Source organism: Haemaphysalis longicornis, unplaced genomic scaffold (assembly GCF_048455015.1).
Source record: "Haemaphysalis longicornis isolate Haplotype H1 unplaced genomic scaffold, Haemaphysalis longicornis Haplotype H1 scaffold_9, whole genome shotgun sequence".
In the NCBI taxonomy this organism is placed as follows: Eukaryota; Metazoa; Arthropoda; class Arachnida; order Ixodida; family Ixodidae; genus Haemaphysalis; species Haemaphysalis longicornis.
This window is the reverse complement of record NW_027526460.1, coordinates 164,408,324-164,480,412: the sequence shown is the minus strand read 5'-3', so window position 1 is coordinate 164,480,412 and position 72,089 is coordinate 164,408,324. Positions and strand designations below refer to the sequence as shown.

Below are 72,089 nucleotides of genomic sequence, written 5' to 3'. Positions count from 1 at the left end.
CAAATGCAAGCACTGCCCCGAAATTGCAAGCTTGACACACATGTTATGGGAATGCCCCAGTATTCAGAAACAAGATTTTAGCAATACCAAAGGCACATTTATTATAACTAGTAAAGAGCAATGGGAGACCGTGCTACGCAGCGAAAACCCTGACATCCAGCAGTGGGCCATCCAAAGGGCCTAAGACGCCGCAAGGAGTCAAGATATCTTGGCCGTCGTCTAAGGCGCCACGGGCCTGAATAGGCCTCTTCTTTGGACTAAATAAAGTTATTTCCTCCTCCTCCTGTCATCATGAACCTGCAAGGCGTGCTGAAGATTTTTGTAAGCATTAAAGCACCTTGTATTCTTGCGCTATAGTAAAAGACAGAAAGTAATTGCAATATGAGTAAACAACAGAATTTTTAAGGGTCTGAAGCAGTAGTCAGAATGGTTAATGGTAATTGTGAGACTTTCGGGAGCTTGGTGTGCATGCATGATTGCTGACGAGGTTGTTCTTTCGTAAACAAAAACTTCCACCCCTCCATACAACAACGATGATGGTTGAACACGAAGCTTTCTTGTGAGACGGATACTCCGGTTTTCCGAGTTTAGACTGATTTTCGACCGTGTCGAAATGGAGCAATCGGATAGACGCTGACTTTGTAATGTGAGGGACCTAGGTTCGAGTTTGGTCACTGCAGCATTTTTTAAGTGCGAATGCACTTTATAAGCGACCCTGAATTCCGGTGACCGCCGTCCGTCCACATAGCAACAGCTGCGGGTGCGCGCGCTCCTCGTCTTCCTTGGCAACGGGGGGAGATGGGCGCGCGCTGCCTGGCCGCTGACATGACACATACCCACGTGGGGGATTGGCCAGGAATCTCCTCGTCTTCCTTGGCAACGGGGGGAGATGGGCGCGCACTGCCTGGCCGCTGACATGGCACATACCCACGTGGGGGATTGGCCAGGAATCGGGCTTGAGAAGGGCTAATGCACCCGCTTAAAGGAGTACTGACACGAAATTTCAAAGCTGAGATCCGCTCTAGCAATCAAGTACAACGACAACACAAATAGGTGCCTCTGCATGGCACATACCCACGTGGGGGATTGGCCAGGAATCGGGCGTGAGAAGGGCTAATGCACCCGCTTAAAGGAGTACTGACACGAAATTTCAAAGCTGAGATCCGCTCTAGCAATCAAGTACAACGACAACACAAATAGGTGTCTGTGAATAAATGCATCTTTCTTTCTTTGTAGTTGTGTGTGTGTGTGTGTGATCTCTCTTTCGCGAACATTACGGAACCGCGCAAATTCAACTCCTGCATTCGCACTTTCACATTCTTCCCCTCGGGGAAATGCGGGGAATTTTTTCTTTCACTTCACCCTCAATCATCACCATTGTCAGAGAAATTTGACTTTCCTGCAGGGCGTTTTAAGTGCGAATGCACTTCTTAAGCGACCCTGAATCACGCGTCCACCGCCGTCCGTCCGTCCGCACCACATACCGACTTAGGGCGATTGGCCAAGAAGAGTTCCTAATTTTGCACATACCCACTTAGGGCGATTGGCCAAGAAGAAGAAGGGCGGCGATTGGTTGATGGAATACATGCTCGCCAACCACTCCATGACGTGCCTACCGCTAGAGGCTCCCACCACCATCAACGGCAGCTACATCGACCTGGCTTTTGCGAGGAACTATCTGATACGCGTGGTCTTGCAACAACTCTTGACCGTACATTTCAGTGACCACAAGGCGGTCATAATGACCGTCAACTACAACGACAACACCAACAAGTGCTGAATAAAGAATACTGTCGTTTCACTTCACTTGCGTGTGTGTGTGATCTCCTCGAACATTCACTTTAATTCACCAAAATTTCCAGAGAACGACTAACGGGGTGTGTGAATCCCCACTTGATCACGCGGGGGTGTTAAATGCAACTAACGGGCCAATGCCAACACAGTTCAACATAACTCCCCCTCATAGCATCACCCGTGCATTCGCACTTCCCCATGCTCCCCTTCGGGGAAATGCGGGTGATTTTTTAGCGTTACAGATGCCATCACCCAGAACACGAAAGCTTCACTTTAAGAGGTTGGCTTCCACACGCACATCAAGTGTTTTAATTAGGGTGACTGCTTTGTTGTAAATGTGTGCCATTGTGCAATATTTATGTCGGTGTATTATTGATGCATATAAACCACTTTTTTGCGAGTGAAAAAACAGCGCTAAAAAGACAGGACAAGAAAGGACACAGGACCACGGCGCTGACTAACAACCCAAAATAAGCTCGGTAGTCTGTGCCAGAAAGTGAATCGAGAGGGGAGGAAGAAAACAAGGGGATGTACTAAGAAACATAAGCAGAAGTTTGTTGAATGTCGCCAAGGTGTTGTTTACAAAATTCCTCTTTCGTGCGGGAATTATTATAGGCTCCGGACAGCGAAGTTTGCCGCGGGAGCGCAGCGCCAGCCGCGACAAACACGCGCAACTCTGGGGCGGTCCCGCCGTGTCATCTGCCTTCGGCGCCAGTGAAAGCAACTTTGAAAAAAACGTTTGCTATAACGTTATTTGCGCGTATATCTACTACATAGTGCAACTAAGTCGTGCAAAATGTTATATAGTCGCGGGAAGCCTCCCAATAAAACGGGGCACTCATAAAATGCTGTCGCCTCACTTCCGAGCCGCAGGCTAGCACAACTGGGAAGCATGTGTTCAAGGCTTTGCATTCTCCCGAGGATTCTTCTTTTCTGTTTTTTTTTTCGCTGATACCGAGCATGGTTATTGAATCATGAAAGGCCCACATTAAGCGAGCGGATTACATGCTGCCTTGGAGTACGATCAGCTTGTTAGTAGGCTGGTTAGCAGGCGGTCAATATACATAAGTGCACTCTAAATTTGGTGACAAAGAGGGCTCCCAAGCACAGTTATAGCATTGTAGTTTTATCACCCAGCGGTTCCACTCGGCTTCATCTAATATTCCACGTACTTATAGCGCCGAATTAAATACATATAACCACATATTGGGCGCGGACACTTATAGGCGTTAATGTTCCCAAATGTATCGTGAGCTTTTGGATAGCATAAAATCACCGCCTCTTTGTGCAAAAGAAACGATGAAATTGTTGTCTCAGCCACTGAAAAGCAAAGAAAAATAGAGCTAAGGCGTGCCGAAATAAAAGTTGGAACAGTAAGTACACAGGAAAAAAATTTCACGTTCGGGGAGGAAAACGAGGAGGACAAGCTCTATTTATGCCATCCGTTGTTATTGCGGCCACTCTGGACCAGTGAGGGGTGTACTCAGGGAACTAAATTTTTCTCCCGTGACTTTTGTTGTAAAGGTGTTGACGGAAAATAAGCGCTACTATTCCTTCCTAACGGAGGTGTCCTGCCGAACACGTTGGCGTGGAGAGAGCAAAAATACCCGAACATGAATATTCCGTAATTTATTCCGATACGCCTATTAGATGTACTGCTTGCACCTCCCCCTTCCCATCCCTGCCCAAAGAAATTTCTTGTGATAGCCTTCTCGTGAAGAGTTTCTTTTTTGTGGGCATGTTTACATGTATGCAACTAGCGTACTGGGCTACAACCGGAAGCCCAAAAGTTTCTCGGCGAAGCGGCACTTATTAACGTCCGCAGTTTCACTATACCCCAAAAAACGTGAATTTCTTACTGTTACATCTATGGAGCATCACATTCGGATCAAAGACCTATATGTAACTGCCATAGTTCTGCAGTCGCATGCAAGTGCACTCACATGGATAGAATACCCCGCGCGTAAACATCGCGCAGCGTCTGATATATTTGCAGACAAAGCCTCCTCTTTTGTGAATTAAACAATATAAATTACGTTTACTTTCGAAGCCAAACCTGCTGATCTTGAGAAAGGTTTGCCCCGCAGGCAGGCTGTACAAGCGTTTCTCTTCTGGGCATCACTCCTATGCGGCCTTCATATGCCTTCCTATACGCCAATTCAACCGAATAAATCCTTCTCCATTCACATGCAGTATGTGGCAGGATTACTTTACAATCTCTTACTTCGTTTTAAGCACAAAAGGGGCGACTAATATGCTAAATCCGCGCTGCAAAAAGAAGAGCGCCCCCGAGCTAGCAGCGTACCGGATTGCGGGGACCGACCAAGCGTTGCGCATGTCTGCCGAAGGGGGCGCTGGGTGTCGCGGGCTCCGTGTCGCCCTCTGGGCGCTGTCCGGAGCCTATATCGGTCAAACGGGGCGGTGCGCGAATGACCGCTTGCGTGAACATTCGAATAAGGTTAAAAAACATGCTGCTGACAGTCAGTTAGCCATTAATTGTAAGAATTGTAAGAAATGGAAGTGCCACCCAATTTTTGAAGATACCACATTCTTGTCAAAATACCATGATGAATGCGCGCGTCTCATTTCAGAAGCCTATCACATACACAACAGTGGCGAGGCATGTGTTAGCATCCCCTCGATTTCTCTCCTTCCAAAAGAGATAAAAGTCATGTCTGATTGATCGCCTCTTAGCCTCTGCGCAGGCTGAGTATTCCAATCAATTTGTTTGTCATTGCTTTGTGATAGTGGTGAAGTATATATGCTGACTGAAGAAATAAAACACATTTGGTTGTTAGTCAGCGCCGCGGTCCTGTGTCCTTTCTTGTCCTGTCTTTTTAGCGCTGTTTTTTCACTCGTAATTATGAACCAACCAGCCCAAATGCGTACCTTATTGCAGTTTTCTTGCTTTTGTGGTTATGGAACAAATATCCTTATTTGATAATTCCTATGTTGTAGATAAGTAGCTAGGTGCACTTTTAGATATAGAGTATTAGGATTAAGATATGCCACAGGAAATTGGAATTTAGATTCCTGCAATTTTTACTAATAGCATAGATGCTTTTGAGTGGATAAATCCACGGTAGTGCCACATATTAGTTTGTCATATATTAAAGCACCCTGCATGGTCCATTTACTTATGCCATATCTGGCGGGTCTACACCATAGGTGGCATGGCCGCGCCATATATGGTAGTTCCTGGCGCCAAATATGGCGTGGCTACGCCATATACGGCTTTACCTGACGCCATATATAGGCTGGCTTCGCCATATATGGCTGTACCTAACGCCAGATATGGGCTGGCTGCGCCATATATGGCTTTACTTGATGCCATATATGGGCACATTTGATGCCATATGTAGGCTTGTGGGCGCCGATGTGGTCGTGCGGCTGACCCTACATTTATTTACTGAGGAGGATTCGGTGGCAGCAGAAGCCCCGCGAGTTGGGGAACGCCTGTGGAACGCGGCCGAGCAGCGCAGTAGCCTGGGTATCCTCTGGCGCGTGGCTCTTCGTGCGTGTTGAGGCCACGCGCTGCTGACGATGGAGGTAGCGGCCAATGATGATGATGGCGAGCGCTTGCTGTCGATCACGAAGTGGCCGCTACAGGCTAACTGCGCCATATATGACCACATTTGCATCCATATATGGCGTTCGGTACCCTTATATGCAGACATATAAGTTTATATACGGCCACATATAATTTATATGTGGGCCATATATGGCATTTTTATAAGGGAATGGAAATCGCAAAGCTCACATGCCGAATGGTTTCGGTGTCCGCGCTATTTTGTCGCGCGGTGATGTAGCCCCAGCTAGCACATCGGTATGGCCAGCTTCAGCTGCTTGATCCTTTGAATGACGCTCCTCGCCGTTTTCTTTCTGTCGACGCACGTCCGTACTACAGTGGCGGCGTCCGCTGCTCTAGTTCGGCCGTTGCCGACGCTTGTGCGTTCGGGACGCCGCCCCTGCATATTCTAGGTAACGCCACGCAGAATCTCTGGTTTCACACTTTAGGGAGCCACGTCGGTGAATTCAAGTGACGTCGCAAGGGCAGTTGTTGTGGTGTCGTTTAAATCTTTGCTTTCGAACCACCTTTACAACGCGGATTGGAGCTATTTTTTCTAGGCGCGTGCGGCCCAACAGATCCCTCAGCTTCAGTCACTTTTGGCACTTGCGTTATTATTTGCACTTGCGTTATTAAAACGATTACATTTGGAACTTTCCCGAAATCTCCATTATTGTTGAAATGCAGGGCGTTACACGGTCCTGGCTGTGGGGGTACTCGGCAAGGAATGCTACGGATTAAAACTGAGGCTAATTTTGCTGCGTGCAATGCCAGCCGAGCTGAGAAATGAGCCGCTTGGTGTAATTATAAGGGGTTTAACGACAGCCACGACACATCGGGAAGGCACCGCGCGCAGGAGGGCGAAATAGCGTATGATGTCACCGGGCGTCCCCGGAAGTCTCACGCTGGTATTAAGAGTCCTTCCGGTGGAGGAACTCCTTAAAATCGTTTCGCCATACATGAGCTTTGTGGTATTCTCCCCTCGGAAGAGTGGAGGGAGCAAATGAAATGGAGGAGGGACTCGGAATACAGCCCTCAGTTTCCTTAGCCAAAGAGAGGGACGCATGCGTGCCGTCACGCGCAGTGGCAGCGCCATGGTGCACGATGAACCGGTCGCGTCCGGTTGATTTGGGCAATCTTGCGCTGTCGCTGTGGTTTAAGAAATGTGGTGACTATGAGGCAGGGTATGCGCTCATAGTCCTATAAGTAATCTGTTTCAACGTGGCCAAATGTACTTTCAGGAGCCTCACATTATCTTCTACGCCGGAATAATGACACAGAGCAGCAAAAAGCCGGGGCATGATTAAAGTCGCGGGGCGGACTGCGACACAAACTGCACGCAGTAAATCGAATAATGCGACTACACAATGCACCGACACTACCAAGTCATGTACAGCCGGTAAAACGCTTGTCTATAACATCGATTTCAATTTCAACTAGCTACATCCGAAAACTGCCGAAACATACTCGTTCCAAATATGTCGGAGGCAAAAGCGAAGGGCTAAGACTTCAGAATTCCGCAGTAGTTTTATTCAAATCCCGCTCCGGCGGGGCAGGATAGGGCTGAGAGTACGAACGCTGTGTTATAGACAAGCCTTTTACCGGCTGTACATTTTTCGTCATGAACCTTTACGTTTCCAAACCCCTCATAAATGGCTTAGTGGCTCTTAAAGGAGCCATGAAGAGAAAACACAAGTTTGGTTCATTCGAAAGATTGCCTCGTTAGAACCATAACGACACCACTTTTAACGCAAACTTCGCTCAAATAAGCTACATAATTAGGAAAAAAGGAAATGACCATGCGACCCACCAGCTCATTTTCCGCAACAGAACCTGTGATGTCACTTGGGAATGCTCTGCGATTGGCGGAGGCCGGCAAAAGCAAACGCATGTTAGGCAGGGCTTACAGTTTGCATAGCGAGCTAAATGCCCGTGAAACATACTGCACATTCTTTTTATGACAAAGAACGGTGGAGTAAACGGTTGAAGGTCCGAACAAACACGCAAGCGTGCGCGCCAATGCTTACGAAACTAGCGCCGGCCGAGCTCGACATCTCGCCGTCGCGCAGACGAATTTTCGGGTTCGAGGCTCTTTGGGGCCAACGAACCGTTCCAGCGCGCACAGCCGCGACCTTGGTTCGTATCGTAATCCCTTCACAGGAGGTTGGCCGTCATATCGCCAACCAGCAAAGGTAAAAATAGAAACGAGGGAAGTAAGGAACAGCAAGAAGCGACGAGATAGTGCCAGTGGTCGCGTAAGCTTCGAATGGTGTTGGCTTGCTGCTGTCGTTACGAGCTCGTTTCCAGTTTACAACCACTGAAAACTTCAGTTTGTTCGAGTACTTTACAATGAAATTTCGTTGCTGCGTTTTGAAATGCCCATGTAGTACGGGCAAATCGTCGAGGGAGTGCGACATCCCCGCCGGTGAGGAGATCTCCTTTCATGTGCTGCCCAACGACGAACCTAGGCGAAGCAAGTGGCTACGTTTTGTGAACTTTGCAAACGGAGGAGAAAGAGAGCTAAAGGAAGTACGAGTGTGCTCGCTTCATTTCCGAGGAAGTGATTACGGCAGGGACCCTTACGTTAGCTCACTCCTGGGACATGCTGGCGCTCGTCGCCGACTTCGTCAAATCGCTCTGACCTTGGGGGAAAAAATTCCATAAACACCGCGCATTGACGCTCGTATCTCTCTGGTCGAAGCAGAGAGCTCGCGCGAACGGCTTTCCATACACGACACCGGCCAACTGGCATAAGTGATACTGCTACTGAAATTGATATATTATTAACCGTAATCAAAATACGGCACATACGCACCAGTCTATATTCGTCCGTCGCGACGGGGCTGACGAGGCAGCGGTGCCGACGGCTGGGCGTTCGTCTGTTGTGGCTATCGCGGAATGGTCGCTTTCCCGTCCACCGCGTATCCCACAACTCTTACCGCTCGTGCACTTACAAGCATTGAGCGTTTTAGTGGTGTGAGGTTGTTAAATGCAAGCCCGAGCTCCTCGGCGAGAGTTTTGTTCTCCGGATCAGGCGATTCCATGACTAGGGCTGCGGGTGCACTAGGTTTTACTAGTATTTTTAATATGGCCGCCGTCTCGATCGACTCCCGCGTGTGGGAGCTATATGGAGTCGACATACTAAGTATCTGTTTCATGGACCCGCTCTATGACGCCATTTTACACGTCACGGAATGTTCAATTTTAGCGGGAGATTTAAAATTTTGGCTTAAATTGCCTTATTTCTCCGTGAATAAAGCATCATTTGCTTCCGGGAAAGCGCTTGGGGTACTATGAAACACATAATCTTTCGAATAAAACAAACTTTTGTTTTCTCTTCATGGCTCCTTTAAAAGTGCTTTCCGTCGTGCGTACACGACGCTAAATCTAAGGTGACATAAGTGACGCACACATCCTAAATTTCCGTGGCTGCAAAACCTGCGCGTGCTAGCCTCGGTTTTTGCACATGGTGACAAAAGCAGTGGCTGCCATGCGGACAACGAGAAAGGGGATCATCACGGGCAAAAATAGAAGCCAGGCGAAATTGCGGCAATACCCCATCCCGGTCTGACTCTTGCCATTCGCAGCTTGAAAAGCCACCGACAGGGAATTTTATGGTGGTCGTAAAAATCTCGTGAATCACTAAGCACGAATAATCGGCGGAGGGTGGGATCCATGTTCGGGATTTTGTGATTCGTCTTTTTGTGCTTCGAATATCAATGATGTCCAACTAGCTCAGCTTTTTACTCCATTTAGACATGCTTGTGGTGGAGAAGAACTTCTTGCTGGGCCAGTTGGTGAGTAGATGCCATGATTTGAAGCGCAACAAAAGCAAAGGGACGAAGAACAAAGTAGACGAGATTAGCGCCTGTCTCGTCTACTCTGTTCTTCGTCCGTGTGCTTTTGTTGCGCTTCAAATCATGGCATGCTTGTGACCGACAGTTAATGAAGGTGGAATATCGTGACAATGGCCTCGTTTTAATTATTTTCATAATGTCTGAACTCCTGCAACCGTTTACTGTAACTGAGTGCAGATATTTGTTATATGCGCAGTGCACACTGCGACCACCAGATTTTTTTGCTTTCTTGGTGATTCCTGATGGCGGTTTAAGCTCACAGGTAAGATAACATTACATACTAAACCCTTGTGCCCACACCCCCGAAAATCGAGACTATGAACAGCCAAATACACCTAGACAGAAAAAAAGGTTCCAAACTTCTCAGAAATGGCGAAGTGCGTTTTGGTAACGTTGTTGACCGCAAAGTACATCGTTAGCCAATTTTAGGCAGAACATTCTCTCATAGCAGAGGTTGCCAGGTTTACTTTTAAAATTCGCATTAGATCTGTTTTAACAACAATAGTAAACAATAACGGCTAAGTGAAAAACCACGTCATAAACACGTGAGGCAACTGCACAAATGAAATTCTGTTATCTGCCAATCACATCAACAGTTTATGATACGCCCAGTTGTCTAGATCTGGCTGAATCCACCCAATTATTTTGTTCGAGTTGCCCGTGAGTCCTGAATTTCTTGGCTAATGAACACCTCAGCGTAGGTAGAAGCTCTCTCAAAGGGTCTCATACTAGATATAGCACACAAACTTTCCTTACTTGAAACGATACACACGATAACTCGCAGTGCACACCGGCACTTGTTTGAGTAACTATGCGTTTTGTCTCTCCCGAGCGAACCTCAGAGCCATCCCTTGTAGTAATTTTGGTTACATTTAGCAAATCGAACGGCGTGTAAATATGCGTTTTATCTTTCCTGCTCCACTCGCGTTTGCCTTCCAACAAAACATGGCTGGAGTGGCGAAAAACTAAGGCAACTAAATGAAAAAATAGGTTATTGCCCCGTTCGTTCCAGTTGCATTTTCTGTCGGCTAAAGGCATTTCTGGGAGCAGGCCTTCTACCGATTGTTCTCACATTGCCATTTCCAACATTTCTACGACCATCATAAAATCCCCTGTCCGTGAGCCTATTGAGCTGTGAATGGTCGGAGAGTAGGGTAAAGTTACGGTACTTCTTCAGTCGGTATACACTCAGCCCCTGCGAAAAGCCCAGTTTGAATAACTAAGCGAAAGGCCCGTTGCTTTCGCCGGCTGCAGTTGCAAGCGCCCTTTTCGAGGTTAACGCATCCGAAGCAATCGCGAATTTTGAAATTCGAAAGTAGCCATGTCTTACCCGTCCACACCTCTGCAACTGGCATCCGTGCAGCAGTTGGTGACACTCACAAAAGCCCGCTACGACTTCGGAGCACACGCTTTTTACACGGTAGTATTTTTTTTCACTCCGTTCTTCTCATTTCCTGAAGTGATGGGCTCTTCTGACCCCGTAGAGTTAATTCATGCTGTGCCGATCGTGTGGTGACCCAGATGTGCCAAAAGGGGCGATAATAGTAATTTGAAGCATACCAACCGGCGTACCAAGCGACGTAGGTCGTCGCGCTCTAGGGCCTGTTCTACGGCACGTGTGTTTTTAACTGTTTAACCATTGCTTACTCTAGACACCCGGCTCCTCCTTTGGCGAACACAGTAATTCAGTTTTTCGCTTGCAAAGCGCGAAGAAAACCAAATTCCAGAGGGTCAGTGATACGGACTATTAAACCGCCCTTTCAAGGTAGATAGAGAAGCAAGCTGAATTATTCATCCAGCACCCTGAACCTCCTCATCTGTTTTCGCGGCTGGTGCCCCAATACCGGTATCGTGTCATCGGCGCCACTAGTTGGCTCACCCTATGCTGTTCCCGACTGTACAGCCACACCAACGGGCCTTTGTGTAAATTGTGCATTGGCTTTTCTACCGTAGTTTTTGCTTCGCGCCAGTTTGTTGTGGCTTTGTCGCTATTTCCTACGAAAAGGGATCGTATCACTCCGTGTGACGGTTTCGCCTGTCATGACAGTTTGGGAGATGTGAGGTGTATATAAGCGACGACATTTACCGGTTACTGTCAGTACGGGCGGAATTAGAGACTTATGCAGAAAAAAACGATAGAAGCAGGAGGCGAACATGGAGTGCATTAGTTTTGTTTAGGTACAGGTGGTACAGCGGAAGTGACCACGCTGGACGCTTGTGGCCTGAATGTCCAACAAGACGAAAGATCCAACGAGTCGAAAGGTCCAATTCGTCACGTGATCGGCGAGACGAAAGATACAACGAGACGAAAGGTCCAATCGAGCCTGAATGTCTAACAATACGAAAGATCCCGCGAGATGAAAGGTCCAATCAAACCTTAATGTCCAACGATACGAAGGATTCACCGAGCCTGAAGCCTGAAGGTCCAATCGAGCCTGAATACCCGACGAGACGAAAACGTCCACCAAGTCTGAAGGTCCAATCGCACCTCAATGTCCAAATGTCTACTGAGACGAAGGGCCCAACAATAGTAAGGCCCTACTGTTTTATTCAAGACGCGCATTTTTTTAACATTACGCCGACCGCAAAAGGTTCAAGTGTGTTGTGCCAAACGTTACACTACGTTAATAAAACGACCGTTGTGATAGGGAAGGTAGTCGTGTACAGGCCTCAATTTTGCGTCAACATAAAGCGTTGCACATGAACGTGGTGTACCGGATGGCTTTCGTCAACCTCCTCAAAATAGGTTCACCACAAAATACACAAGAAAGTGTGATATTGAGTATGGGAATATATGAGACGAATCTTTTTGTTCCTAACACAGAGTACCATCGTATCATAAATTGCGTGTGAAGACTGGACCGGAAATTACAAAAGTTCGCCAATTTACATAAAAAAACGAACTTCTGCTCAATTCATTTTTTAAGAAGCGTATGGGCTGTCTTCTCAAGTTAGCTGGAGCAATCCTAATGGTTGACTAGAATTAACGTGTACACAAAATCATTTGAACCGCTATGAGAATAAATTATCGCATTCGAGCAGCATCGGTGGCTAGAGCTCTCTCTTGTTCGCTCCTTCGTTTCAAGTATGGTTGTCCATCAATGAGGAGTATAGGAGCTGATCAACCAGATGGTGGACTAACTGTTCGTCCTCTCACATTTAGTCCCTAAAGGGTGTGATGATTGGGGCAAAGAGAAGTAGTCCCACAGAAGACGAACTTTCAGTCCTTTTTGGCTAAGCATGCATGCAGTCTTTTTGGGCCTACAATGCGGAAATAACGTCTTCAGGAGGTTGAAATTTTGTGTGCAGTTGGCCTTTGAGCCTACTCGGACTCACCATCCCGAAGGACGGATCTGGATCCCGTGGAGTGCACCATGACCGTGCAGCGCACCATGACTCGGCTAACCAAATTCATTTACCGAATCAAGCACAAACGGGCAGGAGTAAAGGAACCAAACGTCATCCGACTTAAGATTTTCTCATAAGGCACGTTATGTATGGGACACCTTACCTGTTTCTCAATCCAACTGAACTGTGATTATTTTGTGCTTATGACATGACGCCATGATATCATTCACTGCAGGTGAACAGGATGTGCCTTTTCGTATGCTGTGAGTGATCTCATGCCGCCATGTGACAGGCACGGACACGCACGCACAGAATAATAATAGAAGTAAAACGAGTAAAAGGCAGCAAACGTGAATAAAGAATCATAACCCTTATTTCGGAAAGTGAGGTAACCTGGCAGAGCAAAAGCCGCTGATCTGAAACCAGATGACTGTTATCGACAACAATTAACCGCAGGAATAGAGTGTTATGATTTGTACTAGCTGGTATGTAATTATTTGTGGCGATCTTAAGCTATCAACAAAAGAGGTTTTCTGATCGTCTGCTACCTCATTCGGCGCCTACCGTGAATCGTCATCGCTCGTTTCATTTTCCATATCCCAGGTGGCACCACCGATCCAAGGTCAGCTTGCCCGTCCGTAATGGCCCCCATTTCGCCATAGTCGGAAATCGATATTATGTATTTGCAAAAAATAAACAGGTATATACTGTCGTTGTTATATACAGGTATATACAAAAAAACAAAAATGTGACCTCCGTGTGAAGTTTGAGCGCGAACGGAGCAGCGATACGTTTAGGAAAATTTTTTTAAGTGTTCCATTTATGTCCTGGTGGTGAGTCTATGCTGCTGAGGATATCGCCGAATTTCTAGTGTTGCGGACAGATGAGAAAAGGGAATGGATGAAAAGTTGACTGTTATTGAAAAGTTTCCAGATTTGAAAAGTGAATATTATGATCATTCCCAGGCTTGAAGTTTGTATTTGGGCTTTGTCTTCGTGAAGCACAACAACGTCGTTTGTGTAACTGGGCGGGAAACGAAATACCAGAATGGAAGAAATTCGAGTCGAATGTTTCATCTCAATAACTGATTAATATGTGAAATCCTGGATGACGAATGACACATCAAACTGACGGCTTGATGAGACCAAACTGAAATATACAACTCTCATCCGTATCGACCGCTTCTTATGGGCTGCGAGCAGTTTAGGGACACTCACGCGTACGCGGTGTCAGGCGACTGTCGTAGCACCCTCATTTTTTTGGATGGAAGAGCACGTGACTCTTTTCTTGTTTGCTTAGCGCTCACGTTCCTGCCGTGCGCATGAAGCTCGGGAACATTATTTTATCAAAAAAGGAGAAAAACCCTTACAGTTTTCCCGAATGATAAAACAGGTCCTATTGAGAAAACTGGAGTCCTATTTGGGCACTCTCAGCTAAGAACTCGCGACCAAGCTTGCTTTCGTCAAAAGCGTTGCAGGCAGACTCAAATTTTACGATGGACATCAGAGGTTCCAGGCGTACATTTAACTTAAAATTATCGTGGAAAAGTTATTGCATGTGAAAATGCAGAAGGTCCCAAAACTATATTGCGGTAGAGGGCATTCAAGGTAACTTTAGAGTGCTCCGGACATTCATTTATTAGTAAGAGCCTGAATATCCAACGAGACGATCATCCACCAAGACGCAAGGTCCAATCGAGGCTGAATGTCCGACGAGACGAAAGATCCAACGAGACGAAAGGTCCAATCGAGCCTGAATGTTCAACGACATGAAAGGTCCATCGAGACGGAATATCTATTGTTGGACCTTTCTTCTCGTTAGATCTTTGGTGTCGTTGGACCTTTACACTCTGAATCCGCGCTGGATGAATTTGCGGGGAATAATCTAATAAAATACTCGCCATTTTTCCGCGGCCGAAGGAAATGGAAACGTACATAAATACCAAGAATTAAACTATAGCGAACTAGAAAAGGAACGTCAAATTAAATTTATTCAGAGACGTTACGGCCCGAGGTAAGATCAAGATCACTCACAGGATGATTGAAGACCAGATTAGGCGACATTTCAGCCGGAGAACGACAAAACTAGGATAAAATCAAATGAACTCAGTAAGATACCAGATCCAGAAGTATACACTAATCCTTCAGAACAAATCTGAGGTCTAGAACAATAAAGGTGAAGGAAACGTAGGCATACTGAACAACGATCTAACTGCCCCAATTACACAATCAGTTACAGCAAAGAGGGAAGAGCCCCCATCAGCAACACTGGTTAGCTCTCTAAGAAAACGAAGGAACTTATTCGATAACGGCCAAATGTGAAAGCTTCAGAATGAAGGACAAAATTCAATGACCGGAGTTGTCAAAATTGATGCCAGCCAAAAGAAAACAATCGAAGGAACGTTAAATACAGAGGGGGGGTGGAGTTAAGGGCAAGGAAAACAAGCTTTGTATTAGAAGAAATAAAGTGTATCATTCACAGGCGACGTTGCTGAAGTAACGAGCAGCATTGGTGAGGCCATGTCAGAAAGTTTATCTGCGGCTTCGCACGCTCGCCACAAAGACATGGAACAATATTGGAAAGTGTGATACTGGAAAGCCACCCGTGGGTTTCCGCCAACCTAGAGTAAAGGAAGCACCTAGAAAAGCGTCCTCAACAATAACTACCCCACCATAACAACGTAATCAAGAAACGCGCTGGGTATAACAGGCTCCTTTACATGCCCCAGGTAGATCACAAAAGCTTTGGATTAGTACACAGGTACACAAACTGTAATCGAAGCATTAATGACTTGCTACGTGCTGTGGAAGAATTGCATGAGCTCTTGAAAAATGCACATACACTAAAACTAGATGGCGCAATATATTTTTCAGGCTGGACACAGAACCGATGAGAAGAACCTTCATTTCCAATTCGCTGGCACGTTTGAAGATGGCTGCCGTCTAACAATCGCATTCCAATACGTTGGGCCGTTAGGAACGTGAGTCGTCCTTTCAGTGCTGTTACTCGTTTACTTTACCTAAACAATACCACACTTGCTCAACTGGCGTGTCACGGGGCTTTAAATTCGGGGGGACCGATACAAAAAGAGCTTTGCAGCGCTAAATACATTTACAGCGTCGAGGAAACTGGCGCGACGGTGACGGTACTCTGGCACTCCCAGGTTCCCTGATGGTCGTAGGGAGTGGAATTTGAAGTGAGAGCTTCTTATTTAAACTAATACACTTGGTGAAACGGACTTTTCTATAACATCCTGTTATACCTGTTATACCTGCGCTCTTAGGCGTGCACTTTCATTAAACACTACTGGTTTGCGTCGCCGTAACGAATACGTGGGGCAACGCTAGCTTGCCTTTTTATTGTATCGTGACTCAGTGACAAAATGCAGCGACCATCAGAAACAGGGAAATCTGTTTTGTGATTCCGAAAGTAGATAACAGAAAGCGGTCGGGCGAACTGAGTGGCCGTTCAGTTTCCTTGTTTGCTCTCACTTTATTTACGCCCTTGCATAATATATACCAAGTTCGGACTCAATAGACTAGAACAGGTGTCGGCAACTTTTTGCTATGGTCCTTGTTTTCCGGTGGAGGTCCAAGTTACATTAAGCCGGCATGGCGGAGGGACAGACGGCAAATCGGGTGCGAGGAGAAGCGTAGCTTTGAAAGCAAAGAAAAAATGCAGCGAATTTTAATAATATTGCTAATTATTGACAATAATCTGACTAAGCGTGAAGATGGGGAACAATGCAACTGGAACCGATCAATTTCTGTTCTTCCCGTCTAACCTCGTTTGAGGTCAAAACTGGCGTGTCGGCCTTTATAAGTTAGTGACAGCGGAGGGTGGGAGTCTGACGACGTGCTGGGGGCCGCGTAATACTGCCCCGCGGGCTATAGGTTGCCGACCCCTGCACTAGAAGATAACCAACACAGTCAATGACGATCGTATGCAAATACTTGAGCCGTGCACAATCTATGTGGCTGCATTATATTATGTAAATAAAGAAGCACACATGTAAGCCGACAGCGGACGTGATATTGGGTGCTTGTGTCGCGTCCTTTAATTGCGCTTAATTTGTTTATTTGCTGCAATTGCCTCAGCTACCCTCTCGTATACATTTACCATCCCGTGCGTAATTCGTGTGGCGTAGAATATTGCGTGCAAAATATTATAGTTTGCGAAAATATAAAACAAAACTTCAACTCATTTTCAAGGCGGTGCCGGGCTGGTGGTAAACTGTATGGTGGTAAACTGGTCACCCGACCTGACGATACTGACGCACGTCACGACGATCGCTGGAGCTCGCTCAAGGGAAGGTCGACAACTGGGCTTGTTTTAGCGGATAATATTATTTTTAGCCCCTGTAAGAAGAAGAAGAAGAAGAAGAAGTTTATTGTAAAAGAAGAAGGTTACATGTGAAGATATATCCAGACGAGGGTCCCATAGTTGATACTGCACCGGGACCCTCGATACATAATTACATAGAAAAATACAATGAAAGCAGCTAAAGACAATTTCAATAATCACAAGTCTCAGAGTTGCACTTGCAGAGCCAAAATGACAACAGAGCAATGTAAACCAAGAACTGATGTAACATTACCAGACAGACTAAATTAAATTAAAAGAAAAGAACGAGAAGAAAAAAAAAAAGGATGGAACGAAGAAAAAAAAAAGGAAAATAGGAGAAACTGGACGCACTACACTGTATTGTATTTCAAATCACAATTTAAAGCAAAACAACAGTTCAGAATGTGCAGGAAAAACGAATAGACGAAATAGTGCGTCTAAGCGAAATGTCTAAAGAATTTATGCCAAGAGAGGACAAAAACTAACGCAGTTCAAAGGGCGAGTATTGCGCACGTTTAAAAGAAAGTGGGAAAAAAAATGAGCAGAGTGAATTGGAATGTAGCTGACACTGAAGAAAAAAAAAATTGTATCCTAGTAGCAATACAAAACCACAAACACACACATATTCAATAAAACCGCGAACAACCATGCAACAACAACAAAAAAGATAAACACACGCAAAATTACACATTCGTACAACTACTGTGAACGAATCAAAACTGGAAAAGAAATTCTTTAGGTTGCTTTTTAAATAGCGATAAAGAAGAAAGTGACCTAATTGCATCCGGCAGACTATTCCAGCTTGAAATAGCGGAAAAATGCGAAGTCATTTTGCCATAATTTGTTGAAACTGAAGGAAGCAAGTAATTGTAGTTTGCAGCGAATCTGGTTGGGTTGGTATTAGTGAGACAACTTAACTCAATAAAGTGGAAAAGAAGTTGATTAGTCAGCAGTTTGAACAATAACGTAATAATGTTATATTGGAATAGTTTGCGAACTGATAACACGTTATTTTGAGCAAGAAGTGTGCTAGCGCTGGAATAGAAGGAGCTATTTGTGATTATGCGGATGGCTTGTTTCTGGATATGTTGGACGTATGTAATGTGACAATTATACGTATTACCCCACGCAACAATTCCATATATCAAATGACTGTGAATAAATGCAAAATACAAAGATAGAAGCGCGTGACGTGGACAAAACTGACGAGCCTTAATGAGGGCTCTAATGCCATATGCAGTTTTTCGTCTTAAGTAATTGAAGTGATTGCGAAATTTGAGATGAGAATCAAGGTGAACGCCAAGAAAAATGACATGGTCAGAGACATGAATAGTGTTGGTACCCAGATTTATCGCCGGTTTAAAGGAGACGCGCTTCTGTTCCGATCTAAATAACATAAATTTAGTTTTTGAGGGATTTATAATAAGGTGATTCTTGTGACACCAATCCATGTCTTTCGTCAAAACACCATTTAGCAATGAAACAAGGGGCGGTAGCGATTTGTGGGCACAAGATAATGTGGTGTCGTCGGCGTAAAGAACACAATGATCTGATTGAAGATGATCCACGATGTCATTAATATAAATTATAAACAATAAGGGGCCAATAATGGACCCTTGAGGGACCCCTTGATTTATAATTTTGGTATCAGAGGAATGTTCGCCATTGTAAACCTTGCCTTCCCTATTAATTAAATAGCTCCTCAAAAAAGAAAGTGCAGGGCCCCTTATGCCATACATATCAAGTTTATGAAATAAAATATTATGATTAATTGTGTCGAAAGCCTTCGTGAAATCTATAAACACTGAGCCTACTAGCAAGCCGGAGTCTATTGATTTTTTAATATAATCTGTTAGGGATAGGAGTGCGAGATTAGTCGAGCTACCAGCGCGAAAACCAAATTGATTAGGCTTAAGGAGGTCAAATTTCGCGAGGAAGTCATTCAAACGCTTTACAAATAACCGCTCAATAATCTTACTGATACTTGATAGAATAGAGATAGGCCTGTAGTTGGAAATTAGTAACCTATCTCCCTTTTTGAACACGGGAATAATTTTGGCCTTTTTTAAAATTTGCGGGAAAATTCCACCTTCAAAAATGCGATTGATTATTATGCATAGCGTACTAGAAATAACATCAGCAACAGCTTTTAAATGACTTGCACGGATATTGTCTAGTCCTGCACTAGTATCTTTCAATCCCAAAATTGTTAAGTATACCTCATCAGGTGACACAGGAGAAAGGTAAAATGTATGACTAGAACGGTATATACCGGAATATGACGAAGAAAGTTGTGGTTTCGGAAGCGAGAAAAAGTATTCACAAAATGCATTGGCAACGTCGCCAGATTTGTGAATGACGCCGTTGTAGTTTACTTCCGATACAGGCACATTGCATGCGGGCCTGTTTAGAAAATTATTGAATAACTTCCATTGTTTTTTAGGATTATTTTTATTTTTATTAAATTCACCTACGTAGTAACGTTCCTTAGCTGCCCTCAACAAATTATTCAAAACCTTGGAATAATTCTGGTAGCGCCTAGCAAGTGATGAATTAAAAGGTTTCTTTTTAGTTTTGCGGTATAAATTTTCTTTCTTGCGCATGCTTCGTAGTAGCCCCTGTGTAACCCAAGGGTTGCCAGGGTACTTGTACCTTTTTTTACATTTCACTGTAGAGGTGCTAGTCGATATGGCATTATGGATAATGTTACAAAATTCTTCTATAGCTTTACCTCCATCCTGTAGGGCGTCGATACGGGACCAGTCAGTGGAGGTAACGATTTCTACAAATTTATCTCTGTTGAACACAGAAGTTGAAAAACATGGGAGGCTTTTTGGCGCTACAGCGCTAAACGTAAGAAATATGGGATAATGGTCGGTGATGTCTACATTTACCACTCCAGATGCCGGTGCAGGTGAAATGTTTGATATGGCATGATCAAGTAGAGTTTCAGGTCCAAGGAACGTGCATCTAGTAGGATGTTGAATTAACGATTCATAGCCGAACCCACTGAAACAGGCAATGAAGTCTGCGGGTGTTTTAGAATCAATATCCAACAGGTTGATGTTAATATCTCCTACAAGAACAACGTTCTTGTTTTCCAATGACAGTTTTTCAAATACTGAGTCAAAGCTAGCCAAAAATTCAGGAACGGATGACGACGGCGAACGATAGATGCATCCCAGAATAAAGTTTTTGTCCGCGCCCTCAATAAAAGATTTGTCAAGTTCGATAAATACAGATTCGCAATGAGTGACGTTTATTGCGATATCAAGTCTGCGTGAATATGAGATTAGTTGTGAGATGAAGATAGCAGCACCCCCATGGCTACTAGATGGACGATGGCAAAATTTGGACTGATAATGTGGAAAGCCATATAAGAGAGCATCGTCATTGCAAAGCCAAGTTTCCGACAGGCAAATAAAAGAAAAGGAATGTTCTAGCGATCTAAGAAATGTGCTGATATAATCATAGTTTTTGCGGATGCTTCGTGCGTTAAAGTGAATGAGGGATCTATTTTTGCGCTGGAGAGCTAGTTTGAATTGGTCCGGTGAAAACAGAGCCATACCGGTGTTGAGCACGTGATGTGCTGTGAACTGCATAAGGGGGGACCATTAGGCGAAGATTTTCAGGTCGGACTCTGTTGCTATGCGGAAGACCTTGCTTTCTTCGTTCCAGCGCGCCTTGATCTGACAGTTTTCTGTCCACAAGAACTGCCACTTCTTCTCTTTCTTGAGAGCAAGCGCCTTGGCGAAAAGTTTCTTGTTGGCCATCGTCAAGTGGTCGTTTAAATACACTGGGCTGTCGCATTCCTCAGAGAAGCCAATCTGGTTAGCACGCAATCGGGCTTTGGGGGCCCTTCGGATGAATTCATTTTTCTTATCCCGGGAGCAGAAGCGAGCTATAATGTTCTTTTCTCGAGAAAAGGCGGGAACGCGGTGAATAGTGTCAATGTCTGACGCTTCAATGGGGCACTCGAGTGCTTCAGCCACAGATTTCAAAATGGCTCCCCAGTCTTCACCTTTCGTTACCGGCACACCTTTAATTTCGATGTTATTTAGGCGAGAGTATTGTTCAAGGTCAGCCATTCTCTCCTCGAGAGCTTTCTTGCGGGCTGTTAATATCTTATTAGCTTCGACGACTTCCGCATACTTCGCCTTCGTAATCGCCTTCGTGAGTCGTAATCATCGCTAACAAACTCAACAGAATTTGTCAGTTGCAAGGAATCAGGTGCTCCTAAGTCGTCCGTTTTCTGTTTAAGCTTAGCGACAGCTTCCTCGACAAGTGCATCTAGGCTACTTTTTAGCTTTGACTCAAGTGCATCAATTCTTTTGGCGAGCTCAGCACACGAAACCATTGCACGGACCGAAAACAAGCAGAAACAATAACAAACGATTGAGCAACAGTTGCGGCAGGAAATGGCCAAAAGAAGCGCAAAAGACACCAGACCAACCTGCGTGAATTAGTACAGTCTTTAGTGGTCGAGCATTCCGCCGCAACCGCTGCTCCAAAGTGCCTTCACGGTGCTTGGGAAGTCCTTTTATACTTTGACGAAAGCAGCGATTCGTGGGCGCAGTCGCAAGATGATCTTCAGAGGTGGTCAGCTGAGAGAGGGTCCAGTGCACGCAGGCGCGAGATACACCCGCACGTGCCGTCAGCTCCGGGATCGCTGATATAGGCTGGAAACTGCGCCGGTCGTACCGCTGCCAAAGGAACCTGCGTGAATTAGTACAGTCTTTAGTGGTCGAGCATTCCGCCGCAACCGCTGCTCCAAAGTGCCTTCACGGTGCTTGGGGAGTCCTTTTATACTTTGACGAAAGCAGCGATTCGTGGGCGCAGTCGCAGGATGATCTTCAGAGGTGGTCAGCTGAGAGAGGGTCCAGTGCACGCAGGCGCGAGATACACCCGCACGTGCCGTCAGCTCCGGGATCGCTGATATAGGCTGGAAACTGCGCCGGTCGTACCGCTGCCAAAGCAACCTGCGTGAATTAGTACAGTCTTTAGTGGTCGAGCATTCCGCCGCAACCGCTGCTCCAAAGTGCCTTCACTGTGCTTGGGGAGTCCTTTTATACTTTGACGAAAGCAGCGATTCGTGGGCGCAGTCGCAGGATGATCTTCAGAGGTGGTCAGCTGAGAGAGGGTCCAGTGCACGCAGGCGCGAGATACACCCGCACGTGCCGTCAGCTCCGGGATCGCTGATATAGGCTGGAAACTGCGCCGGTCGTACCGCTGCCAAAGCAACCTGCGTGAATTAGTACAGTCTTTAGTGGTCGAGCATTCCGCCGCAACCGCTGCTCCAAAGTGCCTTCACGGTGCTTGGGGAGTCCTTTTATACTTTGACGAAAGCAGCGATTCGTGGGCGCAGTCGCAGGATGATCTTCAGAGGTGGTCAGCTGAGAGAGGGTCCAGTGCACGCAGGCGCGAGATACACCCGCACGTGCCGTCAGCTCCGGGATCGCTGATATAGGCTGGAAACTGCGCCGGTCGTACCGCTGCCAAAGCAACCTGCGTGAATTAGTACAGTCTTTAGTGGTCGAGCATTCCGCCGCAACCGCTGCTCCAAGTGCCTTCACGGTGCTTGGGGAGTCCTTTTATACTTTGACGAAAGCAGCGATTCGTGGGCGCAGTCGCAGGATGATCTTCAGAGGTGGTCAGCTGAGAGAGGGTCCAGTGCACGCAGGCGCGAGATACACCCGCACGTGCCGTCAGCTCCGGGATCGCTGATATAGGCTGGAAACTGCGCCGGTCGTACCGCTGCCAAAGCAACCTGCGTGAATTAGTACAGTCTTTAGTGGTCGAGCATTCCGCCGCAACCGCTGCTCCAAAGTGCCTTCACGGTGCTTGGGGAGTCCTTTTATACTTTGACGAAAGCAGCGATTCGTGGGCGCAGTCGCAGGATGATCTTCAGAGGTGGTCAGCTGAGAGAGGGTCCAGTGCACGCAGGCGCGAGATACACCCGCACGTGCCGTCAGCTCCGGGATCGCTGATATAGGCTGGAAACTGCGCCGGTCGTACCGCTGCCAAAGCAACCTGCGTGAATTAGTACAGTCTTTAGTGGTCGAGCATTCCGCCGCAACCGCTGCTCCAAAGTGCCTTCACGGTGCTTGGGGAGTCCTTTTATACTTTGACGAAAGCAGCGATTCGTGGGCGCAGTCGCAGGATGATCTTCAGAGGTGGTCAGCTGAGAGAGGGTCCAGTGCACGCAGGCGCGAGATACACCCGCACGTGCCGTCAGCTCCGGGATCGCTGATATAGGCTGGAAACTGCGCCGGTCGTACCGCTGCCAAAGCAACCTGCGTGAATTAGTACAGTCTTTAGTGGTCGAGCATTCCGCCGCAACCGCTGCTCCAAAGTGCCTTCACGGTGCTTGGGGAGTCCTTTTATACTTTGACGAAAGCAGCGATTCGTGGGCGCAGTCGCAGGATGATCTTCAGAGGTGGTCAGCTGAGAGAGGGTCCAGTGCACGCAGGCGCGAGATACACCCGCACGTGCCGTCAGCTCCGGGATCGCTGATATAGGCTGGAAACTGCGCCGGTCGTACCGCTGCCAAAGCAACCTGCGTGAATTAGTACAGTCTTTAGTGGTCGAGCATTCCGCCGCAACCGCTGCTCCAAAGTGCCTTCACGGTGCTTGGGGAGTCCTTTTATACTTTGACGAAAGCAGCGATTCGCGGGCGCAGTCGCAGGATGATCTTCAGAGGTGGTCAGCTGAGAGAGGGTCCAGTGCACGCAGGCGCGAGATACACCCGCACGTGCCGTCAGCTCCGGGATCGCTGATATAGGCTGGAAACTGCGCCGGTCGTACCGCTGCCAAAGCAACCTGCGTGAATTAGTACAGTCTTTAGTGGTCGAGCATTCCGCCGCAACCGCTGCTCCAAAGTGCCTTCACGGTGCTTGGGGAGTCCTTTTATACTTTGACGAAAGCAGCGATTCGTGGGCGCAGTCGCAGGATGATCTTCAGAGGTGGTCAGCTGAGAGAGGGTCCAGTGCACGCAGGCGCGAGATACACCCGCACGTGCCGTCAGCTCCGGGATCGCTGATATAGGCTGGAAACTGCGCCGGTCGTACCGCTGCCAAAGCAACCTGCGTGAATTAGTACAGTCTTTAGTGGTCGAGCATTCCGCCGCAACCGCTGCTCCAAAGTGCCTTCACGGTGCTTGGGGAGTCCTTCTATACTTTGACGAAAGCAGCGATTCGTGGGCGCAGTCGCAGGATGATCTTCAGAGGTGGTCAGCTGAGAGAGGGTCCAGTGCACGCAGGCGCGAGATACACCCGCACGTGCCGTCAGCTCCGGGATCGCTGATATAGGCTGGAAACTGCGCCGGTCGTACCGCTGCCAAAGGAACCTGCGTGAATTAGTACAGTCTTTAGTGGTCGAGCATTCCGCCGCAACCGCTGCTCCAAAGTGCCTTCACGGTGCTTGGGGAGTCCTTTTATACTTTGACGAAAGCAGCGATTCGTGGGCGCAGTCGCAGGATGATCTTCAGAGGTGGTCAGCTGAGAGAGGGTCCAGTGCACGCAGGCGCGAGATACACCCGCACGTGCCGTCAGCTCCGGGATCGCTGATATAGGCTGGAAACTGCGCCGGTCGTACCGCTGCCAAAGGAACCTGCGTGAATTAGTACAGTCTTTAGTGGTCGAGCATTCCGCCGCAACCGCTGCTCCAAAGTGCCTTCACGGTGCTTGGGGAGTCCTTTTATACTTTGACGAAAGCAGCGATTCGTGGGCGCAGTCGCAGGATGATCTTCAGAGGTGATCAGCTGAGAGAGGGTTCAGTGCACGCAGGCGCGAGATACACCCGCACGTGCCGTCAGCTCCGGGATCGCTGATATAGGCTGGAAACTGCGCCGGTCGTACCGCTGCCAAAGGAACCTGCGTGAATTAGTACAGTCTTTAGTGGTCGAGCATTCCGCCGCAACCGCTGCTCCAAAGTGCCTTCACGGTGCTTGGGGAGTCCTTTTATACTTTGACGAAAGCAGCGATTCGTGGGCGCAGTCGCAGGATGATCTTCAGAGGTGGTCAGCTGAGAGAGGGTCCAGTGCACGCAGGCGCGAGATACACCCGCACGTGCCGTCAGCTCCGGGATCGCTGATATAGGCTGGAAACTGCGCCGGTCGTACCGCTGCCAAAGGAACCTGCGTGAATTAGTACAGTCTTTAGTGGTCGAGCATTCCGCCGCAACCGCTGCTCCAAAGTGCTTTATATGCTATTTTATTAGTATTATATTAATTAAAGCCACCAAAACGTGGTTGCGGTCCCGCAAATTTGTACAACCAACACAAATATGTACAACCAGGTTTCGCTGTGGCTTATAACTGAAAACGTATGGAGGGCGGCGCGGGTCGTCTGCTTTTGTACTGCCCAGACCAACTGCGCACGAGGGAAGGGTGCCAGTGGCGTGCGTCGACGGTGCGCTGTGTCCCAGATTTCTGGGAAAGTTTGGAATTAAGAAAGCGCGTGTAATGTAAGCTTTAATGAATCTTTATTGTGTTGAGTTGCTTCGGCGTGAATTTTTAGCCATAATACTAGTGTGTTTTTGGTGATTCCGTAAAACGACTTATAGATAGTAGAGATTTATTACCCTTTCCTGCTCAAATATTATAAAGGGATTAGAAAATTTGTGGAACCACAACGCTCTGGGTTTCCCGAACTTCTTGCTCGTTTTCCCGATCTACATTGTGGGTTATGCCGACAGCTTAGCTAAGTATGTAGAATTCGCGCGTCGTTATCGTAGAATTCGCGAGCCTGTTATCTACTATTCCCTAATACAACTTGGTATTCATTCCATTTCTGCTTGGTCTGATGTCGTCTTTCTTGGCATACATCTTGACCCATGCCTTACCTTTTGCAGTCACTTTAACCATCTTAAGCAGAAGACGGCGTTTGGTATCCGCGCATTGATCAAAGGTCGCCCTTTCTTTTCCCGTGAAGCCCTACTGGCGCTGTATTTTGCGTTCATTCATAGTCATATTACTTAGGGTATAGTCTCATGGGGCAGCACTTATGCTTGTCACTTATCATCAATACAGCACATTCAAAATCAGTCAATACGCATTGTCACTTCCAGTTCTTCGCAATCGAACGCCTACACATTACTACGCTCTTACAATATCTTGCCCGTAAATGTTTTGTTGCGGTTTAATCTCGTGACCTTATTCCACAAATTGCTTCATAATCAACTGGCATTCCCATTTATTGCATCTGATCTTTTGCAGAATAATAATGTGACCGGGTTTGCGGCTAATTAAAATTTCCTGTTACTCCCCGCTCATACTAATTATTGGAAAAAAACTTCCGCTTTCAGTGCGATATCCTTTTGGAATGCGTGACCTTCTAGTTTTAAGTGTTGCACTTCGTTTCCTTTGCTCAAAAAGTCTGTCAAAATACATTTTCTCGAATAACCATACTTGTGATCGTTTACCTGTTTGACTTGTTTGCTGTTCGATTCCTTTTATACCATGTTGCGTGTTTTTGGCTTGATTTCTGATGTAAAAGTGTATTTTAATGTCTGTATTTTGTAAGAATTTTCAGTTGCTCTGTATATATTTTACCGTCATCGTGTATCGACGAACCGAGGGTCCCACTAAAGTCTTTGGCTCTCGGACCCTCGTCTGTATATGATAGATTTTGTAACAACGTATTTTTTGGAATTAATAAAACCTGAACTTGAACTTGTTAACAAGAAATCGAGCAATCTGGAAAGCATTAAGCGTGTTCTGCGCTCGGAAGCACTCCGAACGTACGCCGGCCGTGTATGATCGAACCGCGCAGGCCGCGGCAGCAACCGCTCGCAGAACCACAGCAGTCACGAAAAATAAAGCAGACGAGCAAGAGTGTGGATGATAGTGTGCTGAATAATTTTGTCTAGGGATTGATTTCCGGGGTGATTTTGAAAGCGGCGATGCCCCGATGCGAAGCCTGCACTTCTCTACACCGACCTGCCGAGGAGGCTGGTCGACGGCGGCAACTGCCTGAGCACACGACGCGGCGAGGGGCCGAAGGATGGCGCTACCTGCGTGCAAGAATGAACACAGCACCGGTCGCTAAAATGGTGTAGGAGGCTGACTCGGTTGGTGGGCTCCTACATGGGCTCCCACCGTGATGGTGATTGTGACGCTGATGATTACGATGACGATGGTATCGGTACAGGGCTCCCCCTAGCATGAAGCGCGGTAAACTGACAAATGTAAATAACAATGCACGAAAATGGACTATGCACTATGTGCAGGTATGTACAGAAGGGGCCATAAGTAACGTATGTCCGCGTTCCACGTCCTTGGGTGGTCGTGATCAGTCCCGTGAGAGTGTCCGGTGAGTAGAAGCCGTCGGGTGGTCTTGGCTGGGAGTGGGGGAGGGGACGAAATAGCCGACGGCTTTGAAGTCCCGAAGTGAAAGAAGCTAGAGCCGCGGCCATGGTGTAGAAGAAATGGCAATGCTCCGAGAATCGGCGCTCCACGAGCAGCCTCTTGTGATGCGTGCACATCGGCGTTCGGCTGCCGGTTCGAGTGGGCTGATGTCCTTGACATGGAAGTTTCGAGCGCGGTTTCGTGCTCAGAACTGTTCCGCAGGTTCGTAGTGCGTCCGTGGCATGACACCTCTGCTGAGCGCGTCTACAGCAAGACACGCGAGTGCCGGAGTGCCGACGAGTGTTTGCACGTATCCGAAGCCCCCGTCGACCGGGCACGTGCGAAGGGCGTTGGGCAAGACGCCATTGACGGCTTGGGGGCGTGCACCGAAGGAGCCCCTGCGACGAAACTCGCTTTGGCGACTGCTGCTTAGGACGTCGGTGGCGACGTCGGCGGCGCCGAATAACAGACTTTGTCTGGTCGGGAGATTGTGTGGACGCGGTCTGGTCATCCAAGTCGCGAGCGATAGCCTGGTCTTGCGGTGTTGGGGCCTTGGGTGTGCTGTCAACGTGCGCTTGTGCATAGATTTGTGGGCGTTGCGCTGGTAGCCGGAGCGACGGTATGTTGTCGTCACAGGTGAAATTTTCACGTCCTGAGAATCCAGGTGCGGTGTTGACTGCAGCCGGACGGGAGACGCGAATTCGTCGTCGTTGTCGTTGGGAGCGACAACGTGCATCGTGGTGGACTTATCGTGCAATTCTGGCGGAGCAGGAGACGAGTTTTGGAACGATTGGCCGGTCAGGCGCAAAGTTGCTCACCGGAGCCCTTGCATGGCGTGGTAGAAATAGGTGTGGCGGGGTGTGACTGGTGGGCATCCGTGACGTCGTCGGCTGCAAGTCCCGTCCTCGTGGGTGAGGCTGCCTTGCTGGAGATGAGGTCCAGGGGGGCGACACTACTGGCAGGAGACGACGCGGATGGTGCAGAGGGTACAATGCCCTGCGGCGAAGCGTGCGTGGGCTGCGCGGGTACCTCCTCTGCTGGCGGTCGAGAGCGGTTGTCGCTGAAGCCGTAGTGCGTGAGCACGGCAGCACGAAGGTCATCGTAGGGGGTGGCGCTGGGCGGTGGTAGGACGAGGACGCGGCGGAGCTCTAGCGGAAGCGTCTCCCAGAGGATGGAGTGCTTCAGAGGCTGTATGCTGACGTGGTTGAGCCAGAGGGCAGCCTCGAACTTGAAGAACCATCCTCTTGGGTAGCGTGGCTCGAACGCCGGTATTGGCGGGTCCCCCCCGTCGCCATGTCGGTGTGCCGCTGGCCGAGGAACAGGCGCGGAACTCCCTGGTCACCACATGTAGGGAACGTCCGGGTCACCACTTGTAGGAGGCTGAGTCGGTTGGTGGGCTCCTACATTTATTCAGGTCGCGTTGGCCCGGCCAGGAGTGGGAGCGCTGCTGACGTGCGGCCACCCAGCTGCTGACTCGACGTTCGATCTGTAGCGCGTGGAACTGATGAGGCTGCCCGGTCACCGTGATGATGATTGTGACGCTGATGATTACGATGACGATGGTGTCGCTACAATGGCAATCAACGTGAAAATCCTTAGGTTTCACTTCTGAAAAAGGGGGGATCGTGTGGTGAAAACTGTGTCAAGAATTGTCATTCGGAATTGTAGGCAGCAGTGCCCAAATATCTACCCTAATGTTAAGCCTAAAAATTCCAACATCAAAATATTGGGGAAAACGCACTTGTGCAACTCGTGGCGCGCGGGCCTGTTCCATTTGGGTCCCCCTAAATTCTGGGGGCCCCAAAAGATCGGTTCTGCTATTCTAAAACTAGTAGTTCTAAATAATAGTTCCCCTACTTTCCCTCGTCGGGGGAACCTCTCGGCGTACGCATCTTTTGAAAAAAAAAGCTTGTCTTGAAACTGCAAGCCAGCTCTACGTCCACTTTCTACCTCCTTCCGGCACATCACCTCGCAGTCCACAAAGTACCTTCACGTCGTCGCAGCCCTGATCCCAGAAATTGCCGACGCTATCAAAGACATTTTGGTTTCACCCCCCCCCCCCAACAAGGGAAATACGACACCCTAAAAAGACGGTGCTGGACCGCCTCGAGGCGCCTGCAGAAAACAGACTTCAGCAGCTTTTATGTCGGGAAGAGCTGGGCGACTAACGACCTTCCCAATTGCTGCACCGGATGCGGCAACTATTCGGTGTCCACGCGCGCCAGGACGGCCAGCTCCCACGTCTTTGTGAACTTATTTTGCAACGGCTGCTCCAGTCAGTGCGCGTGGTTCTCGCGGGTGAAAATGAGACGTCCCTTGATCGACTGGCGCAACTTGCCGATCGCATTACGGAATACTCTACTCCAACCTTCGCGCCCATAGCTGCTGCAAGAACACACGAACAACCAGACCGACTGTCGCGCCTTGATGACAAAGTGGAATAACTTACCGACACCATGGAGTAACTTTTGCTGTCTGGCGCTCCCCAACAGGGCGAGCAACGACGCAACCGATCCCCTTCAAGACAGCCAAGCTCTTCCCAGAGATGCCAGCCACTAGATAGCCAGGACGTAGTTTGCTGGTTCCACCGTCATTTCGGCACGGGTGCTAGCCGCTGCACTCAACCTTGCTCGTTTCCGAGAAACGCTCCGACCAGTCGTTAACGGTGGCTTACGGGATCGGCCCTCCACCCAGCCGCCTGTTCTTCGTAGTCGACCGCATAAGCAACTCGCGCATGCTAGTCGACACGGGAGCCGAAATCTCTATTCTCCCGGTAACCCTCGACGATCGCCGACGTAGCAAGAACATATTGTCGCTGCAGGCGGTGAACAATACTGTCTTTGCTGCGTACGGCTTCCGCTCGCTGACAACAGACGTCGGACTCAGAAGCCTGTTTCTCTAGGTCTTTGTGGTGGCGGACGTTACTTTCGCCATACTCGGAGCACACTTTCTGAGCCACTTCAACCTGGATGTGAGCGTACGTGATCGTTGCCTCAAGGATAACAACACATCCCTCAAAGTACGATGTTTAGAGTCAAACATCTGCTCATCTGGCATCTGCGCCTCCCAGCCAGTATCTGGCTACGACCACGTTCCTGGCCGAATTCCCTTCTCTCACCCAGCCCCGCAATACGGAAAAGCAGTTGAAACATAACGTGACTCACCACGTCACCACGGGGCCACCAGTCACCACCCGGCCACGACGGCTGTCTAGCAACAGGCTTCAAGCTGCACGCAGTGAGTTCGATGATATGCTGCAGCTGGGAATTATTCGCCCTTCGTCTAGCAACCATTCATCGCCACTGCACATGGTGCCCAAAAACGACGGGGACGACTGGCGCTCGTGCGGTTACTACAGAGCCTTGAACGCATCGACAACGCCAGAACAGTATCCTCTGCCACACATTCACGATTGTAGAGCGCGGCTGGCAGGTACAAAATATACAGCAAGATCGACCTCGTATCAGCATACCACCAAATCCCCGTCGAACCGAAGCACGTACCAAAAACAGCCATAATAACTCCATTCGGCATGTTTGAGTTTGTCCTTATGCCCTACGGCTTGAAAAATGCAGCACAGATCTTTCAAAGGTTCATGGATGAGGTCACCGGGAGTCTTGGTTTCGTTTTCGTCTGCCTGGATGACATTTTCGTCGCTAGCAGTACTAGCGAGCATGAACAGCACCTCCGCTAGCTCTTTCAACGTAGGGATGAGCACGGTCTGGTGTTCAAACCTCAAAAGTGCGTTTTTGGTGTCAAGGCGCTCAACTTTCTCGGCCACCACATCACTGCTGAAGGCATTATGCCTTTGGAATCGAGGGTGGAATCCACCGAGAAGTTTCCTTCTACAACATCTTTCCGCAAGCTAAGGGAGTTCCTCGGGCTCTTAAATTTCCACCCGCGGTTCATTCCGTCTTCTGCTCGAGTACTCCAGCCATTGACCGACCTGTTGCGCGGAGACGACCAAAACGCAGCCGAATTTTGTTGGTCTGGCCAGCACCAGAACGTTTTCCAGTAAACTAAGAACGAGCTGGGCGTGGCTACCCTTCTCATTCACCCACTGCCTGACACTCCTACACGCCTCATGGTGGACGCCTCCTCCACATCGGTCGGAGCAGTGCTGCAGCAACAGGAGAGTACTCAGTGGAAGCCACTGGGCTTCTTTTCGAAACGCATGAAGCCTGCAGAATTACGGTACAGCACTCTTGGAAGGGAGATGCTCGCAATCTATTGTTTCAGTAAGCATTTCCGCTACTTCCTCGAAGGTCGTGAGTTCTACACCTTGACAGACCACAAGCCCCTCACCTACGTATTCAACAACACTTCCTCCTACTCAGAACGGGAAATTCGTCAGCTCTCATTCATCTCTGAGTTTTCTATAGAGATCCGCCACGTTCCCGGGGTCGAAAACGAAGCAGCCGACGCCTTGTCTCGCATGAACGTTTCCGGCACCAAAGTCCTGGATATCGAGGTGATGGCCGTGGCTCAGCGGGAGGACACTGAGTTGACGAGACTGAAAGGGGGGGGGATCTTCACTCGTGCTTTCGGAGGTTGCACTTCCCTACGTCCAGTGCACGATAACGTGCGATACCTCCCAGGCAACCCCACGACCTTTCGTCCCACTGAATTTTCGCCGAGTGGTATTCAACACGTTCCATTCCATCAGACACCTAAGTGCCCACGCCACCCAGCGGCTGATAACAGAACGCTTCGTTTGGCCCGGCGTCAACGCGGACGTGTGTCTTTGGGCTCGGACATGTGAAACGTGTCAGCAAGTGAAGGTGACTCGCCACACTCGGGCTGCACTACAGGAATTTCGGACTCCCGAGTCGCGGTTTGACCATGTTCAACCCGACCTGTTGGGGCCGCTACCGCCCTGCCAAGGTTTCAGGTACCTGCTCACATGCATCGGCAAATAAAGCCGATGGGCCGAAGCTGTACCAAGTGCGGACATATCAGCTGAGACTGTAACGCAGGCTTTTATTCAGACATGGGTGTCCCGCTTCGGCTGCCCCGCCCGCATTACAATGACAGGGAACGGCAATTCCAGAGCAACCTCTTTTGCGCGCTTTCGACCCTCGTCGGGACGAGGCTGCAGCATACAACCGCCTACCACCCCGCCAGGAACGGAATGGTTGAGCGCTTGCACAGGCAACTGAAAGATGCGCTTACAGCGAAATTCGATCGCCAGCACTGGGTGGAAAAGCTCCCGCTCGTTCTTCTTGGCCTACGCTCAACGGTGAAGGAAGAGCTTGGCTTCAGCGCAGCGGAATTGGTGTACGGCTCAACAGTGCGGCTCCCGGTGGAATTCTTCGCCGACCACACAATTTCCGCCACACCAACCTCCGACCACATCGAGAAGCTGCGCGCATGGCTCGTGCAACTCAGGCCAACAGCACCTCGCATCGCCCGCAACAGGAAGGTTTTCACTTTACCCGACATGGACTCAGCTACAAATGTGTTCGTGCGACACGAGGCTACGAAGCCGCCCCTCACACCGCCGTACGATGGCCCTTTCAATGTTTTGGGACGTAATAACAAAGCCATCCCAATCGATGTGCGGGGCAAACGAGAAGTCGTTTGAGTCGACCACGCCAAGCCTGCTCATATTGAGGCTTCTGTTCATGCAGCTTCTCAAGCACGTTTTCAGTGATAACCATTGGACAGTGACCTTTCGCCATTCCGCCGGTAACTGCTGCCTTTCTTTAAAAGCACCGCCATTTAGGAGGGGAGCCTGTGTAGAGGAAGCAGCTCTGCCCCACCGCGGAAGCGGCTTCCGCCGACGGGGACTTTTCCTTTCTTTCCGGTCTGCCGCCGGCTTGTCCACAGTGCACCTTTTGTGGAAGACGCGTATTGGCGACGCCGCCGCCGCTTGCTTACTACGGGGGACATTTACCCGCCCTCTTCCACGGTCGCCTTTTGGGGGAACGCTTTACTTGTTGTCTGGACGACTCCTGGCATTAGTTCTGACGCCGTTGCCGTCTGCTCGCTTGGAGGAGGAGGGGGGTTTTTCCTCTCTCTTTTAGAAAGACGAGGGGGATCCCCTACTTTCCTTCGTCGGCAGAAACTCTCGGCGTACGCATCTTTTGAAAATAAACAGTCTTCTTTTGAAACGGCAAGCCAGCTCTATGTCCGCATTCTCGCCTCCTTCAGCAGCGGACATTCCGGGCTGCTACAGCAGCAACACTTGGCGGATCACTGTGAAGGATGCGGTTGCACGCCATTCCTGGACCAGACGACCTTCTTGAAAAAAGCAGGAAACAAGACGGAAAGGGAGATTATCGAGGCTTACTTCATCAAAAAAGCTAGAGATGACTGCGTCAGCACGCCGTCACTATCACTTTTTGATAAAGAGCTGTCTTTTATGAAAGACAGCTTATCATCACCCTGTGTAGAACGTGCGTTATTCGCCATGATTACATGATTATGTGTATGTAGTATCAGTAGTGCGTCTGTGTGCCTACATGCGAAATGCTGTTACTATTTTATCTGATAGCCGTCAGCAAATGCTCATTCATAGCAGTAATTTGGATTCGGTAGTATTGGCCTGTGTATTGGTAAGAGTGGTTTTCATGAATAAACAATTGGAAGGTGGCGCCTGTATGTGGTGTATGTTTCTACTTCGTCTTCGTCTGGTTAGCGCCCTTTCTTTATTTCCAATATTCTTTCAAACTTAGAAATAATGCTGGGCTGTATAACTTTCATTCATCCGCTGAATAGTAAAGTGTCTTGGATGTCAATAATGTTGACGAACAGGCTGGATGTTTTACCGAAACTGTCGAGAGTGGCTTTGGAAAAGTACATTCCTCTTTGTAAGCCTGTGCATTCCCAATTTCCCCACTGGTTCTCTTAAGGAAAACGCCCACAGAAAGGCAAAGCATTCTGGGTTCGACAAGTGGAAAGTGGATATCAGTCGGTATCGCTCACTTTGTAAAAGCCTCTAACGGCGGGACCACCAGCTCTATATAGAGTCCTTGGAGGCTGGATGCAGCCTCGAAAGTTCGGTGCAGCAAAAAATTACCTATTTGGAACCCTCCTAAACAAAAGGAATCACGTACAGTTGGAACATCCATCGTCTACTGTTTCCCTACAGAATTGAGGGAGCTCCTCTGAAAAGGGTTGATGAGCTTAGCGACCACGGGATGGTCTTCGACAATATCCTCTCTTTTTCTCCTCACGTTAGGCTCATCAGCCGACGAGCACTCGAAGTCTCAAAAATGTGTGTCGGATTTCAATTGAATTTTCTTCCTCCGATCCATTTCTAAAGCTATGTAACACAAGTAATCCCTCAGTTAAATATGTTTCTGTTGCCTGGAATGGCATCTCCAAATACCGTAGTTAATTACTAGAACGTGTACAGAAGAATTTTTTATTACTATAGTATAAGCACCGTCATCACAATCATGGTACGGGTCGTAATTCTGACTTAGTTATAGTTCCTTCCCTTCCTTGCTTTAACTGCAGACGTGTGCGTTCAGATCTTACATTCGTTCGCAAAATCGTTCATGGTGACCTTTCTTGCGCAGACATGGTTACATGCTTGGAGTTCAGTGTTCTACAAAGGCACACCTGTTCGCATCGCCCGTTCTGACCACTGCGCGGAACTGAACTCACTCTCCTGTCCGCAGAATGCAGAATTCTTACAACCACTTCTTTGAATGCATTAACACCTTTCAAAGTTCCTTTAAAATTTACCGTACTGAACTGTTCAATACAGTATGTTAAACAACCATGGTGTTGCCGTTTTTTTGTTTTTTTTTCATTCGTTTTTGTTTATTCGATTGCTGCGCTTCAGTTTAACCACCTAATAGTTCAATTTTTTTAATATGTTTCTTGCGATTTGTTCGCCTTATCCTATATGTCAATACTCCTTCCAATGGTTTTTTTTGTTACTTTTTGTAAAACTTTGTTGCTATGCTTGTGTTGTCTTTACAAGATGAGTAACTGCAAAAGCGTTGGTCGTTGCTCCTTGCCAATAATTTACAGCAGTGCAACTTATTGCTATTACCCTCACCGTACTCTTACAAGACTCGTTTGTGAAGGTGTCTCTTTTTTCACCTGTACATACATTTCACTCAGCCTGTGGTTTATTTATTTTTCTTACAGCATATTAGTTTGTTTGGGGTTGTTGTATCTTTATTTCTTATAATAAATTTCTTGTATTTTGTATTTGTATCACTATCCCTGCACCAGCACTCAGGCCATTGGCACGTAAATAAATTTGATTGATTATTACTCTTCCCGTAGGTTTTGTCGTATTACTGTCAACCTTTGTTGCTCTACTTGTGCGATTTTTAAACCAGCAGAGCCACAAAGGCGTCTTTTTTTACCTGCTCACAACCCTCAATCTACCTGTGTTTTATTTGTCATTTCTATTACCTCAATTTGTGTGTGTCTTGTCGCTTGTTTGTTTCTTGGAATATGTTTCTTGTATTCTGTTTTATGTAACTATCCGTGCGCCAGCAATCAGGCCTGTGGCTGTCCCTGGGCACGTAAATAATCATGATTTAGTATTATTATTATAATTATTATTGTTGTTATTATTATCATTATTGTTATTGTTATTATTATTGTAATGAACCCATAACTTTTTCTTCCTACTGTCGAACCGTAAGGAAACCGACACCATACCAACCCAAGCTTTCAACGAGCAACCATTGGTTCCTGACTGGCTGGGGATTGATAAGGACAGCTGATAGGGCAACCAGCCTATAGGGCAAGGGAGCCACCAACCACGTGTGTTCGCTCTTCCGCTTATCGCGCTACCAAGCGGCCCCGTAATGCATGAGCTCATGACTTATCACGCAGCAAAGCATTTAGGTGGACTTGATCCGTTAACAAAGCGTTCCCTACAGCAGAGCATCCGCATGCTGTCGAAACTAACCTGCTGTTTAAGTTATACTGAAACTGCGTGGTCTGTTTTTGCATTCATCGTCTATGGTTGCAACACTTTAAAATGTCTCTTTTCCTTTTTTCTTCCCAGTAACAAATATTCCATCTACTACGGGCTGTATAACAAACACATGCAAATTTACGTTAGAATTGATTTCTCGGCACAATACGGCTTTGAGTACAGGTATGATGACAAGCCTGTAGCAACAAGCGTGAATTTAGCGAAGACAGCCGTGCAGGGATTCCATGTGGTCGAGTACCGCCGAAAAGCTAATACCATGGAGGTAGGTATTCTTCAGGAGGACAATTTTTGTTACTTGAACAGCCCGTTCCTTTCCAACGACGACGATTCTCACGCTTTTCCATGTTACATGCAAACACATACCGACACCGTTTTCTCAATAACAACGGAGACAATTTGGGCTGCACCATGTGGTGCTCAAAATGATAAGCTTTGCCTTGAAGCGAGATACTTCATTGAGGGAGGAGCACGAACACAAGACGCTGTCAGAGCCCATGCAATCCCATAAAATCTATAAATTACGTGTCCAGAGAGGCCTATGTTTTTAGCAATGGCTGTTGTGAGGTATTCTGAACTATCGCCAGCAAAATTGAGCTTGATTGCAATAGAATAGGCCCAGATGTCACCATTCCCACAGGCAACCGCAGCGAACTCTAACACCACTGCGACGTCTTCAGCAACGATGTCTTTGGCTATGATAACGGACCATCACCAGAAAACTATCGGCTTCGCAGCAATAAAAGAAAGTATACCAGCAAGAACGTTTTCATATATATATATATATATATATATATATATATATATATATATAACACAGAAATAAGGGTTGGCAGTCGAGAAAACCTCGGAAAGCAAAGGGGAGGATGTGGTAGATCATTGAAACAGATTAAGAATTTGGAAAGAAAGAAAGAAAGTGAAGAAAAAATGCCCGCCAGGTGGGATCCGAACCCACGACCTCCAGAACACCGGTCTGGTGCGATAACCACTACGCTACCGGCGGGGCGATTTTCCCATTCACTTTCTGAGGTATTTATGTTAGGTATGTTTGTTTCCTGTGCTTGGGGGTGGTAGCCAGCGCCATTCGGACTAATCGGGGTGAAGGGGACCTTCTTTTTAACCCCCGGGGCGTGACTCGAGTGTCTACGACATGTCCAGAGTGGTCGACCAGCTTTGAACCCTCTTAAGCTCCCTTTGGCAACAAGACTGCCAGAACAGAGGCCCTCGCTATGCATGTAGCGAATCAGAATAGGAAATGAGGGGCTCGTTGAAAATAACACAGAAATAAGGGTTGGCAGTCGAGAAAACCTCGGAAAGCAAAGGGGAGGATGTGGTTAAGGGAGCTTAAGAGGGCTCAAAGCTGGTCGACCACTCTGGACATGTCGTAGACACTCGAGTCACGACCCGGGGGTTAAAAAGAAGGTCCCCTTCACCCCGATTAGTCCGAATGGCGCTGGCTACCACCCCCAAGCACAGGAAACAAACATACCTAACATAAATACCTCAGAAAGTGAATGGGAAAATCGCCCCGCCGGTAGCGTAGTGGTTATCGCACCAGACCGGTATTCTGGAGGTCGTGGGTTCGGATCCCACCTGGCGGGCATTTTTTCTTCACTTTCTTTCTTTCTTTCCAAATTCTTAATCTGTTTCAATGATCTACCACATCCTCCCCTTTGCTTTCCGAGGTTTTCTCGACTGCCAACCCTTATTTCTGTGTTATTTTCAACGAGCCCCTCATTTCCTATTCTGATTCGCTACATGCATAGCGAGGGCCTCTGTTCTGGCAGTCTTGTTGCCAAAGGGAGCTTAAGAGGGTTCAAAGCTGGTCGACCACTCTGGACATGTCGTAGACACTCGAGTCACGACCCGGGGGTTAAAAAGAAGGTCCCCTTCACCCCGATTAGTCCGAATGGCGCTGGCTACCACCCCCAAGCACAGGAAACAAACATACCTAACATAAATACCTCAGAAAGTGAATGGGAAAATCGCCCCGCCGGTAGCGTAGTGGTTATCGCACCAGACCGGTATTCTGGAGGTCGTGGGTTCGGATCCCACCTGGCGGGCATTTTTTCTTCACTTTCTTTCTTTCTTTCCAAATTCTTAATCTGTTTCAATGATCTACCACATCCTCCCCTTTGCTTTCCGAGGTTTTCTCGACTGCCAACCCTTATTTCTGTGTTATTTTCAACGAGCCCCTCATTTCCTATTCTGATTCGCTATATATATATATATATATATATATATATATATATATATATATATATATATATATATACATATATATATATATATATATATATATATATATATATATATATATATATATATATATATATTTATATATATATATTTATATATATATATATGTATATATTGTAAAGGAGATAGTCGGCGTTCCGGTAGAAGGCTGTGCTCGTTTATTCACGAACGAGGCGTCGACGCGGACGGGGTGAGCCGAAACGACCAGCTTTACGCGAGACAGACGGTGAACGAACACGTCCTCTTCCTCGAGCGGCAACCGGCGCAGCATGTCCACGTAGGGGGATTTGCCCGTTGTGGCTGATGCTCATCACAGTTCTCATAGGCGCAACATGCTTACTACAATACCCCCGGCGGAAAGGGGAGCCATCCTGGCGACCTACGGGGAACACAAGACGAGCGGGTCATAGTATGGCTTCAGCCTCTGGACGTGAACCGTCTCGCGACCACGACGTCGGCGGTCCGAGGTGGACGTTACGGGTTCAACAACATACTTCACTGGTGACGTTTGTTCCAGTACTCGGTAAGGCCCTTGGTATTGCGAAAGAAATTTCGACGAAAGACCGGGAGCCGGGTACGGTACTGAAAGCATGACCAGTGATCCTTTCGTAAATGTTGGAGCTGTAATGGAATCATCGTGACGCGCCTTTTGGCGTTGCTGCTCTTCCGATGTAAATCGTCGGGCTAGCTGGCGACATTCCTCGGCGTGTCGAGCGATGTCAGACAGTGGTGCGTACTCGGAGGCGTCAGGTCGGTACGGAAGTACTGTATCTAGCATGCAGGAGGGCTCGCGACCATAGAGTAAAAAGAACGGCGAGAATCCTGTGGTCGCCTGCGTGGCCGTTTTATAAGCATACGTCACGAAAGGAAGAACGAGGTCCCAGTTAGAGTGGTCCGAGGACACGTACATGGCGATCATATCGCCGAGTGTGCGGTTAAACCTTTCGGTCAGGCCATTTGTCTGGGGGTGGTAGGACGTGCTCTTTCGGTGGACCACGTGGCACTCGGCTAAAAGGGCCTCCACGACTCCAGATAGAAAGACGCGGCCTCTGTCGCTCAGTAGTTCGCGAGGAGCACCGTGCCGAAGAACAAAACGGCGTAGAAGGAAAGACGCAACGTCCCGAGCCGAGGCGGCCGGTAGCGCAGCTGTTTCGGCATACCGCGTTAAGTGATCAACGGCGACGATGATCCAGCGGTTACCGGCGGCTGTGATTGGGAGTGGGCCGTAGAAATCGATGCCTACCCGGTCGAAAGGCCGCGCTGGGCAGGGCAATGGCTGGAGTGGGCCACTGACGTGATGCGGTGGAGACTTGCGACGTTGGCAGTCCGGGCAAGATCTAACAAACTTGGCGAAAAGGTGTACATCCCGCGCCAGTAGTAGCGGAGTCGGAGGCGCTCGTAGGTTTTAAGGATTCCAGCGTGAGCACTTTGCGCATCGGTGTGAAACGTGGTACAAATGTCCTTGCGCAAATGGCGAGGAATCACGAGTAGCCATTTTCGACCTTCGGGGAAGTAGTTCCGGCGATACAGGAGCTGGTCACGAATAGTGCAGTGGGCAGCTTGACGGCGCAGTGATCGAGGCACAGGAGCTGCCCGTGAGTGCGACAAATATTCGAGGATCGAAGAAACCCAAGGGTCTTTGCGCTGCTCAGCAACCATGTCCGTCATGGCCAGAGAGGTCAGGCTGTGGTCTGCTGCGAACAAGCTATCTATATCCGACGCAAGCGGGGATCGAGAAAGAGCGTCGGCGTCGGTATGCTTCCGTCCAGATCGGTACACAACACGGATATCGTACTCTTGAAGGCGGAGTGCCCAGCGGCCAAGACGGCCGGCGGGATCCTTCAGCGACGATAACCAGCACAGAGCATGGTGGTCCGTTACGACGTCGAAAGGGCGACCGTACAGGTAAGGACGAAATTTGCTGATTGCCCATACAATAGCCAAACATTCTTTCTCTGTTACGGAGTAGTTGACTTCGGCCTTCGTGAGTGTACGGCTCGCGTAACTCACCACGTATTCGTCAAATCCGTCCTTTCGTTGAGCGAGTACAGCACCTAAGCCAGCACCACTGGCATCAGTGTGGATCTCAGTGGGCGCATTCGGGTCAAAATGCCGCAGTATCGGTGGTGACGTAAGGACCCGACGTAACGTTAAGAAAGCGCTCTCACACTCGGGGGACCATTCGGAAATGTCTCTACTTCCGCCGAGAAGCTGTGTGAGAGGCGCAGTGATGGAGGCAAAGTTTCGTACAAAGCGGCGGAAGTACGAACAGAGGCCGATGAAGCTTCGCAGGTCCTTCGTTGTTGGCTTCGGAAACTCCGACACAGCACGAAGTTTTCCCGGGTCCGGGAGGATACCGTCTTTCGAGACAACGTGTCCTAAAATGGTGAGTTTTCGAGCAGCGAAGCGGCACTTCTTAAGGTTCAGCTGCAGACCAGCGGAGGCAAGGCATGTTAGCACTTGTTCGAGGCGTGTGAGATGGGTTGCAAAATCATGCGAAAACACGACAATGTCGTCTAAATAGCAGAAACAAGTTTTCCATTTCAAGCCCCGCAGTACGTTGTCCATCATTCGTTCGAATGTGGCCGGCGCATTACATAGTCCGAACGGCATGACGTTGAACTCGTAAAGGCCATCGGGTGTCGCAAAAGCCGTCTTTGAACGATCAGCGTCGGCCATGGGCACTTGCCAGTAGCCGGATTTCAAGTCTAATGACGAGAAAAACTCGGCTCCCTGCAGGAAGTCGAGCGCGTCGTCTATGCGAGGCAGCGGGTAAACGTCCTTGCGCGTGATTTTGTTCAGGCGGCGATAATCCACACAGAATCGAATAGAGCCGTCCTTTTTTTTAACGAGAACCACAGGAGAAGCCCAAGGACTCACGGATGGTCGAATGACGTTGCGTTTCAGCATGTCCGCGACTTGGTCATCAATGACACGCCGTTCGGTGGAGGACACGCGATAGGGTCGCTGTCGCAACGGTGCGTGCGTGCCAGTGTCGATCTCATGACACACAGTCGACGTGCGGCCCAAAGCGGTGTCGTAGCAGTCGAAGGATGAAGTGAAGCGGTGTAGAAGAGTAAGTAGCTCGTCACGTTCGGCCGAAGGAAGGTCGTCGTCAATGGCGCTTCTCAAAAGGGTGTCATCAGGTGGAGACTGAAGACCAAGTGCGGTGATGTCAACGGGCGTCAATTCCTCAAATACACTGACAAGTAGACCGGGATTCACTTCTTCTACAACGCCAAGGCATTCGCCGCGAAAAAGTGTGGTAGGGAACGACGTTGGGTTTGAAATAAGGATTGTGCCGGCACCAGTTGCAATATCAAGAACGGCGAACGGCAGCGACAACCCTTTGCGAGCACAAATCAGACCGGATGGCTCGAAGACGACGGTGGCGTCAGAAATACTGTTGCACGACAACGGCACAAGCGCAGATGAGCCAGGAGGAATGTGCGTGTCGTCATTGACACGCAACTTGGCGGTTGTCTCGTCCTGCGGGTTTTCTACCTCCGGAAACAGCTCAACTTTGGCGCGATCACAGTCAATGATGGCGTGGTGGCGCGACAAAAAGTCCCATCCGAGAATCACGCTGTGAGAGCACGCCGACAAAACGATGAGCTCGACTACGTATACAACCCCTTGGATTGTGACCCGAGCAGTGCATGCGGCCAGCGGCTTTAACGGTTGCGCACTAGCGGTTCGGAGAGTAAAACCACCTATAGGTGTCGTCACTTTTCGTAGCATTCGGCAAAGTTTCGCGTCAATAACAGACACCGCAGCTCCAGTGTCAATACGCGCCAGGGTAGCAACACCATCAACACACACTTCGATTACATTGGACGGCGAACAATGAGGACTTAGGCATTTCGACGTTGACGCAGTTTGTGCCTCTGAAACTGCGGCGTCTAGTTTTCCGGGTCATCGTTGGTAGTACGACGGCGCATCGAGAGAGTGAGCGGCGTCGTGGGGAAAGCGAACGACGGCTGACGAAGTTTCGGTTATCAGACGGAGCAGTCGTCGGCAGCCGGGTCGGAGCGTGCTCCATGGGCGGTGTTGGTGTATAGGGTAAGGGCCGCGATGCGTTGCGCCCACCCGTCATGCCACGACGGCAGTAGCGTGCAACATGTCCAGCAATCCCACACGAATAGCAGATAGGGCGGTTATCCACCGTGCGCCAAGGATTCGCGAATGTAGACACTGGATGCGGGGCGACATGCATGGACCGGACGCGTTGAACCCCGGCAGTGGCATGACTCCCAGGGCTTGCAGCAGGCGCAAAGAAGGGTCCCGGCATAGTTCCAGTGTAAGGTTGTGCCACGGTCTCCGCATAGGTGAAAGGCCTATGTGGCACTGGGTCGATGACGGTCTAAGGGGCTGGCATCGTAGGTTGCGGCGTTATGTCGGCGTATACCACTGGAGCTACCGCGGAATTGGGCGGTCGAGTGCTTGGTAGTGCGTCAGCGACTTGTTGTTGTATAACGCTCCTGAGGGTTGGGGCCAAATTCGACTGAGGTGGCTTCGCTACGTCGCTAACGAGAGACAGCTGACGAGCCACCTCTTCGCGAACAAACTGCTGAATTTGGGCGAAGAGAACACCCCTATCCTCAGCTGCCAAGCTGCAAAGGGAATGGTCCTGTTCCACGGGCTTACGAGTGAGAGCCCGCTCTCTGCGAAGTTCATCGAACTCTTGGCAAGCGTTTATGACTTCAGCAACCGTCCGAGGGTTTTTCGCGAGCAACATCTGGAAGGCATCGTCGGCTATGCCTTTAAGAATGTGCTTGATTTTGCCCTCTTCGGTCATAGCATTGTTTGCCCGCTTACACAAGTCAAGGATGTCCTCGATGTAAGAGGTAAAGGTCTCATTCATGCGCTGAGCGCGTTCGCGCAAACTCTGTTCAGCGCGCAGTTTCCGAACAGCGGGACGCCCGAAGACCTTGGTAAATTCGGTCTTGAAGTCCGACCATGTGCGTAGATCAGCCCCGTGGCTCTTATACCAGGTCTCTGCAACACCGGTGAAGGAGAGACTGACGTTGTTCTGTTTATGTCCCAATTGTTATGGGTGCTCACTCGTTCGAAGGTGGTGAGCCAATCCTCAGCATCCTGGTCATCAGTGCCGTTGAAGAAGGGAGGATCCCGCGAACGGACCGTGCCAGGGCAGATGATAGGTGCCACAGGAGGTGTGGACTCGTGGTGGCCTCCCTGAGACATCCTCGAGGGAACCAAAAATTGTAAAGGAGATAGCCGGCGTTCCGGTAGAAGGCTGGGCTCGTTTATTCTCGAACGAGGCGTCGACGCAGACGGGGTGAGCCGAAACGACCAGCTTTGCGCGAGACAGACGGTGAACGAACGCGTCCTCTTCCTCGAGCGGCATCCGGCGCAGCATGTCCACGTAGGGGGATTTGCCCGTTGTGGCTGATGCTCATCACAGTTCTCATGGGCGCAACATGCTTACTACAATATATATATATATATATATACAGAATTAAGGATTGGCAGTCAAGAATGCCAAGGAAAGCACAGGGGAGGATGCGGTAGGTCATTGAAACTGAAACAGATAAAGACGTTTGGTAGAAAGAAAGAAAGTGGAGAAAAATGCCCGCCGGGTGGAATCCGAACGCATGACCTACGACAAACAGCCCCGCCGGTAGCGCAGTGGTTATCGCACCAGACGTGTATTCCGGAGGTCGTGCGTTTGGATCCCACCCGGTTGGCATTTTTTCTCCATTTTCTATGTTTCTTCCACAACTTCTTTATCTCTTTCAATTACCTACGGCATCCTCCCCTTTGCTTTCCTTGGCATTGTTGACTGCCAATCCTTATTTCTGTATTATTTCAACGAGCCCCTCATTTTCCATTCTGATTCGCTACATGCATAGCGAGGGTCTCTGTTCTGGCAGTCTTGGTCCCGTAGGTAGATTAAGAGGGTTCAACGCTTGTCGACCACTTTGGACATGTCGTAGATGCTCGAGTCACGACCCGGGGGTAAAAAAGAAGGTCCCCTTCACCCCGAGTAGTCCAAGTGGTGCTGGCTAGCTGCTTAAGCGCAGGCAACAAATACCCTTAAGAAAGTGCAGGGGAAAACAGCCCCGCCGGTAGCGTAGTGGTCATCGCACCAGACGCGTATTCTGGAGGTCGTGGGTTCAGATCCCACCCAGTGGGCATTTTTTCTCCACTTTCTTTCTTCCAAAAATTCTTCATCTGTTTCAATGACCTACCGCATCCTCCCCTTTGCTTTCCTTGGCATTCTTGACTGCCAGTCCTTAAGTCTGTATTATTCCAACGAGCCCCTCATTTCCCATTCTGATTCGCTATATATATTGTCACAGACTTTGGCCGGCTTCACGAGAAACTTACACGGAGCATACTCGCAAATCCATGTGGCCAATCTCTCCCCATATGGGTATGTGCTCCGGTGGAATGACGCTGGTAGATGACCAACGGAATGAAGAGAAGGTAGATGAAGTCCGAGCTCCCGTTGGACTGGGTTCGCGCTATCTACCAGTTTCTTTCCCGGCGACTACGGTGTCTTTTGTAAATACACCTTCTTCCTGACCTCCTATCTCTGCGTTTTCACGCGACATCTTTCGTGGAGGCGCTGGACTTCCTGTTTCCTGTACCTCTTTCCTGACAGAATATTCAAAATGTGATGCAGTAGGAAATTCCGACCATTCGCAGACCCTGCGGCCAATACCGCCTAATTGAAGGTCCTCATTATTTCTACCTAAAAGATCGTGTAGTGGCATCAAAAACGAAAAAAAAAAGAACCAGCAACAGGTTAGGCTAATCGGGTTCTTCAAGGGATAATAACCGTTCACATTTTTCGGAGGCATACATTCACTCGCTCACTTTCTGAAATGTCACATAACAAGAGAACCCTAACTTTTTTTTCTTTAATGCTGGTCTTCGACACAACACAGAAACACAAAACAAACTTATTCACATGAGCAACTCCAGCGACAAGCCACCAACCCATGAAGGCTGATGTCTCTCTAAAATTCCCCAAGTGTAGTTAAGGGTTCTATCCTTGACAGCCACTCAGGAGTGCATGCCTTGCGCTTTTGGACTTGTACGTACTGGGATATGGACTCACGAAGACATTGCCGCGTAGGGCGGGCGTTCACATCACTATGGAGCCAGGCCATGCGCGAGCGCCATATGCTATGCAAGGCCACCAACATAACGAGGTCCAAGGGCGCCCCCTCCGCGTTTACCACCGCTAGATAGCGTATGCCATGGGGGCTTAGCGGGAAATCTTTATAAAGGGTCCTCTGGAGGACATCCCACAAAAATACCGCAGCCCAACAATGCAGAAAAACGTGTTCTGTCGTTTCTGGTTGTTTACATATTGAACACTGAGTTCCCCAATAATACAGATATCCCTCTATCCTGCATCCAGGTTCCAACAGACAAGTTGCCTGTGTGTAATTTGAATAAAAAGGTTTTCACACCAGGGTGAACCTCCATTCTATTGACGCGCTTTAGCACATTTTGGCCTGGTCCAGCACGGTAATTATATCTGTCTCAGAAACGTACTATAACCGAAAAAGCACAAACGCAAAGAAGCACGACACCGCCACCGCACACTTTCTAGCAGTGCACTTCATGTATATATAGCCGCCATCCGCGAGATGCCGATGCTGCGGTGAGGCGTGACTCTTATTGCATGTTTACAAAACTGTGCGTTATTATTTCCAAAATATAATACCGGAAAACACTGGGACGTAAACGATTGCACATATCTTCTTGTTCACTTTATAGTTGCAAGCTGTAACCAGACAAAACGGAAAACTGGAATGGGTTGCAAGAAAGCGCGCTGCGCGCCGCGTGTTGGCTGCCTCCGGTGATTGACGCGTTTCTCCCGGAGGTACGGAAACAGGAAGGGCCGCCGGTGGCGGTTGCTCTAGAGGGGCCAAAGCATCTGCGCCAGCCGGATTAGGTTAGCATAGCGGGCGATTTTCGATTATCGCAGTTGTTAGAGAGGCGTCCAGCAGTCTGTCGCGAAATATTTACGCAAATAATTCGTTCCTTTCAACCATGTAGCACTTTGTTTGCGTAAATCAAAACACAGTGACGAGCGGCTGCACGTAATTAATGCCGCTGGCTGGCGCTTGTTCAGAACCGCTGATTAGCCATGTTTATCACCGTGAAGAGTGAAAGCGAGTAAGTCGTGAAGGACCAACCCGTGCGGCTGAGGAACGAACTGGTTGTTCGGTGGGAGAAACTACGCGGCTCGAGGTACGAACAGCGAAAGTTGCTCCCTTTTGCCACTTGTTTTTCTTGGAGTGCACAAGTGTGAAGATATATGCAGAGAGAGAAGGAGAGAGAAAGATACGTGTGTGTCTTTCAGTGATCAGTGATCAGTGAAACTTTCAGTGGTCATCCTACAGAAGCCCGTCAACAAACAAATGTCAACACAAATTTGATAGACTTTTTATATGCCACCGTCAACAGACAAATGTCAACGTAAATTAAGTAGCCTTTCTATAAACAACAGTCCATAGACGAGTGTCAACATATATTCAATAGACTTTTTACAGACAACTGTCAGTAGAATGTAAGAGTATGTAGGATAGCAACAAAGTTGGTAGGATGTCAACAGAACGTCTACAGAATGTAAAGAAGCATTTTTGTAAGGAATGGTTGCAATACACCTCCAGACAAAACGAGTGGGCTACACTGTGCCCTCTGAACTGCAAGGGGTAGATGCCTTCACTGCAAAAACGCCTTCTTCCGCATATATGCATGCAGACAGGGAAGTGTGTGAACATGCAACCTGTTGGTAATGCAAGGGAGGACCTATTTGGCCGTGCCTTGCAGTGATTCAGCCTCATTGTTTTACTGATATTTTATTTGCCAGGACATGATAACACTTTTTTTGTGTAAAAATGCGTTTTCTATAAAGCCTTTCTACTTCTTGAAGTCGGTTGCCTGGTGCGCTCTCGGAGGCAAAATGTTTTTCCCAGGTGGCGCACGAAGACAGCTTTGCTTTTTTGTGTGTGTCAATTTGTTTATCTGTTAATCAATTTTATTTCATACTGCAGTGGGAGTACTGTTGTATATTTGTGTATTTGGTTTCGGTTCCCCGATCACTGCCGCAGGTGGCGCCAGTGTTGTTTAGGTATATAAGCATGCACAAGTTGGAATAAAGGGGTCTTTTGTTCCGATGGGCAATCGAGTTGTCTAGTCGTTCATTCATCGGCGGCACACGCCGCCACTACATTGGCGACGAGGATGCTCGTTTAGGAGGGGGCGTGATTTTCGTCATTTTCGCCGACTAGTTCCCGCGCCATGAGTGTTTCCGGACTGGCACCACCGCCCCCGTTCCTGCCCACGCCTGGCCGCCCTGCTGTTGCCTGGCCGCAATGGATCCGCACCTTCGAGAATTTTCTGCTCGCATCTGGTGCTTCGGACTGTGCGCCGGACCGTCGCAAGGCTCTCCTACTCCACAGCCTCGGCGTAGAAGGCCAGCGCATATTTCACACACTACCGCTTCAATCTTCGGCCAACGCTAAGCCCGGTGAGCCAACTACTGATACAGATTCTGGAGCTGTCAAGGACACTTCTCAGACAAAGCACGAAGCGTCATCGTACGATGCCGCTGTCGCAGCGCTGCATGCGTACTTCACGACAACAACCAATGTTGTGGTCGAACGGCACCGTTTCGGTAGGCGCGTGCAGCAAGGCGGTGAAGCAATCAATGAGTACGTTACCGCGTGACCGCGTTACGTGAGCTTTCTGCTACATGCTCTTTTCCTTCTCGGGAAGATTCCTTGCGTGACCAGTTCGTTGCGGGCGTATTATCTCGGAACTTGCGCGAGCGGTTGCTGCTTGAAGGGTCTTCTCTTTCGTTCGCTCGAGCTGTACTTATAGCGACGCAGTTTAAGCAGGCAACCAATGATTGCAAGGAATTTGCGACTGCAGATGTTCAGCGGATAAATGCTCGCGGAAACACCCCGCCACCCGCACCTTCTTCCGGCGACCCCTCGAAGCGGTCACGCAGCCAACAGGCCCATTGTTATCGCTGCGGTTCACACCGGCACAACGCTGCTTCATTGATTGATTGATTGTAGGGTTTAACGCGCCGACGCAACGCAGGCGATAAGGCGCGCCGTAGTGGAGGGCTCCGGATTAATTTTGACCACCTGGGGATCTTTAACGTGCGACGAAATCTCGTACACACGGGCGTTTTTGCTTTTCGCCTCCTTCAGAAAAGCGGCCGCCGCGGCCGGGAATCGAACCCGCGACCTCGTGCTCAGCAGCGCAACGCCTTAGCCACTGAGCCACCGCGGCGGGTGCTGCTTCATTCCGCTGCCCCGCCAAAAACAAGCGGTGTCATGGTTGCGGTATTATGGGTCATTTTCGCTCAGTCTGCAACAGAAACGCCGGCCCGGTTTGTGAACTAGACGGCGAAAATTCGATAACGGAAGAAGTATTGAGCATTCTGGCTGTGACGACATCCACTCGTCCCGCAATCTACATATCAGTAGCAGTTGGTGAAACGAAGTTAACTTTCCTCGTGGATTCAGGGTCATCAGTTTCGATTTTGACGCATGACCTATTTAAGCAGCATTTTGAAGGACAGGGGCTTTCAGCTGCTCGAATTAGACTACTGAATTATTCTAAGAAACCAATTCCAGTGTGTGGTTGCTTCTTTGCTGATGTCACGTACAATAACTGCACAACAGTTCTTCTTTTTTATGTCGTTGAACAAGGCACCTCGCTTTTGGGTATTGATGCAATCAGGGCGCTCGGTCTGCAGATTGATGGCTCGTCACTACAGTGCCTTGAAACGACAGCGGTGCGTACTAGGGCTCGAACGGAGCACACCGTAGTCAAGGCAGGGGCGGAGGAGTCCATTCACCTTCCATCAGAATTAGTCGAAGAGTTTGTTGCTATTTTCGATCCAGGACTTGGCATCGCAAAGGGTTTTGTTCACCGCGTCAAAACACGGTCGACAGTTCAGCCAGTTGCTTCAAAACTCAGGCGCCTTCCGCTCTCACTGCGGCCACGAGTCTGGGAAGAACTCCGCCGCTTGGAAAAAATGGACGTGATAGAGCGAATAGAGGCATCCGAGTGGGTGTCCCCCATTGTTGTGGTTGAAAAGAAAGATGGAGGTATCCGCCTTTGTGTAGATCTTCGACACGTAAAGAAAGCCGTCGTAGCAGATAGTTTTCCCCTCCCTCATTCAGAAGAGCAATTGCATAGTCTAGTGGGGGCAACCCACTTTTCCAAGCTTGACCTTGCATCAGCTTACCATCAGGTCATGCTTCACCCCGAGAGCATCGATTTAACGGCTTTCATTACACACGACGGCCTCTTTCGTTTTAAACACGTGTGTTTTGGGCTCGCGTCAGCACCATCTGCTTTTCAAAGTATGATGTCGAAAATTCTGCAGGGCTGCAGCGGCGTCCTGTTCTATATCGATGACGTCATTGTGTTTGGGAAGGGGAGAGAGGAGGACATGGCGAATCTTACCGCAGTTCTGAGGCGCATAAAAGAGGCAGGACTCAAACTGAACACAAAATGCGTCATCGATACGCCGGAGCTTCCGTTCTTGGGCCACAGGATCACTGCAAACGGTATGGTGCCGTTGAAGGAAAAGGTTGCTTCCATCCGAGACACTCCAGCGCCCACTGATCCAGTCAGCCTTCGATCATTTCTGGGATTGGTCGAATGTTATTCTAGGTTTATTCCCAACTTCGCTGACATGGTTGAACCAATGCGTGTCCTGCTAAGAAAGGGGCAGCGATTCGTTTGGTCTGAGGAGATAGACACTAGTTTCAGAAAGACCAAAGACGCGCTGGCATCTAGCACTCTACTGAGAATGTTCGATGCATCTCTTCCAGTTTTAGTGTCGACGGACGCATCAGAGTGCCGACTTAGAGCGGTCCTACAGCAGGTGGACGGACATAAACTGCACACTGTCGCTTTCGCGTCTCGAGTTCTTTCGCCAACTGAGAAGAAATATTCGGTAGGAGAACGGGAAGCGTTGGCCTGTGTTTGGGCGTGCGAGCCGTGGCACGTGTACTTGTGGGGACGCCACTTTACGTTGCTCACTGATCATCAAGCCTTGGTGGCATTGCTTTAAACACAAGGAACAAGAAGGCGCCATTTGCGGGTAGCGCGATGGACAGAACGCCTACTACGGTGCAACTATACCGCCGAGTACCGCAAGGGGTCGCAAAACCAAGTGGCGGACGCACTCTCGCGCTTGCCCGCGTCGTCTTTCCAGGAAGAAGAAACGCTGTTTGACGAGGTTGTATCAGTTCTCGAAATTCCTTCCCGCATTATCAGAGAACAGTTTGAGCAGCCCCAGTTGCAAGATAGCACAATGCAACAAAGCAAAATCTATGTGCAATCGTCGCGGTCGGCACACAAATCCTTATCGGCCGAGCTTCAGCCGTTCTTCAAAGTACGTGACGAACTTTCTGTGGTAGACAATCTGATCTTGCGTGGTGAACGGCTGGTGGTTCCCACATCAATCACGCAGCAGGTAATCGCTGCAGCACAAGAGTCGCATCCCGGAGTGGTGCGAACAAAAGCGCGCCTGCGAGAAAAGTATTGCTGGCCGGGCATGGACCGCCAAGTCGAGCTAGCTATCCAGAGGTGTAGCATATGCAAGGAAGCAGACAAGAGCGTCAAGGTGCGAGCTACACCCTTGCAACCGGTCCCCTTTCAAGAGCAGCCGTGGCTCAAACTATTTACGAAGGAATAAGGTTTGCGCAGAAGACGAGGACGAAGAGACGAGAGGACAGGACGGGCGCAACTTCCAACTTTATTTTGCGTGAAAAAGCACGACACAATATATACACCCACCGGTGTCCCCCTCTTTCCTATCACCATTTTCCCCACCCGATAAGGCGTAACAAAAATCTCAAATCAAATACAACAAACAAAACAAACCTATAAAAGGGCGTAACATAACAGCACCAGATAACAGATACGACTTTGTACGTCTTCCAAACACCGTGACGCACTTTAAAACAAAGATGATCGAGTAAAATTAGAGCCAAAAGGGCATAAAACCTATAAGAATAAGATGCCATGAAAATACGGCTATAAGAATCGAAGTTAAGAGCAACACAGCTCGCGTTTGCTAGACTTATGAGCAGTTAAAACAAATCAAATTTCGAGTTTGCACACGCTTTTTTCTATTAACATGTATCCACCCTAAATCAAGCATGAAAGAATAAAGGCAAAAAATCGGAGCCAATTGGCATAAAAACGCTAAAAATAGAATGACAACATGGGTGGGATGGGAAACGGAAGTGGTGACCAACACAGAGTGCGCGAGGCAACATTTAACAAAGCCTAAAAATGACTAGAAATACCGAAATCTTTTAAACATGACCTTCTAAGAAGGCTAACTCAGTGGGTAGGAGGCTTACCGCGGGCGTGCTAACGCAATCTTTCCCGAAGTCTCTAATTCTGTAGGCTTCTATAATCTCTCTTTCTGTTTGATCCTTAGCTCGTGCAAGGAATTCGGTGTCTTCAAGCTTGGGAACGCACCCACAGGTTTTGCAATACATAGCCAGATGCCCGCCCGATTTATTTTTAACAGAAAGATTGTTCTCCCGCGCTCTCATTAAAACAGCGCCCAGTTTGACCAATCTATACCCTTTTGCAGGACAAGGGAATTTTGTAGATTACGTTTGAAACGCATTTCGTGATAGCGTTTTTCGTGTCTTTTTTCACACCCTTTCTTTTTCCTTTTGGACATTAACGGGCACAGTTTTGCTAATTTACACGGGGCTGAAAAAACCATTTTTACATTGTACCGGCTGGCTACTTTTTTAATGTTGTACGACACGCTCTGGATGTAAGGCATGACGTGCAGATTATTACTTTTATCTTTTTGCTGTTCGTTTATGCTACATGCTCGCTCGGTTTTTTGAAAAAGTGATTCACAGACGCTACTGATGAAGAATGAAGGGTAACCTGCTAACTGAAGGCGTGACACTTGAGCTTCGAAGCTTTCAGACTGTGCTGGCATGATTTAGTAACAGCAGCGCGACAACAATTCATAACAATGCCCCTTTTCACCAGGTTTGAATGTGCGCTGTCGAATCGCAGAAGACCTACTTTTGATCTTGGATCATATTGCCAGCAAATGTGATTACTTGAAATGCTGAGGTTTAAATCTAAAAATTGTAGACGGTTGTGTTGCGGAATTTTATGGGTAAAATTATGTCCATCAGAGGCTGAAATAAAATGCTTGACAATTTCGCTAGCCCGTTTTGGAAGGTCAGTATCGGCAGTTGTTACAAGCACGAGATAATCGTCTACATATCTTAGAATCTTCACCACCCCTAAATCTTTAAGCTGTCCTTCGAGGCGTTTATCAAATGATGCTAACTAAATATCAGAAAGAGCAGGAGCTATTGATGACCATATGCAGACGCCTGATTTTTTAACATAAAAATGATTCTGATACATGACAACTGTAGAATGCAGGTAGTACTGAAGAAGCTCGATAAACAGTTCGGTATTGATTCCTGTCTGGTTTTGAAAGTTAACTTCACCACGTTCTTCAATAAGTTCCCGAACAGCTTTAAAAATTCCGTCGTGCGGTAAGTTGTAGTAAAGATCTTCAATATCAATTGAAAAGGCTGTAGTGGATTCTGGAATACTTTGATCTAACACTTCAGTTACCTCGTTAGAACTGCGAACCAGGAAAGGGTCAGTTGGCTTTAACTTCTTCAGGTGCGTCTGTAGAAACCGCCCCACTACACGCTGCCAGCTTCCCTGCTCAGTTACGATGGCCCGTAGGGGGCATTCTGGTTTGTGAGTTTTAGCCGTAAAAAAGATTTCTGAAACTCCTAGCTCAGCTTTTTCAGCAGCTTTGCCTAACGAATCCAGGTGCACTTCTTTCAGGAACTTAACTGCCGCCAGGTTTTGCTTTTTTGGATTAAAATTCACCTGCTTAAAATTCTTCTGTACTGCTGCCAGGGATTTTTCATTAAAGAGGCCTTCAGGAAGAACGACAAACGTGCTCGTTTTATCGGCCTGCAGCACATTAAGCTTTGCCTCTTTCCTGCAAGCTGTTATTTTCCGCAATGGAAGCACAGCACCCGTCCTATCACTTACTGTCCGCTACAGGCAGCTGACGCCGTCGCTGATAGCTCGCTCTCGTTCCTTTTCACTAGCCTTGTTTCCCATTTGTCGCACCGTAGAAAGAAGCTGGGTTCGTGTGGTACAAGGCTCGAAGGCGAACTTGGGTCCTTTCTCTAGCACCTACCCGCCGCGGTGGCTCAGTGGCTAAGGCGTTGCGCTGCTGAGCACGAGGTCGCGGGTTCGATTCCCGGCCGCGGCGGCCGCTTTTCTGATGGAGGCGAAAAGCAAAAACGCCCGTTTGTACGAGATTTCAGCGCACGTTAAAGATCCCCAGGTGGTCAAAATTAATCCGGAGCCCTCCACTACGGCGCGCCTCATCGCCTGCGTTGCGTCGGCGCGTTAAAACCCTACAATCAATCAATCAATTCTCTAGCACCTTTTGGTCGTCGCCAGGGACGGATGCTCCTCCGAGGACAGTTACCGGGAAGACCGTCGCAGCACAACGTGGTCTTTGCGGAAGGTGCGTTCTTGTCTGCAGCCACAGGAACTCTGTCGTTTGAGCTGCTGTCCTTTTGAAGCTCCCAAAACGAAGTCCAGCAGTGTAGCCGTCTTCACCTTCGAAGGTCAGCACCTTGAGCCAGTCATCGTACAGCCGAGTCTGTCGCCAGGATTCGGACTTCATAATTCTGGTGATCCTTCTTGCGTGCCCCCAGTATGGCTTTCTACGGTGCGACAAATGGGAAACAAGGCCAGTGAAAAGGAACGAGAGCGAGCTATCAGCGACGGCGTCAGCTGCCTGCAGCGTACAGTAAGTGATAGGACTGGTGCTGTGCCTCCATTGAGGAAAATAACAGCTTGCCTGAAAGAGGGAAAGCTTAATGTGCTGCAGGCCGATAAAACGAGCGCGTTTGTCGTTCTTCCTGAAGGCCTCTTTAATGAAAAATCCCTGGCAGCAGTACAGAAGAATTTTAAGCAGGTGAATTTTAATCCAAAAAAGCAAAACCTGGCGGCAGTTAAGTTCCTGAAAGAAGTGCACCTGGATTCGTTAGGCAAAGCTGCTGAAAAAGCTGAGCTAGGAGTTTCAGAAATCTTTTTTAAGGCGAAAACTCACAAACCAGAATGCCCCCTACGGGCCATCGTAACTGAGCAGGGAAGCTGGCAGCGTGTAGTGGGGCGGTTTCTACAGACGCACCTGAAGAACTTAAGCCAACTGACCCTTTCCTGGTTCGCAGTTCTAACGAGGTAACTGAAGTGTTAGATTTTGATCTAACACTTCCAGTATTCCAGAATCCACTACAGCCTTTTAAATTGATATTAAAGATCTTTACTACAACTTACCGCACGACGGAATTTTTTAAGCTGTTCGGGAACTTATTGAAGAACGTGGCGAAGTTAACTTTCAAAACCAGACAGGAATCAATACCGAACTGTTTATCGAGCTTCTTCAGTTCTACCTGCAGTCTACAGTTCTCATGCATCAGAATCATTTTTATGTTCAAAAATCAGGCGTCTGCATAGGGTCATCAATAGCTCCTGCTCTTTCTGATATTTACTTAGCATCATTTGATAAACGCCTCGAAGGACAGCCCAAAGACTTGAGGGTGGTGAAGATTCTAAGATATGTAGACGATTATCTCGTGCTTGTAACAACTGCTGATACTGACCTTCCAAAAAGGGCTAGCGAAATTGTCAAGCATTTTATTTCAGCCTCTGATGGACTTAATTTTACCCATGAAATTCCGCAACACAACCGTCTACAATTTTTAGATTTAAACCTCAGCATTTCAAGTAATCACATTTGCTGGCAATATGATCCAAGATCAAAAGTAGGTCTTCTGCGATTCGACAGCGCACATTCAAACCTGGTGAAAAGGGGCATTGTTATGAATTGTTGTCGCGCTGCTGTTACTAAATCATGCCAGCACAGTCTGAAAGCTTCGAAGCTCAAGTGTCACGCCTTCAGTTAGCAGGTTACCCTTCATTCTTCATCAGTAGCGTCTGTGAATCACTTTTTCAAAAAACCGAGCGAGCATGTAGCATAAACGAACAGCAAAAAGATAAAAGTAATAATCTGCACGTCATGCCTTACATCCAGAGAGTGTCGTACAACATTAAAAAAGTAGCCAGCCGGTACAATGTAAAAATGGTTTTTTCAGCCCCGTGTAAATTAGCAAAACTGTGCCCGTTAATGTCCAAAAGGAAAAAGAAAGGGTGTGAAAAAAGACACGAAAAACGCTATCACGAAATGCGTTTCAAACGTAATCTACAAAATTCCCTTGTCCTGCAAAAGGGTATAGATTGGTCAAACTGGGCGCTGTTTTAATGAGAGAGCGCGGGAGAACAATCTTTCTGTTAAAACTAAATCGGGCGGGCATCTGGCTATGTATTGTAAAACCTGTGGGTGCGTTCCCAAGCTTGACACCGAATTCCTTGCACGAGCTAACGATCAAACAGAAAGATTATAGAAGCCTACAGAATTAGAGACTTTGGGAAAGATTGCGTTAGCACGCCCTCGGTAAGCCTCCTACCCACTGAGTTAGCCTTCTTAGAAGGTAATGTTTAAAAGATTTCGGTATTTCTAGTCATTTTTAGGCTTTGTTAAATGTTGCCTAGCGCACTCTGTGTTGGTCACCACTTCCGTTTCCCATCCCACCCATGTTGTCATTCTATTTTTGGCGTTTTTATGCCTATTGGCTCCGATTTTATGCCTTTATTCTTTCATGCTTGATTTAGGGAGGATACATGTTAATAGAAAAAAGCGTGTGCAAACTCGAAGTTTGATTTGTTTTAACTGCTCATAAGTCTAGCAAACTCGAGCTGTGTTGCTCTTAACTTCGATTCTTATACCCGTGTTTTCATGTCATCTTTTTCTTATAGGTTTTATGCCCTTTTGGCTCTAATTTTACTCGATCATCTTTGTTTTAAAGTGCGTCACGGTTTTTGGAAGACGTACAAAGTCGATCTGTTATCTGGTGCTGTTATGTTAGGCCCTTTTATAGGTTTGTTTTGTTTGTTGTATTTGATTTGAGATTTTTGTTACGCCTTATCGGGTGGGGCAAATGGTGATAGGAAAGAGGGGGACACCGGTGGGGGTATATATTGTGTCGTGCTTTTTCACGCAAAATAAAGTTGGAAGTTGCGCCCGTCCTGTCCTCTCGTCTCTTCGTCCTCGTCTTCTGCGCAAACCTTATTCCTTCGTAAATCATGAACCAACTAGCCAGCAAGCTAGTCCTACTAAGGCTAAAACTAGGCATGGATATTGTAGGCCCAGTTGAGAGGGCGCCCTACGATTGCAGGTATGCAATCACGCTTGTCGATTATTATTTCAAATGGCCCGAAGTGCATTTCTGTAGCGAGACAACAACCAGCACAGTAATACGCTTCTTAGTATCCGTGTTCGCGCACGAAGGCTACCCAGAAGAGGTTATTTGCGATAATGGTCCACAGTTTGCATCTCGGGAGTTTGAGGCATTTCTTCAAGATCGTGGTATCCAGGTTAAACATTCGTCAGTATACTATCCACAAGCGAACGGCCAGGTGGAGCGCTTTAACAGAGTATTAAAAAGCTTCATTCAAGTGGCGGTTCTTGAGCAGCGACCCTTGCGCCAGGCGGTGACAGAGTACCTGGGTGTTTACCGATGCACACCGCATGCTACAACGGCAAGGGCTCCAGCTATTCTGCTACACGGGCGGCTGCCAAGAACTCGGCTGGATGTCGTCGACAATCCGTCGGTCACCTTCTTTGATGATCCTCACTTGGAACTCCGGCGTTTACGTAAGCGGGTGAAGCAAAAGCAACAGAGCAGCAAACGATACACGGACGCTCGGAGGGCTGCAAGAGAAACCAGAGTTGACGTTGGTGACTTCATCAGAGTGAAGAAACCCACTACTAGATTTAAAGGCGACCTAGAATTCAAAGGCCCAAGAGAAGTGATCAGCAGGAAGGGACCATCCTCTTTCCGCCTGGCTGACGGCAAAACGTGGAATGCATCGAAGTTCTCAAAGGTGCCACGAGCCTCTGCCGCCCTTTATACGTGGGGAGGAAACGGTACAGCTAGGGGAGGAGGATCTCTGCCTACATGTGAGGGCCCCACCCCAGAGATAACTACGACTACTTCAGCTGCTGCTCCTTCAGTTGCGCAGGCGCCCACGTCTTCTGAGCACGCTGCGCAGGCGCCAACGGCTCCATCGGCTGCGCAGGCACCCACGTCTCCGTCGGCTGCGCAAGAGCACAGGTCGCCTGCTGCGATGCAGTCGGCCAAGTCTCCGGGACCAGTCACACAGCAACGCAGGGTGCAACCACCAAGAAAGAGACTACCACCAGTGCGTTATGGCTACAACGTGTAGCAAGCGAAGTTGTGCTAAAGCGAATGGAACGGAAATATCCAGTGTGGTGGATTTCTTTTGTAAATGATGTGATTTTGTAGTACTATATAGCTATGTTCATTGTACAGTTTGTATTTTTGAATAGTATTTTTGCATATGTACTAACACACTAACCTACTACATTACTAATCCATATAGCTGTTTTTAAGGAAGGGAATGTGTTGTATATTTGTCTATTTGGTTTCGGTTCCCCGATCACTGCCGCAGGTGGTGCCAGTGTTGTTTAGGTATATAAGCATGCGCACGTTGGAATAAAGGGGTCTTTTGTTCCGACGGGCACTCAAGTTGTCTAGTCGTTCATTCATCGGCGGCACACGCCGCCACTACAAGTACCTTTGTACATTTGTCGATGCATCAAAATAAAAATCCTGCTAGAAACAAATGTTTTCTGCTTTCTACCTTTTTGCAACATGCTTGAGCATGTAGCAAAAGGAAGGGCAGCTCCAAATCTTCCTCCCGCTGTAAACAACTCACATCATTGCTGCTTGTTAAAAGCGATCTGAGTTTCTAGTCCATTCGTTTTTCGTAATATGGTTTTCCAAGTGTACAGTTTGAGCAAGTAAACCTCATCCGAAGACAAACGGCTGTACTATGGCTTAAAGTAATGTGCTTTAACACCTCTTATTTTGATGTGTGAAGATGTTCCTCTGCCGCAAATCGCGAGCGTCAACAATTCTGTTGAAGCCTTTGCATCTAACACTATTCAAAGCATTTTAACAACTTATTATCCGTCTGGCCGAGGATTCAAAAGGAATTAGGCTTTTTGCATAAAAAAGTAGAATCCTTTGAGTTACTATGTGCATTTTTAAGTACTTTTAATCACGGTGTCGAACCTCTACCGAACCAACATCAGTATCGGTATATTTGGTTTCACTAAACCTAACCCAAACTTTTTTCAGTATGCCGAACCCGAACTGGGACTAAACCAAAAAGAGAATAACAGTTACTGGTTCACGACAAAGGAGCTAGAACATTTGTTGTTGGTAATCCGCCGTCAATGTCATTTTGTGCCCTGCATTTGGTAATCACTCGTGCACTTTTCCACCTCAGACCAATCTCAACACTACAAGCAGTGTATTCATGATCACTAATCGTCACATTTTGGCCTGTCTTCTGGTGTGACACTTAAAACAAAAACATGAACCCGAATGAAGACTTTTATTAGCCATATATATACTGGCTTCTCCTAAACAAGTTCATTTTTTTTATTTTTGTGGCCCCCATTTTTAAATATTTGTTGTAGGTTTCTGGTAAAGAATGTAACAAGTCATCTGCTCTTTCACTGCGTACTTTCTTGGCTTGCCTAGGTCAGTTCTGAGAATTGATAATATCTTGTGAGGAAAATGAAGCATACAAAAAAGGTAGCACTAGCAGGAAAATATCCCTGGCTTGCCTGCAATCTATACTGCACATCCCATTCCGTCTTTCCTTTGGGAAAAACATGATCTACAAGGCTTGTGCTGTTGACACCACTGTGCGACAGAAATAAACACAAACTGCCTCCCCATACTGAATTCACACGTCATTCCAATAGCTTCAACTTCCACAACTGAGCTAATTTTCAAATGCTCTCATCATGAGACACTGTTAGAGAAGTACATATTGAGAGAGTCGAGGACTCGTGAAGGAGAACGGTTTATTCCGAGAGCCGAGGACACAGTAAGGCGCCGTCAAGAAGCGGTGATGATGATTCCGAGAATATTAGTAGGAGGTGATGACGATAGTGCATCCTATCAGAGCATGACGATAGTCCCAGCACAGCAGATTGTCCCAGGACTGGTAGATTCTGCTGATGCTCACACTTATCCCCCCTCTTCTAAAGCGGACACCCGGCCGCTGTCGAAGTCTCCTTCAGGCATTGCACACGGGCAACAAGTTTCTTTTTGGCTGCATCCAAGCGAGTAGGGGACGTACCGAAGATCTTGCGTAGCTCTTCCTTGAAGTTGGCCCAGTCACGGATTGAACCTTCATGGTTGAGAAACCATGTCTTCGCGACTTCATACCTGGAAACATTCTTCAGATTGAATGCGTCGTCCAACCGGTTGAACGCGCTAACTCGCTCAAACTGGTCGAGCCATTCCTATACGTCTTCGCCGCGGAGGCCAGCGAAAAAAGCGCGGGTCGCGTTTGGGGCTGTTAAAGTAAAGGTGGGCTGGACCGGAACTGCAGCGTGGCTGCCATCATTGCTGCTCTCTCGCAACCCTTATCGAAGCTCCAACGGTGCAATCGGGAGAGGTAGGCGGCAGGATAGAAGGCACGCTGCACCACTTGACAGAGTCAGAGTCGAGGACTCCTGAAGAATAACGGTTTATTCCGAGAGCCGAGGACCCAGGAAGACCCCGTAAGGAAGCGGTTATAATTATTTTAGAAGCCGAGAAGATGAGGATGAGGTGATGACGATAGTGTGTCCTATCCGACCATGACGGTTGTCCCAGCCAAGTAGATTGTCACAGGAGTGGTAGATCCTGCTGGCGCTCACAATATTTGAAAAGAGCCACACTTATGTCCGGTGACAAGCTAAAACAGCTCCTGCATTGAAATTATTTGCCATTAAAGGGATGCAACAGAGGCCATCAGTTTGAATCGTTTGTCGGTCGTATACCACGACATATAGGCCTGTGATTTTCCCCTGTGATTTTTCCTTTGGGTAGACTTGTGTATGCACGTAGTGCTGTTACTAGTAGTGATGCCACAGGTTTGCTACATTTTGCCATGTAAAGGTATGTCAAATGACAGAAATTTGGTTTCACTTAAATGTGTAAAAGTGTGCATACCGACACGTTGTACGTACAAGGAGGAAAGGAGAAACGTTTGAGGACACAGATGCAATTCTAATGGTTTGAGAATGCAAAAGCTTTAGTCTCCAATAGAACGCATGGTCTTCTCCACAATCAGCTGTTGAAATTTCTTGCCGGGAGTGGCCTATACACTATTCTGTAGTGCATGAAACCGCTTCTTGCATCACGTCCTTTTTCTATTTTTAATCCTTCCTTTACGTTGATGCCCTGTGGCAAAATGGTGCAATAAATAAAAGGAATGCCAATAAAAGGAATGCCACCGATTGTTCTTCGAGTGGGTATGTTGACATCACAGCCGATAGGAACTGGTGAATTCACTGCTGTGAATTTTGACAGTACCTTTCATCGTCAGTCGCCAGTCCCACTCTGCCGGTATGTGAGAATTTGGTTGGTTATGAGCGTGAGCGAATTAACCATGAGCTTCTGAGAGCAGCGATCGTCATCATTAGTCCACCCTTTGAGTGGGTGCGTGAGAATTGTAGGTGGCTCGGTGAAGTTGCAGCAAAATGCGATTCGGTGATACAGCCGTGTGCCTGTGATTTCAGCTGTAGTCGTCCCTGGCTAATCCACCTAAATTGGTATTTCGTCATGCCAATATTTATTTTACCATGCGGTTACTGCCGTAAGGTTGACTCTCTTTACGTGTCAATCAATCTGGAAATCACTACATTGAGCTGCATGCACCAGCTGTCCACGTTCTCTAACTAAAAACCACAACGCATTCACAAGGCTCAACTTCACCTGGAATCTTAAAACCCACTGTTGTCCGGCATGCGTACTAGAATCAACTTCCAGACACGTGTGTATTATTCCCATCCCATCCCAAATTTTCATTTAAACAATCAGTTTTGTAGCTACAGATGCCAGATGATGTTTCTTTGCTCGATAGGCCATTTATGCTTTCGCATTAAGTAATTTAATATGCTTCCGTCTTTTAAGTGTTTCTTGTCTCCAAAAATATAGTGTCAGAGAGCTGACACTCTGGAACATTAGTGATCGCAGTGTCATAGTTTGTCTCGGTGATAATAGAAGTCAATCAGGCATAAACCACGTGTACAAACCTACAGATGTGCATTTAATTTATGATTTTTTATTTATTCAGCTTACTACAGTCGCCCGGAGGGCATTGTTGTAAGCGATACATAAAAAGTGTTCAGTGCGGAAACGGAATCATGAATCTCGTATTATGCAAAAATAAAAATCAACAGAAGCATCTTTTTAAATCCTAGCTTGCAGCAAAGAGCATTGTACAACATCAAACGACAACAGAGAATAAGGCAAATATAAAAGAGAAAAAACAAAAACAAGACGAAAGGCGAAATAAAAAAACAAAATTTTATTAAAGGAGTCACAGGGTCTCTTGAAAAAACACTGCGCTAAATTGAAATTACCAAGACGAAGGACGGCGGAACACACGATGCAGACTTACGAAAGCGCAGGGGTCATCAAACATTGCAGTGGGCAGCAACATGCAGAAGCAATAACGAATTTAAAAAAACAAATAATTGACGGGAACAACACCACGGCAATTCAAGAAAAACCGTTTTCAATGTCGCCACGCAGATAACCCATTAGAGCGGTGTCAAATCTAACCCCAGATGCGCAAACGGCGTTTTTTGGAGGCTGATTCCAATTGCCAATTCTGCGTGGAAAAAAAGGTTATTTAAAAAACGAGGTGCGGCAATGGATTTCTTTGTTATTTTTGCTATTCTCTCTCTTTTTTGATACGCATGCAGGCGATTTTAAATACGTCTGCCGGTTATTTCCTGTTTTTGTTAGCTATAAGGTTCAGGAATAGTAGGCGATATACTGTGCGGCGTGTTTGCAAGCAGTCCAACACAGTGCCTTTATTATTGCCGAAACACTAGTATTCTTGCCGAACGAACCAGTGACAAAGAGGCCAGCACGGTTTTGAATAGCTTCTAGTTTGTTAATGAGTACCATGGTGTCCGCATCCAAAGCAGCAGCAGCGTATTCTAGTATTGGACGCACATTATTACGTACAAATTCGCCCTTACGTCCTGTGGCGCATTTTTAAAATTTCTTCTCAGAAAATAAGTACACGGCCAGCCTTCATAGCTACAGTATCAATGTGTTTGGTCCAGGTCAGGTTTGATGATAATGTGAGGCCCAGGTACTTAGCATGACCTAAAAATGCAAAGCTTTCCGTCTTTAAAAAAATAAGAGTTACTCTATTTGACCGTTTTCGGCTGAAACGCATGCAGTTGCATTTTGAGACGTTCACTATCATCTTTCATTTATCCCACCAGTTATCATACTGTTTAGGTTCAAAATGTTGACTTTAAGTGCAATGCAATCAATAATTGTCAACCTGCTTCCTTCAGTTAAAATGCTGGAAAACATGAAAGCCAAAAACTGTTAGGTTGAGTGAAAATCAGTAGAACTTACACTGATTGTTCTCTTGAAAGGTGATTGTTCTCCTCCTGCTAGTTTCAACCTTTCCTTTTATGCGCGGTGAACAAAACTGCATGTAAAGCTTATTTCAATAGCCAACAAGCCCCTCCACCACAAGTGTAATCGTGTCTTTAGTTGAAGTTGAAGTTGAAGTTTATTTTCTGAATACAGAAAATACAGAAAATACCGAAAATAAGTTTATTTTCTGATTTCAGTCTGTGTCTTAGTCGTGTCTTTATTTTGGTTGAATTCTGCTGCTTGGAACTTTTGTTTATACTAGGTAACCATTTCAAGGTGAAATGAGTGCGTTTGTGCTGTGGGTGCTGAAGGGTTTTGTAAGGCTGTAAAGGTGGGAGGAGAAGGGCCGTTTTGTAGGATTTCCATATTAGCATATCAAATTTTCTGAATGCAGGGGGTTCGGGTCAAATATAAGTCGCCCCGTAGGTGATACCCCGAAGCAGCAGGACCTGTTTGAGCTTGCAAGATTCATCCTGTCTGAGTACTACATGTTAGTGGCTTAGACGTTGAGTGAGACAAGTTGGGAACATGAGTTCGTGAGTTGAGGACTAAGGGCAGCACTCGGGCCATCATGAAGAAAAGGAACGCCAAAGGAATGCTAAGTATGCACCTGGGTGGTACGAGGCTCTTCGGTCGCCAGAGTAGAATTTGATGGGGCTTCGGGAGGTCTCTATCGCTTGTTTACGTGAAGCATCAGTAGTGCAGACTTCTCGGCTTGGCAAAGTAACCCTTGTGCTATGAGGTATGTGTTGATAGTATCTATAGCTTGCTGTAGGGTGTCTCGTTTGGCTCCAACTGACCTCGAATTGTCCACAGTATGATGACGTCCAAATAGAAAGTGTGGTGAAGGGCTGATATTTGTTTAAGTCTTATGGGTGGGTGGAGTAATAAGCATTGAAAACGATGTAACTGAACCTCCATATTCCGTAATTTTTAGTTGCCTTTTTAGTTGTAACTGCACGTCTTGAATGGATAGTCTGGTACAAAAGGCAGACATGGCCTAGGGATACTGTCCGCTGTGCAAAGTGCGTGGCGATTTGTGTATGTTCAAATATTTTAGCAACAGAAGGGGTACAAGAAATAGTCTCTAAAGGTTTGTGGATCTTCGGTATGACGGTGATATCTGCTCGTCCACTGTGCAGGCAGTTCAAACAGTGCTTGTGCCGGCTCTTGAGTTAGATAACTTGGGGGAATAAACATTTAATAGAGCAAACGTTGGTGGTTCAGTCGTCACTCGGTCGGTTGGGTTCGCCTGAGTCCAGGTGCCCTTGGGCCTTGGCTGCAGCCCTGGCACGGGTGAACAGAAAGATATGGTTAGCGTGACAGCAGCTCGTCAGCAGACCCTCCCGCTGCTCTGGGGAGGGGTTGGGATGGGTGGTAAACGATGGGGTGGTTTGACAGGCCCACGCCATGTGGTATGCAGTTCTAAGAGAGTGGAAAAAGTTACAAGTGAGGGTGTATTGGGTGGGGAAGATAGCGTGGAGGATGGTTGCGTTGTAATAGGTGTTTGTTTATAACCGATGCCAGATGATTGATTCCTCCTTGGTAAGTGTAGGGTGAGGTTGAGGCAAAGTGAGGCGAAGGTTGCGATAATGATGGAGGATGTCGTTGTAGCGTGATGGAACAGTGGGAGGTGGAGGAGGCTGGACCGTGGGTTCTGTCCGCCTCGTTTCTCTCGAGGGACGAGTGGCCAGGGGTCCAGAGGATGTACATCTCTTGGAGAGCATTGATTGAGGCGAGTATGCGTAAGGTGGGAATTGAGATGCGTCCACGTTCAAGGTTACGGCAGGCTTGCTGGGAATCTGTTATTATTGTGAGGTATTCGGATCCAGTTGTAGCGGCAAAGGCTATGGCAATTTCTTCGGCAGTGATGGTTGTTGTCGAGAGAGTTGTGAGGGAAGTGAGAAGTGTACCTTCTGAGTTTACAGCCGCTATAGGTGTTTCTTTTCTTTTTAATAAATTCGTTGCTCTGGCTTGCATTTTTCTTATGTTTTCATCCTTTCATGCTCTTGAATTATACTCTTTGACCCCAATCTTCCCCCCGAAGTAAAATCGCGGATACCTAGCAGGAGGGGGCAGACGATTCTGCACCAAGAAATGTTTTTCTTTTGCACCCCAACGCTCACGTGTCTTCCTCTCTGTACTCCCATACAACTATAAACTTGTGGTCCCTGTTTCGCAAACAACGCTGGGTGCATTTGTAGAATTCCGCTCTGCAAAGGCCGTCATCAGTGGTACAGCTGAGAGCCGGGAGTTTGGGCACATGTGGACATTCAATTTGGGTTTTGTAGATTCTCTCTTTGTGAATTTCTAGTATTCAATTATCCTTCTCTGCCACTGAAGTTTTCTGAAATGTGCCCAATTAGCAATGAGCTCTTGATATTTTGCAGCCATAAATTCATTTCAAGTAAGCCCTAGGGCTAGTTTAGAAAATTTTGGACTACAATCGGTTTTCAGGGTGACAAAATAACGTTATTCAGTCCAAAGGGGAGGCTTATTCAGGCCTGCGGCGTTCTGGAATTAGCTCCTGGCGATGTCTTTGGCCTTTGGACAGGGTTTACATACCCTGTGTTTGGCCCCTTCGGGCAGTGTTTACATCCACCGTTGTATGTTTCCTAATGAAATGGCCAGTAAAGCCTTGGGTTAGATCAAGTGATTGTCTGGAGACGTCTACACGCCACTTCTTGCTGCTTGGTGAGAGAGGGGCCAGCAGCCAGGAGGCTTCGTCTTTCTCTTTGTAGGGATCAACCATGTCTCGGTAAGTACAAACACGACCTTTGGAGTTGTCTCTGGAATGTGCGCTGGGGGCTCTCGGTGGGTGAGATCTCGAGCAGCCTTGTTTGTCCGTTCATTGCCTTGTACTGCCGCATGTGTGGGGGTCCATATCAAGGTGGTTCTGGTTTTTTACTCGGCACACGCGACATTGACCACCCAAGTAACGATTGCGGTAGTTCATTTAGTGTGTTCAAAACGCCTTTCAGGGCCCCTTTGAATGCCGTTCTTTCAAGTTGTATTTTACTGTATTTCTATACGGAGCAAACTAGGCCGTTAGGAACATTTTATAAATTTGTGAAACATCTCGTATCCGTACACGATGCTTTTTAAGCTCGTGAGTCATCAGATAGTAATTTTCATACGAATGTGATCAGGTGGTGACTCCCCCTTAACTTGTCAAACTATCGCAACACCAACGCGATAACGCGAGTATGACCTTTAAAGGGTCACCTTGTGGAGTTAGCTCGGTTTGCTCTGTTTGCGTGTGACTCAGCGCGAGCGGCCGCCCCCGCGCCGAAAAAGACAAGAAAACGTTTGTAACTGTAAACCTATTTGGCGGTACGAGTTTGGAATTTGGCTCGTTCGAGTAGCTTCCATTCATGACGGACGTGTTTTTGCTGAGCTGCGCGAATTTTCACGTTTTCGGCAGGAAATCTGCCGTTAAGTTCTGCTTCTTTCGCACTCCTCTCATGTAAAACGATCGATGTGTACCTGCTGATTTGTATTCTTTGCCTTTGCAGGTGTACATGGATGGTACACTGCTTTATCCCGGGGACACGTTTCACGATCAGCCCCGCTGGATGCGAGTATTTTACACGAACGCACCGGGTTTGGCTCCTTTCATTTTTTGGGAATCCCACTGCAACATGTCCAACCCCTTAGTAGCAATGAGGGGAATGGTAGGTGTACCGATTTTGACTAAGCACATGTGCCGTTGCGGGCAAGTGGTCTCAATTGGTGTCAGAGGGGTTGGCCAACTTGGAAAACTCGAAGCAGAGAGTCTAGCCAAGAGCCCAGCAACCACCCCAGTCAAAAGTCCTGACCACCGCCCACCCCCGAGAACATTTTTTTTAAGTGCAATGCACTTCTTAAGCGACCCTGAACCTGCGTCCACCGGCGATGTCCGCATCACATACCCACGTGGGGGATTGGCCAGGAATCTCCTCGTCTTCCTTGGCAACGGGGGGAGATGGGCGCGCGCTGCCTGGCCGCTGACATGGCACATACCGACGTGAGGGATTGGCCAGGAATCGGGCGTGAGAAGGGCTAATGCACCCGCTTAAAGGAGTACTGACACGAAATTTCAAAGCTGAGATCCGCTTTAGCAATCAAGTACAACGACAACACAAATAGGTGTCTGTGAATAAATGCATCTTTCTTTCTTTGTAGTTGTGTGTGTGTGTGTGATATCTCTTTCGCGAACATTACCGAACCGCGCAAATTCAACTCGTGCATTCGCACTTTCACATTCTTCCCCTCGGGGAAATACGGGGAATTTTTTCTCTATTCGCTCGCTTTCTTACTTGCTCGGTTTCGTACAAATACGCAAAAGTTTTATGCCGCTACTTTCCACGTAGTTCTCCATTTCCGCAGTTCTTTCTCTTCCGACAACTACGAAAAGGTAGAGACACACTCTTGTGTCAACTTTTAAATGTAAAGTAGTTTTTGAACATGCACAACTATTTTTGAGCAATTCGAATGCATTCTTTATTAAAAAGGCCGACTTTATTATTATTACAAACTTTTGCACTATCGATATCTGTGTTCAATAATCTAAGGCACTGGATGCATAGTTATCTAAGGCATGGTAATCTAAGTAATGCATGGTAATCTAAGGCACTGGACGCATGGTAAGGCACTGGACCATGCCAACACGTTTGCATGGTCGTAATTTTCTACCTTGTTTTCTTTTCAGGGTCTCTTTACTTTCAATCACGAAAACGTGTCAGTGAGACTAGGTGGATATGCCTTATACGTCGCCGAATGGCCCGAGAATACGCCGTGAGTGACGTGCTGGGTTACTGAACACATTCCGGTTGTCCCAGCGTAAACCCCTATCCCAACCGTCCAGGGCCGCTACAGGGACGCGGATGAGAGCAGTACGGAGGGACTTTAGCCCAGCAGTATCACTTGTATTTCCTACCTCGTATTCAATATGGCTGGAGTTCGCCGATGGCGAAACCACACTGCCTTGTAGCACAACGCCTGTGCGGAATTAGAACTGAGGTACCCCACTTAGCAGATTTAGAAATTTTTATTAAATGTCAGCCTTGCACTTAAATTATGATTTCATTACTGAAGAAATTCCCTGGTTTGAGGTGCCGCGAGAAAGACGGTTCCTATTTAAGGGTTTTCACAACGGCACGCCAGACTCGCAAAAAAAAGATGTCATGAACAGCAACAGATTCACCTGGCGGAGTATTTCGCTCATACTGGTGGCGTAAGCCAGATGCGGCAACGGTATGTACGCCGCCGTTTAACCAGACAAACAACCCTGGAAAGGGCAAACAATTTTTCTAGGGATTCTATGACCAGGTATTTCTTTCGCGCTCCTCATATTTGGAATTTACATCTTATTACCCACAACTTTCGGCTCGCACGGCATGAAGGGATGCCGAGCAAAGCAACGAGATCCTGCAATATGAACAGAATACACTCCTTTAAAGCCAAGTTCTACAAAAAAATATAGCCTAAAAAATGAGGAAATAGGGAGAGCCAGGGAGAAAACTACGGAATAAAAAATATTTTCGTGGCGACATTGGTTGTGATTACAATATTCGGGATAACAGAATAGTTTTGGAGAAATACGAGACGTATATGCTTCCTTCACCGAAGACGATATCGGAATCGGCGTTTTTACAGCTTCTGCCAGGCAACACCCACCCTAGACTCCTCTTCTCTTTCCCTTACTGCCTCGTTACCTTTTTCCTCCCACTCCCAGGTGCTTTTGCACTCCTCTATCCGTCCACCTGCCGATCCTATCTCCCTCATCCTGTCTCTCCCATTCACGCTTCTTCTCACACCCCTCATGTACCAAGACTCTTACATAAGACTCTTCTGCTTTTCCTCACCCCTATCCACCCCCCTCTTTGCACAAAACAAAAAAAGACTAGAAAGCGTGCAGGCGCCCACCGTACGAGGCATCATTATTAAAGCTGTTCGTCGGAAACTAAAAGTACGAAATTCAACCAAGGAAATAGAAACGGACGCATAAACCAACAGAATGGGCAGTCGCTTAGCTCACCTCATTGAACCTAAGGAGTCGACGCTTAACCGGTGGAGAACACGCATAATAATCACAGGTGAAACTTTCACAAAATCTTGCTTATTGTGGAAATGCCGGGCGTGACACGGTTCGCAGTTTTCCTGTAATATTTTATATGCTTCTTATTTTCCTATTTTCGAAAGTTTGTTCCACCAAATATCTATATTTACCCTATTATAACGCTTACAGGCGGAACTTTCCCAAAGTCTGCATTCTTGTGAAAATGCAGGGCGTTACGCGGTTCAGCATTTTCCGTAGTTATTTTATATTTTTCTTACTATTTCAGTTTTCAAAATTTCGTTTGACCAATTACATCCATTTACGCTATTATAACGATTACAGAGGGAGCTTTCGCGAAATATGCATTATTGTGGAAATGCCACGAGGTATCAATTTTGACATTTTCCGTAGTTTTTTAATAGTTTTCTTATGTTTTAGTGTTCGGAATTTTAGTACATCAAATTATCTCCATTCACGTTATTATAAGTATTCCATTTTGAACTTTCGCGAATTCTGCATTACTGTGGGAATGCAAGGCGTTACATCTTTCGCGATTTTTAGATGCGACGCTGAGAGGAGCATCTCTTGCCGGCGGCCCTGTCCTGCGTCCGTCGTCGTTGTCGTCCGCGTCCGCACAGCTGCGTCTCTCCTCCGCTCACCCCCTTTCCTCTCTCCGATAGCGAACACTCTCGCCCAACATCTGCGGGCGCGTGGCGCAGCGCACTCTCACTCCGCCGGTGGGCGGCGCTGCGCGCTGTGCGCATGTGCAGTACTCTCTCTCTCCGCGGTCTCCTCTCCTTCGGGTGCGTGCCGCGCTCTGGCCGGTCTCTCAGTCGACGGTCGCCCGCGCTTGCGCTTGCGCTTGCACTTTCTCTCTCGCAGTACCGACGGTTGCTTGATCCGACGGTTCCTTTAATAAAGCCTCCGTCTAAACGACAACAACAATGTCTCTCATTATGCTCAAAATTACGCCCGCATCCCCTCGCGTGGAACCCAACGATGTGATTGAAACGCAATTCACGTTCACTACGCGTTTCACGCAATTTGACTAATCGATCCAACGGAAACACCCAACGGAACCCCCTTGAGCGTCGCATCACACCAGGGTTCCCGCGAGGGGAGTTGGGCGTAATTTTTTCGTAATTATTTGTATTTTTCTTAGTTTTACTTTGTCAGTTTCGTGCGACCAGTTATCTCCATTTTACGCCATTATAGCGATTACAGGTGGAACTTCCGCGATATCTGCATTTTTGTGAAAATTCAGGACGTTACGCGGTCCTGGCTGTGGGGTACTCAGCAAAGACTGCTACTCATTAAAACCGCGTCTCCCCCGCTAGCTAAGCAAGACAGACGCGGAGCTCAGCCACGCAATCCAGAAACACAACTGCACGCTATGCGCCCAGCAGTGGAAGGAGATCTGCAACCGTAGCTGACGGTCAGATGCATGGCGGGAAAACATAAAACCAGCTACAACATCTGCTCGACGAATCCAAGACAAAGTCACACCAGTGAGACAGTCTGGTCAAGCACATCCACCAGGAAGTCTCAAGGCACAGAACCGACGACGTAAGGAAGCGCATCAGCGACAAATACATGAAATACACCCACAGAACAACACGGGCCATACGGCGTACTACTCGACGAAAGACTCTACCGGGACATCAACGTGAAGGAGGTCCACAACGTTCTACAAGACTTCAAAAGCAGGTCGGCGGCCGGCCCGGATCTTGTCACGAACAAGGCACTCAAGAACCTCGACGACGAATCAGTCAAAAACCTTTGGAATTACTTTAACAAATTCTGGGGAGCAGGCACGCTGCCGAAGCAGTGGAAGAAAGCCAGAATAATCCCAATTCCTCCGCTAAGGAAGCCACCTGACACGGAAAACCTCTGGCCCATATCGCTCACGTCTTGCGTGGCCAAGGTACTTGAGCCCATCCTGGTTAACAGGTGGGAAGGCTATCGGGAACGGGAAGACCTCTACCCGGTGACGCACATCGGCTACAGACAGCATCTAGGGACGGTAGGTGCAATGGTACAACTCAAGCACCAAATCAATAAGGCAACACTGATGACAACAAAGTGATACTGGGTCTCGACCTGCAGAGAGCTTTGGATAAGGCGAAGCAATCGGCGATCGTGTCCCAGGTCTCAACGCTCACCATGGGAGTAAGATCCTACCATTAGATCAAAGATTTCCTCACGGGCAGGACCACCCAGGTACGAGCAGGCGACCTTCAAACGCAAGAGAAGTTTGGCAGCACCAGCACGCCACAAGGGTCGGTCATCTCGCCGATGCTTTTCGACCTTGCAATAATCGGGGCGGCCGAGATGTGCGCGAGCATTGACGATTCCAGACACACCATTTATACGCACGACAAAACCCTGTGCGTGGTAGGTGACAGCGACGCCCGCATCGAGTCCGCACCACAAGCGGCGATCTACGCAATTGAGGATCAACTGGAACGCATCGGACTGAGATGCTCGCCGAGTAAATCGGAACTCCTGCTATGTCTTCCCTTCAGGCAACGCACACCCAAGACCAACCCACGAAAATGCGAGGAGATTAAAATCACGATAAGGTCAGGCAACGTAATCCCACAAATCAGAAAGGTCACAATACTCGGCATGGTAATCAAAACGCATGGAGGAAACAGTGACATCATCTCCCGGCTCATCGCGAAAGCAGCGAACGCATTCAAACGACGTCCGAAAGAGGGGCACGTGGGAAGAGACCCGACTCAGGCACATCCACTCGTTCGTTATAAGCCACGTTCGTTATAAGCTTGTGGGTGGTAGCCACCCCCAAGCGCAGAAAACAAAAATACCTAACATAAATACCCAGAAAGTGGAGCGGAAATATAGCCCCGCCGGTAGCGTAGTGGTTATCGCACCAGACCAGTATTCTGGAGGTCGTTGGTTCGGATTCCACCTGGCGGGCATTTTTCTCCACTT

The 72,089-nt window shown here is 47.9% G+C and overlaps 1 non-coding gene across 1 annotated transcript; it reads left to right on the top strand.

Moving 5' to 3' along the window:
* Positions 1-44,509: 44,509 nt before the first annotated feature.
* Trnat-cgu (transfer RNA threonine (anticodon CGU)) lies at positions 44,510-44,582 on the top strand. The gene has a single exon. It is a non-coding gene; the product is annotated as a tRNA-Thr (tRNA).
* The last annotated feature ends 27,507 nt before the right edge of the window (positions 44,583-72,089 follow it).